The sequence below is a fragment of the Camelina sativa genome, chromosome 18 (assembly GCF_030686135.1).
Source record: "Camelina sativa cultivar CO46 ecotype springtype chromosome 18, ASM3068613v1".
NCBI lineage: Eukaryota > Viridiplantae > Streptophyta > Magnoliopsida > Brassicales > Brassicaceae > Camelina > Camelina sativa.
Window position 1 is genome coordinate 6,114,092 of NC_141897.1, and position 51,669 is coordinate 6,165,760.

Here is a 51,669-nt window from a genome sequence, read left to right on the forward strand (position 1 = left end):
AGAGCTAGATACATCAGGCATTGAAAACTCAAACTCGAGATCATGAACACTCAAAGCACAATGATATTCAATATCAAAACATATTTCATGATAATCCCTAGCAAGTTTTTATGCTCTTAAAATGTCTAGACGTTGAGACTCACATATCAAATCATAGCATTCATCAATGAGCAATGGAGTATCCAAACTATAAGTCACCTCTTCAATGCATGGCATGTGAATATCCTCAAAATCATGAATTTCAAGGGTGGAAACGCATGTACCTTCTATTTGGCTTGGTGGTACCCAATATATTACCTTTTCGCAAGCATGAGCTTCCCTAATCTCTGTGAAAGTGGGATCCCTCCCTTCAAGTACTGCTCGATGTGAAATGAGATTCAACCAGATCATTGCTGCTAAGTTCCTCCTTGTTGTTGTTGGATGCTCCATGGAAAGCTCATCCAACCTAACTTTTTGATCCGGTGTAAGAACACTCTCATCAAATGGTGGCTCCACATAAAGCTCATCTAGAATGTCTTCATCAACTGTGGTCTACTCATCCTGTGGCCATACATCTTAATCCATGGCCCCAAAAACATTTTTCATTTTTTTTTAATCTACAAAAAAAGAAAATAAAAATAATTTGTAAAAACAAAAAGAAATCTTAGACGATACTCAATTCTAAAATCTCAAAGGCAATCGTTTTGGTCCTCGACAACGGCGCCAAATTGATTTAGTGTCAAATAAAACCTAATGTGCAATTAACCACGATCTAGTGGTGTCGTCGTAACACTTCAAGGTCGAATCCACAGAGACCAAATGATACACTATGAAATTATATAGATTGAGTATAGCTAAAGCAAAAGAAAGTTTGTGTTTCAAGTGATCAATTAAAAGCAGGAAATAAATAAAGGTTTTGAAATCAAGGAAAGATATTGGACGTAGGGAATCAGTTAGGGGATTACAACCACAAATTTGGATGATAGATAGGAATGCATTAGTAACCGTTCTTGAACTCAAATCTCAATAATAAAGCTAACCTACTTCCGTAGCATTAGCTAACTTTGCAAGGAAATAACTAGATCCTAAACTTCTGTTTGGATCTAATGAAACTGACTTTCTTTGTGGTGTATGAATGAATGATGTATGGAATGATGATGTATGGAATGAATAGAAGTCAGGGTGTTTCAATTCCCCTTATGCAGTTGCAGTATAAGAGGTGGCAATCCTATCTGAGTGATTGTGAACAATTAAGATGTGCATATGAGTCTAAGTCAAGCCAATTGTAAAGATTGTTTGTCACTAACAATCCTAAAATGAGATATGAAATGCAGAAAGTAAAAACAACTAGAACAGGATACTAAATGCAAACAGAACAAACAACTTGAAGCTATAATGAAACTAGAACAGAGATAGAAACTATGCCAATGAACTAATGCAAGACAAGTAATGAACAGGAAACTACGTGAATGCAATGGAAATGAAACAGGAATGAAACAAGACAATCACAAATCAAAAACACAAGTTCTGGGGATGAACTCAAGCAGCACTCGACCGAGTGTAGGTCGAGTACGTGGTCGAGCTAGACTTAAACGTGAAAACAGAGCAACACAAGAAAAACAGAGCAATGCTAAAACCAATCAAACAACAAACAAGCAATGATATTTAGACTAGGATTTCAATAAACAAAGAAGGCCTTGAGGAGGGATTCATGGGCTGAGCTAATCATTGTGGTTATCTAACTTGGTCAACAAATCTCAAGCAAACATTGAGCTGATCTCTAGACATACTATTCTAATACATGTTTAATCCACTCTCATGGCAAGAAACAATCAAACCTATGCATTTCTAGACTTGTTCTCACAAAGAAAAGAATCTACACAAGCAGGCATTAAGCAATACATCTCAAACCAAACAAGACTTCTAATCTCTTAGCAAGCCTAATGGTAAGCTCTAGATCTAGCCTTATCTATGCTCCTTAGACATTGGTGTGATGCTAAGATGCTTGAAATCAAACCCTACCCTCTCAGATATAGGATCAGCATTAAGATCATCTAGCCTAGAAGAGATCTACAACAATCAAGCTTGACCAAATCAAACAAACCACAAGATCAACCCAGCCTAACCCATCCTCAAGGTCCTAAACAAACTACTCACAAGAACACATGGTGAAATATGTCAAAAACCCAGAAAATAATGAAACTTGCATCATTGGGAAGATGAAACAGAGATCTACAATATTGATGAAGGAATAAAACTCGAAATCTTAATACTTTGAAAGTTATGAAACAAACAAAATATAAGAATCTAGTCTTTCTCTCTCAAACAAGTACAAGATCTAAAAATAAAATAAAAGTGCAAAAGGAATAATATCTAAAAAAGGTAAAAACTAGGTTTTTTGACTCTCTAAAAAGCTGGACTCCTTTGTGGCTGCAAGTACAAGGGCCTTATATAGGAGGTGAGGTGGAAGCCCTAAAAATACAAAAAGTCAAAGTGGTCAACGGCTCGGTCGAGTGGCTGGTCGAGCTGGCTTCTCTCGTGCATTCTCCACTCTGTCGAGTCCTCCTCAGCACACGGTCGAGTGGTGGTCGAGTGGTGCGGTCGAGTTGGACTCCGGACCTTGATTCTACAGCCTTAACTCTCTTGTTTTCTCCTCAGGACAGCTTCACTTCTCCTCAGCATTGCTTCCATGCTCCTTAAGCTCCAAAATCACCTGTTTATGCATGAAAAGATGCAAATGCAATGCAACTACACTCTAATGCATGATTAGTCCTAAAGCTACACAATAATGGCCTAAATGGATAGCAAAAGATGCAAAAGTTGTGAATAAACTAAGGGAAAACAAGGTAAAATATATGAACATCAACACCCCCAAACTTAGTCTTTGCTTGCCCTCAAGCAAATAATCAAAGACAAAAGAAGGTAGGTGAGGTTTGAAAGTGGGATCTCAGCTCCTAAAACTTGCAAATAGACTATCTAGAATCAATGTCCAAGTTACTAGTACTATGATGCAAGTTGAATGAGCTATACTTAAAGACTTTAGACAAGCATATCACAACCTTCACTGATTTGAGCCTTAGACATCCACATGCATTCAAATCAACCATTTCCTTTAACATTCATTAATCAAGAACATGAATCAATTCTATGCAATGCTTAAACTCATTTGGCTTGGCAGTAAAAGGTTTAGAGACAATGATGGTCTCTTTTTAGAGTAGGGCTTATCAATATCAAGGTTCTCTCATAAAAAATGAATTGAGCTTTAGAAGAATGCTAAAGGTAAGAACACTTAGATACATACAAGAACAAAATCTTGTCTACCCAAAGGCACCCAAAGTGTTTATCCTATCAATCTAAACCCAATTGGTCCTAGTGCTACCCTTTAACTTCTTTTCTTCTTTTTCACCCTTTTCTCTTTTGGTTTTAAAGTCTTAGGAGAGGTTTCTTATTTGATCTTTCTAGTGGAACGGGGGATTCTTACTTATTTGCTATGGTTCTGTTTTCTTCTTATTCTTAAGACATATAAGCATTTTGCTAGACTTCTCTTTCCTTTCTTTCTTTTCTTTAACTAGAAACATCTTTAAACAACCTTATTCTTCCCATTCTTTCACTAGACTTTAAATTTTCTTAAACACATTCCCCTCCTAAAGACTCTTTTTCCTCTTTTCTTTTTCTTTTTCCTCTTTTCTTTTCATAATAGCCAAGTCCCAAACCCAACAAGTGAACCACCTAGTCCTATCTAGTTTGAAAAATGCAAACTAGAACTACACAAGGCTTTACTCTTGTCAGTTCAAACCTAACACTTTCTACCAAGCTCAATCCCAAAGATAGGCCTCACACACACAAGAATAAACATGGCTTGAAAGAAGGTTTGGTTTAGGGGTAGGGGAACTGATTCTTAATGAGGAAATCAGCTACTTGGATCAACAAGAGTGGTAAAAAAGAAAAAGATGATCCAAATATGTATGTGGTATCCATGAGTTTAAAGCATTGCACACATTGATAATTGAAAGTCAATATTAGGTTCTTATAAATAGGAAATGGTTTTAAATCTCAACATGCTTCAATTTAGACCAAATGCAATGTAGGAATTCAAGGCCTGGTTCAATCTTATTCTAACCACTCAACTAGCATCAAAGTACTATTAACTTGAGCATTGATCCTAGTCTAGTGAATAAACAAGCTAATAAGGAAATACTCATCATAGATCCCTAATGCAAGTACTATACAATCCTACATGAAACATGCTAAACAAGATCCTAATGTGCAGTGCAAACTACATGAACACTCTCTTTTTTTTGTAAAGATTTTTGCAAAAATTTTCAAATTTTTAGGGTTTTTCTATGCCTTAGATGCTATGCAAGTATTAACATGATTATGCTAAAAATTTGAAATAAGAATCACAAAACACAATGTCAAATGCTATCTCAAACCCTCCCCCAAACTTAAATCACACAGTCCCTGTGTGAAAGAAATTTGATTGAGGATTCAAGATGAAAAACAAAAAACAAAACACAATGTCCAATGCAATGATATCTACAATGGAAGGTGATAGTGGTACCTTAGGGATTGTGGAAGTAGTTGTCCACATCCATCTGCATGCTATCATAGGAGTAGTTGGGGTCTTGTTAGTGACTTGGAGTGGAGATTGGGGCAGCTCGACGATGGGGATCGACCGGGACTCGGTCGAGTACGTGCTCGAGTGGGGGGGTCGAGCTGGACCACGATTGTTCTTTTCCTCTTCTATCTGGTCTCCCTTGCTTCCCTGATCATGAAAATACTAAAACAAAAATCAAAATATCAAAAACCTTAAACAATATGTACATGGATACCTTAGGGACTTCCTCCCTAGTGAGCTTGTTTAAAGTCACTAAGCTTGACTTTGGTGTCCTTTTTAGACTTGGTTTAGTTACCAAGGAGGTGATGAAATCCTCCCTGGAACCTCTTGATCACTGTGAAGTTGATCCTTGATCACCTCACCCTTAACACACAAACCATGTTTCTTCTTGATTTTGAGCCTTGGTCTTGCCTTCCTTAAGGACCTCTTGTTCAGCTTAACTTGAAGATCCTCAACCATACTAGTCAACTCTTGAACTGACCTCTTAAGCTTTTCCACAGAATCATCTTGAAAGGAGAGCTTAGCCTTTGGAGTAGCTTCACCACTTGAACCTTCTTGACCTCCTTTGTCCTTGATAGTAAAAGGTTGATCATCAATGGTAGGAAGGTTGGTTGGGTTATAGATGTTAAACTTCATGGCTATATCTTCAGCAATGTTCAAGGTCACAAGACCCTCTTTGACATCAATAACTGCTCCAACAGTGGCTAGGAATGGCCTTCCAAGAATGATTGGATCTTCAGGTTCCTTGTCCATCTCCAACACCACAAAATCAGTGTGAACCCTTGCCTTCCCTATCTTGACTGGGACATTCTCCAACCTTCCAACTATCTCTTTGTTTGACCCATCAGCTAAACATATATGAAGGTTGGTGGACTTGAAATCAGTTCTCCCAAGCTTTTGTGCTATGGAGTATGGCATCACACTTGTTGAAGCTCCCAAGTCACAAAGGCATTGGTTGTAGTGAAGATAGCTAAGTGTGCAAGGCAGACAGTGGCGGATCCAGAATTTTTTTTGGTATAGGGCACAAATAATTTATTATTATTAATAACAAAATTACATAACAAAAATAGTAAATATAACTTTCCATTTTTAGTAATTAAAATTTTTTTTACATGATTTTTAATGTATATATAAATGCATATTAGATATATTTAATATAAAAAAATTATATTTAAACATATATTATTAATACAAGATTATCCTCTAAATATATTAGATAAACTACAAAAAAATTGATAATATTGTATACTAATTTTGCAAATACTTTTTAATGTAAATATAAATATATTTAGTAGTAGGAAAGGAAGATTTAAATTTTGTTAAAAAAGTATAAGGTAGTAAGAAAATAAATAAGACTGAATCACTAGTTAACCAATCAGAAAGAATAATTAAAAACATATGGTAGATTACTTAATAAGGGAACGTTGGATATGGAAATTAAAAAGAAAAAAAAAATACAAGCATCGGACCCAAAGACAGAGTTGTATACAGTGGCGGATCCAGAATTTTTTTGGTATAGGACACAAATAATTTATTATTATTAATAACAAAATTACATAAAAAAAATAGTAAATATAACTTTCCATTTTTAGTAATTAATTTTTTTTACATGATTTTTTAATGTATATATAATTGCATATTAGATATATTTAAAATAAAAAATTATATTTAAACATATATTATTAATACAAGATGATTATTTAAATATATTAGATAAACTACAAAAAAATTGATAATATTGCATACTAATTTTGCAAATACTTTTTAATGTAAATATAAATATATTTAGTAGTAGGAAAGGAAGATTTAAATTTTGTTAAAAAGTATAAGGTAGTAAGAAAATAAATAAGACTGAAACACTAGTTAACCAATCAGAAAGAATAATTAAAAACATATGGTAGACCACTTTAACAAGGGAACGTTGGATATGGAAATTAAAAAAAAAAAATATAAGCATCGAACTCGTTTACCAATAGTGCATGGGGCACGGCACACTAATACCAAATGAACTAGGAGAACAAGTTATACTATAGTCCATTAGATAATTTTTAAAACTTAGTCTGGGGCACGTGCCCCACCCATTAACCATGTATATCCGCCCATGAAGGCAGATAGAATGGACCTGGATCCTTAAGTTTGATTGGAATGATAACTTCTCCAAAGTCCTCAAGATCCTTCTCATCTTGAGCTTCAGCCTTCTTCTTTGACAAATCAAGCAAAAAGTCTTTGTAGAGAGGATATGGATCATACTGTTCCAAGGCAGGTCCTCTCTCTTCTTCTTGGTAAGCAATGGTGATCTCTTGTATGGCCAACACTTCCTCAACCACAGCTTCTTCAATCACAACCACTTCCTTCAAAGCCTTCTCTTCCTCTTGTTGCTTAGCCATCATCTCCTTTCTCTCAATGATTTCCCTAAGCTTCTTAATCTTTTGTGCTTTGAAACATCCTGGGAATGGAAGAGGTGGCTTGTAAGCAGGAGGAGTGTACTTAGCAGGCTTGACAGCTTCTGAGTCTGCAACTCGATCGACCACTCGAGTATGCACTCGATCGAGTGGCTGTTCGAGTACTTGGTCGAGTGCAATAACGGACTCCAGTTGCTTTGCACAAACGTCACTTGGGGCTTCAGTAACTAATGAATTCCCCCAAACTTGGACTTCACTGTCCTCAGTGACTTCCTCATCAGAGATATGAATGGCTTTTGCAGTGAACTCCCTTGGATTTTGAACAGCTTTTCCAGGGAGTTGGTTGGGTTTAGGAGCTGAAGTAGAGGCAATGTTACTCTCCATATACTTCATTCTGGAGTTGAGACCTTCAAACTTCATGTTCAGATCATTGTACTGTGATGTGAGCCTTTGATTCAACTCAGCAAACTGTTTGGCTTCCTCAATCTTGCCTTGTGTTTGCCCAATCAACAATTGTTGCATCATTGCTCTTAAGTCTTGTTCCTGGCCTTGGTTAGTCTGAAACCCTGGTGGGGGACACAATTGGGGCTGGAACACTTGGTGTTGTTGCTTGGGGATGTAGTTTTGTTGCTGTTGAGGTTGAGGAGGTGGATAGACCTGGTCTTGAGGGTTGGCCACATTGGTGCTCCTATAAGAGAGATTGTTGTTCTTGAAACCTCCTTGGTTGTAGCCTTTGAATCCTCCCTGGTTCTGCATGTAGCACAACTCAGCAAATTCAGGCTCCCCCTCTTGAACTGGAGCTTCCTCTTCACCAATGAAGTGAATGGACTTGGATTGGCTGAGGAGGATCTTGTCAAGCTTCTCATTGACCATCTTCAAATCCTTCTTATACTTGTCCTCTTGATCAGTTGAGGAGCTCCTTATGGTCCTATCATAGTCCTCATTATAATTTCCATCAGATTGAGCAAGATTCTCAACTAATTCCCATCCTTCTTCCACATTCTTGTTGAGGAAATTGCCATTAGAGGCTGTGTCAAGAAGCATTCTTATCTTGGGAAGCACCCCTCTATACAAGGTGCTTAGAAGTGACTCATTGCTGAAGCCATGGTGAGGACACTGAGTTTGGAATCCTTTAAACCTCTCCCAAGCTTCACAAAAGCTCTCATTATTCCTTTGAGCAAACCCAGAAATCTCATTCCTCAGCCTAGCAGTCCTTGCATTGGAGAAGAACTTGGCCAAAAAAGCTTTCTTGCATGCATCCCATGTGGTGATAGCTCCAGTAGGAAGAGTCTTCTCCCAAAGGTGAGCTTTGTCTCCAAGAGAAAATGGGAAGAGTCTTAATTTGAATCCATCTTCACTCACTCCATTGATCTTGGTGAGTCCACATATTCTGTCAAACTCATCAAGGTGATCTAGTGGATCCTCCATTGGCAACCCATGAAACTTGTTTGCTTGTATCATTGAGATCAATCCACTCTTGATCTCAAAATTATTGTTTGCTACTGAAGGTGGCACAATTCCAGCCCTTTGGTTGTGGGTATTGGGTGCATCTCCTGCACCAATGTGCCTTGGTCTTTGCTCATGGATAGCCTGTTGCTCCATGATGTCTTGACCTTGTTGTTGTTGAACTACTCTTCCTTGCTTATGTCTCAAACCCTTTTGTAGCCTGTGGATGTTGTCAATAGGCTGTTGAAGACTATCTTTGCCTTTTGACCTTGTGTGCATCAACAAACTCTACTACAGACTCGAACAGATACACGGTCGAGCACAGGCTCGAGTGGGTGGTCGAGTCGACTGGGAAGTAATGGCTAATTTGATCCGGCTTCTGGCTCGACCAAGTGCTCGATCACAGCTCGGTCGAGTGGTGGTCGAGTAGGTGGTCGAGTGGGTACCTGAAACACAAAACAGCCAAGCAAAGGAAGATTCCAGTTCAGTAACTTCACAAGTGTTTAAAATGAACTTAATCTTAGACTAATAGTGATCCTAAATGTCACAAAACACACTCAAATGGGCAACGGCGCCAAATTGAAACTGACTTTCTTTGTGGTGTATGAATGAATGATGTATGGAATGATGATGTATGGAATGAATAGAAGTCAAGGTGTTTCAATTCCCCTTATGCAGTTGCAGTATAAGAGGTGTCAATCCTATCTGAGTGATTGTGAACAATTAAGATGTGCATATGAGTCTAAGTCAAGCCAATTGTAAAGATTGTTTGTCACTAACAATCCTAAAATGAGATATGAAATGCAGAAAGTAAAAACAACTAGAACAGGATACTAAATGCAAACAGAACAAACAACTTGAAGCTATAATGAAACTAGAACAGAGATAGAAACTATGCCAATGAACTAATGCAAGACAAGTAATGAACAGGAAACTACGTGAATGCAATGGAAATGAAACAGGAATGAAACAAGACAATCACAAATCAAAAACACAAGTTCTGGGGATGAACTCGAGCAGCACTCGACCGAGTGTAGGTCGAGTACGTGGTCGAGCTAGACTTAAACATGAAAACAGAGCAACACAAGAAAAACAGAGCAATGCTAAAACCAATCAAACAACAAACAAGCAATGATATTTAGACTAGGATTTCAATAAACAAAGAAGGTCTTGAGGAGGGATTCATGGGCTGAGCTAATCATTGTGGTTATCTAACTTGGTCAACAAATCTCAAGCAAACATTGAGCTGATCTCTAGACATACTATTCTAATACATGTTTAATCCACTCTCATGGCAAGAAACAATCAAACCTATGCATTTCTAGACTTGTTCTCACAAAGAAAAGAATCTACACAAGCAGGCATTAAGCAATACATCTCAAACCAAACAAGACTTCTAATCTCTTAGCAAGCCTAATGGTAAGCTCTAGATCTAGCCTTATCTATGCTCCTTAGACATTGGTGTGATGCTAAGATGCTTGAAATCAAACCCTACCCTCTCAGATATAGGATCAGCATTAAGATCATCTAGCCTAGAAGAGATCTACAACAATCAAGCTTGACCAAATCAAACAAACCACAAGATCAACCCAGCCTAACCCATCCTCAAGGTCCTAAACAAACTACTCACAAGAACACATGGTGAAATATGTCAAAAACCCAGAAAATAATGAAACTTGCATCATTAGGAAGATGAAACAGAGATCTACAATATTGATGAAGGAATAAAACTCGAAATCTTAATACTTTGAAAGTTATGAAACAAACAAAATATAAGAATCTAGTCTTTCTCTCTCAAACAAGTACAAGATCTATAAATAAAATAAAAGTGCAAAAGGAATAATATCTAAAAAAGGTAAAAACTAGGTTTTTTGACTCTCTAAAAAGCTGGACTCCTTTGTGGCTACAAGTACAAGGGCCTTATATAGGAGGTGAGGTGGAAGCCCTAAAAATACAAAAAGTCAAAGTAGTCAACGGCTCGGTCAACTCGACCAGTGCTCGGTCGAGTGGCTGGTCGAGCTGGCTTCTCTCATGCATTCTCCACTCTGTCGAGTCCTCCTCAGCACACGGTCGAGTGGTGGTCGAGTGGTGCGGTCGAGTTGGACTCCGGACCTTGATTCTACAGCCTTAACTCTCTTGTTTTCTCCTCAGGACAGCTTCAGTTCTCCTCAGCATTGCTTCCATGCTCCTTAAGCTCCAAAATCACCTGTTTATGCATGAAAAGATGCAAATGCAATGCAACTACACTCTAATGCATGATTAGTCCTAAAGCTACACAATAATGGCCTAAATGGATAGCAAAAGATGCAAAAGTTGTGAATAAACTAAGGGAAAACAAGGTAAAATATATGAACATCATCTAACTAAACAAGCAAGCGTTAAAGTTCAAGTCTGATTTGTTCACAAGGTGCCTCAACTTGAAATTCCGTTGGCTAAGGTCCACCTTGCTCACCTATGTTTCTTTCAAGTAACTCAACAACACTTTTGGTGCCACAATGAGTTTAACCTAAGATCTTAATCTAGGTGATCAGTCTAGCTTAAGCAATAAGAACAAATATAGATGAAGAACAATAAGATCAATCCCAAATCTAACAAACCTAAATTTAGAGAATCATAAACCCCCTTTTGAAACCCGAAACCCAATAGTAGAACTACTCAGACATATAAATAGAAGAACAGCAAAACAAGGATGAAGAAATCATAATTGAATTGCAAAGAGAAGTAAAAAGGGTTCAGAAATCTTCTCCAAAGAGATACAAAGGATTAGAGATCTTCTCCCCCAGCTTACAAGTACTCAAAAGCGGCGTAGAATAAAAGTTGTCTTTCTAGAGGTCGAGCCTCGTGCTTAAATACTAAAATAAAACCCTAAAAGTCGGTTTAAAACGAAAAAAGAAAAGTTGCTTCGGGTACGGGATCGGTCGATCCAAAATGTGGATCAGCTGATCCAGGATGTTTTTTCTGTGTTTGCTTCATCTGCTTGCTAGTCCGAACGGTCTTCACCAAAATGGCTCCAGATGCTGGTTTTCATCCCCAAAACATTCAGTTTCCTTCAAAAGCAACCTAGAACATGTACAAACTCATAAAATACTAAAAAGACTCTAAAAGCACACTTTGACTCAATAAAAGACTCAAAACAAACCTAAAAACTATGGAAAAAAACCTATAAAATACAGACACATCAATTATTTAGACCTATCTTTTGAGATTGATCGAAATATTATGTCATTATTTAGAATAAATAGTAGAAAACTTGTTAGGATTATACAGTTGTTGTAAATTTAATATATTTATATATATATATATATAAATACTGAATTCAGTCAAAAAAAAATATATGTCCTATTAATATCTGGATTACGGATTAAAATTCATATGAGATAATTTTGTTTTTTTTTGTTTTGTTAGAAATACAAAGTTGTGTTATGTATCCTCAAAGAGATTTACTATGCTTTATTTTTGGTAAAAGTACTGAAATGGATATTTCGGATAAAGTAAATGTTACAAAAAAAAGTATCAAGTTTTAAATCAAAATAATTTAAGCAATTTTCGAGATTGCAACGCAATGATTCCACATGTCGTCCCTCTTGTTCAAATATAGTGTTTCACGGGAAATTAAGGCTGGTCTGTCAGCAATATATATAATGAGAGTATCATGACACAATTTTCCTTCTTGAACAAGATCGTGGCAGCAAGAATCATTGATGGTTGCATTTCCAAAAACAATGGCGACTATATTCAAGGCACAGTGAGGAGAGATTTAACAAGACAAGTGTCCCATAACGATTTTGCTTCAGATTCGTCGACCGAAAATACAGGAACAAAGGCGCAAAACAAGGCTACAACATTGAATAGCATAGCAACCTGAGCCATATGTGGTTATACGTGAAATTTACCAACTATTATTTCTTATATGAAAAGAATGTAAGGATGTGTGTTTTGTATATGATATTATAGACACAAAGCTACATTAGTTATTTATATGTAATTGAAAACCCAACTTAACTATCATAACATACTACAAAACTAAAAAAAATTAATGAGAAAGTGTTTATTTACTTGACAAATAAATACACTATGAGCGTTTAAATTTCTCTTTTAAATTATTGTTTATAAAATTATAATGACAAATTTAATACAAGTAAAGATATCTTGTTTAAATGGAAAACGTTGTAATTTTGTTTTAAATCCTCAAAATTCTCAGCCAAATTTTTGAATATGAGATTATAACTAACTGAAATATATCAACCTAGTTTTTGGTATTTTGACATACAAATAGATTTTATTTTTAATGTATAAAAACTCTAAGTCAAACTAATAAAGTACTTATCTAAATGACAAAGAAATGCCACTAGTATGTTTCTATTACAGTATTTCAATATATATAAAAAAAAAATCTGAGATTCACTAAAGCTGTATATATAAAATGTGCAACATCTTTTTTTACATAAATAAAAAGGTTGTAACCTTATTGATAAGTTTGTAAAAAATATAAATATTATAGGTCGATAACTAATAATTACAAAAAGGAATTTTTCTTAAATTAGAGAAAATATTTCCTTAAAATAGATGTCTAAAACTGTTTAAAGGGTCCCTCATTAAAGAGAATAGAAAGAAAATTTGATAATCAAATTAAGAAATAAAAAAACATAGATATATAAATTATGTCATGCGAGTGAGGTTAATGGTTATGTGGACTGTATTTTCATTGTCAACCTAATCCACTTGTGGGTAAGGACTCTAATCAAATTTTATCCCTAGTAATCTATGGTTAAAATACTAATATATAAATATCATTTTTACATGATTTAATCTATAGTTTATTCGAATGTTCCAAACCTCTTTATGTTCGAAATTAAAATTGAAATTTTTTACGCTTTGCTAATCAATTTTGTAATTCTTCTAATATTTTTATTTGAGGAATTGGAGCCAAGCATAAAGATAAAAAAATTATATATTTACCTATCTCTTGAGATTGACCAAATAATATATCATTATTTAGACCTATCTTTTGAGATTGATCGAAATAATATGTCATTATTTAGAATAAATTGTAGAATACTTGTTAGGATTATACAGTTGTTGCAAATTTAATATTTATATATATATAAAAATTGAATTCAGCAAAAAAAAAAAATATGTCCTATTAGTATCTGGATTACAGATTAAAATTCATATGAGATAATTTTATCTTTTTTGTTTTGTTAGAAATACAAAGTTGTGTTATTTATCATCAAAGAGATTTACTTTGCTTTATTTTTTGTTAAAATACTGAAATGGATATTTCAGATAAAGCAAATGTTACAACAAAAGTATCAAATTTTAAATCAAAATAATTTAAGCAGTTTTCGAGATTGCAATGCAATGATTCCACATGTCGTCCCTCTTCTTCAAATATAGTGTTTCACGGGCAAATAAGGTTGGTCTATCAGCAATATATCTAATGAGAGTATCTTGACACACTTTTCCTTCTTGAACAAAATCGTGGCAGCAAGAATCATTGATGGTTGCATTTCCAAAAACAACGGCGACTATATTCAAGGCACAGTGAGGAGAGATTTTGACAAGACAAGTATCCCATAATGATTTTGCTTCAGATTCGTTGACCGAAAATACAGGAACAAAGGCGCAAACCACAGCTACAAAAATGAATGGCATAGCAACCTGAGAGGTAAATTTAGCCATATGAGCATATACGTGAAATTTACCGACTATTATTTCTTATATGAAAAGAATGTAAGGATGTGTGTTTTGTATTTGATATTATATACACAAAGCTACATAAGCTATTTATATGTAATTGAAAACCCGACGTAACTATCATAACATACTACAAAACTGAAAAAAATTAATGAGAAAGAGTTTATTTTCTTGATAAATAAATACACTATGAGCGTTTAAATTTCTCTTTTGAATTATTTTTTTTGAAATTATAATGACAAATTTAATACAAGTAAAGATATCTTGTTTAAATGGAGAATGTTATAATTTTGTTTTAAATCATCAAAATTCTAAGCCAAATTTTTGAATATGAGATTCTAACTAACTGAAATATATCAACCTAGTTTTTGGTATTTTGACATACAAATAGATTTTATTTTTAATGTATAAAAACTCTAAGTCAAACTAATAAAGTACTTATCTAAATGACAAAGAAATGCTACTAGTATGTTTCTATTACACTATTTCAATATATATATAAAAAATCTGAGATTCACTAAAGCTGTATATATAAAATGTGCAACATCTTTTTTTACATAAATAAAAAGGTTGTAACGTTATTGATAAGTTTGTAAAAACTGAAAATATTATAGGTCGATAACTAATAATTACAAAAAGGAATTTTTCGTAAATTAGAGAAAATATTTCCTGAATATAGATGTATAAAAATGTTTAAAGGATCCCTCATTAAAGAGAATAGAAAGAAAATTTGATAATCAAATTAAGAAACAAAAAAACATAGATATATAAATTATGCCATGCAAGTGAGGTTAATGGTTATGTGGACTATATTTTCATTGTCAACCTAATCCACTTGTGGGTAAGGACTCTAATCAAATTTTAGCCCTAGTAATCTATGGTTATAATACTAATATATAATATCGTTTTTACATGATTTAATCTACAGTTTATTCGAATGTTCCAAACCTCTTTATGTTCCTGTTTCAGTTTCGAAATTAAAATTGAAATTTTTTACGCTTTGCTAATCAATTTTTGTAATTCTTCTAATATTATTATTTGAGGAATTGGAGCCAAGCATAAAGATAAAAAAAATATATATATTTACCTATCTCTTGATATTGACCAAATAATATATCATTATTTAGACCTATCTTTTGAGATTGATCGAAATAATATGTCATTATTTAGAATAAATAGTAGAAAACTTGTTAGGATTATACAGTTGTTGTAAATTTAATATATTTATATATATATATATATATATAAATACTGAATTCAGTCAAAAAAAATATATATGTCCTATTAATATCTGGATTACGGATTAAAATTCATATGAGATAATTTTGTTTTTTTTTGTTTTGTTAGAAATACAAAGTTGTGTTATTTATCCTCAAAGAGATTTACTTTGCTTTATTTTTTGTAAAAGTACTGAAATGGATATTTCGGATAAAGCAAATGTTACAACAAAAGTATGAAGTTTTACATCAAAATAATTTAAACAGTTTTCGAGATTGCAACGCAATGATTCCACATGTCGTCCCTCTTCTTCAAATATAGTGTTTCACGGGCAATTAGGGCTGGTCTGTCAGCAATATATTTAATGAGAGTATCGTGACACAGTTTTCCTTCTTGAACAAGATCGTGGCAGCAAGAATCATTGAAGGGTGCATTTCCAAAAACAACGACAACTATATTCAAGGCACAGTGAGGAGAGATTTTAACAAGACAAGTATCCCATAACGATTTTGCTTCAGATTCGTCGACCGAAAATACAGGAACAAAGGCGCAAACCAAGGCTACAACAATGAATAGCATAGCAACCTGAGAGGTAAATTTAGCCATATGTACTTATACGTGAAATTTACCGACTATTATTTTTATATGAAAAGAATGTAAGGATGTGTGTTTTGTATATGATATTATAGACACAAAGCTACATTAGTTATTTATATGTAATTGAAAACCCAACGTAACTATCATAACATACTACAAAACTAAAAAAAAAATAATGAGAAAGAGTTTATTTACTTGACAAATAAATACGTTATGAGCGTTTAAATTTCCCTTTTAAATTATTGTTTATAAAATTATAATGACAAATTTAATACAAGTAAAGATATCTTGTTTAAATGGAGAACATTGTAATTTTGTTTTAAATCATCAAAATACTAAGCCAAATTTTTGAATATGAGATTATAACTAACTGAAATATATAAAGTATTAAATATATCAAACTATTTTTTGGTATTTTGACATACAAATAGATTTTATTTTTAATGTATAAAAACTCTAAGTCAAACTAATAAAGTTCTTATCTAAATGACAAAGAAATGCCACTAGTATGTTTCTATTACAACATTTCAATATAAAAAAATTCAAAAAAAAATCTGAGATTCACTAAAGTTGTATTTATAAAATGTGCAACATCATTTTTTACATAAATAAAAAGGTTGTAACCTTATTGATAAGTTTGTAAAAATGAAAATATTATAGGTCGATAATTAATAATTACAAAAAGAAATTTTTCATAAATTCATAACCTATGTTAACGTTTTCCATTCCAATTCGCTCGTTTTAAGCTGATATTGAGTATCATTGAAAAAAAAGATTAAGGATCGACTTGACAATCCTTTGCATCTAACAGAATAAGTATGTCTCTACAATTTTCCCCAATGATGTCAACACACAATATCAAGTCATCACCTCTGAACTGGCGATTTACAAAAACAAAGAAGGGAACTTTGGAAACCCATGGGCCATCCTAGGCTGCCAGAAAGAAGGTTATGATCCAGGTACTCTTCTTTCACTTATTTTTCAAACTGAGCAAAAGCATGTTTTTTAAAAACAGAGCACGAGCATGAAAAATAGAGCAGACCATGAACATATTTTTAAAAAACAGAGCACAAGCAGGTTTTTTTCAAACAGAGTAGAGCAGGTTTTTTTCAAATAAATGAAGAGCATGTAGTTCTACTCCATCACGACCATATCACTTATTTACTTAGCTCATTTACATTGGTTTATATTTTACAATTTTAGTTTATTGGTGGGAAACATATGGAAATACTGTTCCTAATTTAGCAAAAATGGCTAAGAGAATTTTGGCTTTGACTACAAGTTCATGCGGATGTGAATGAAACTGGAGTACATTTGAAGGGGTTAGACATTATTTTGCTCTAATTTTCAATTACCTTGATTTTTATGCATATAGTTCAATGGTTCACTTTATTTATATTGCTGCCTACTATTATATGTAGGTACATACAAAGAAACAAAACAAACTTGTAAGTCGAATGAATAATCTTGTGTATGTCCAATTCAATTTAAGATTGATGAACCAAAAAAAGAGACAAAAAGAGAATAATGTTGATATATTGGTTGTGAATCATGCTGCTAATGCTCAATCATGGTTAGTTGATGGGATTTCCAATGATGGAGAGGACTCACAATTCGATTTACAAGGTGATATAGGTGAAGAAGAACCATTTCGATCAACAATTGATGATGTAGATCAAATTAGAGAGTTCGATGGTGAAGATGATTTCATATATGACAATGAAGAAGAACTTGATGATATTGATAGTGAGCCTGACGATGACCAGATTCTACAAGTCGACGGAGAAGAAGAATTTGAAGATTAAAATTGGTTTATTTTTCTGTTTTCGTTTTTGCTATTTCAATTTTTGAGTTTTAGACTACTTGGTTTGACAATTCATGAATATTTTTAACAATTGAAGGTTGAGATTATTGATTTAACAATTTCATGAGTATTTTTGCAGAGATTTTGATTTTTTTTATTATATATATTTAATTATTTATATATAATATATTTATAATTTATTAGATATATATATATATTTAGTAAAATATATTTACCGTATATATCTTGCATATATAGTCGTGTATACAGCTATATGCTAAAAGGTGGTGCAGCGTCCAGCTAGCGTCTAGGGATTTTAGAACATAATAATGACCACAACTGTTTTTGTTTATACAAAGTAAAGTACCTCCCAAAGACGTACGTGTCTCGTTGCCGACATGTGTGTTTCAAATACGTTTTATTATTTAATCGGAATATGGAACGAAGTCACGAACGATATTTAAAGAAAGTACGATGACGTGGCATTTTTATTAACATCCCAACAAAAAAAAAAAAAGAAAAACAAATCGAAAGCTTACTTTTAAAAACTCGTAACGCCCTTTTCATATCTATTCATTGACCGACACAACAACACCCTTCTTCTCTCTCTCTACTCCTCCTTCTCCGATCAAAATCTAGGGTTTTATACTCTCACCGGCGACGAACGAACGATGATTCACCTCCTTTACTCAGTGATCTTCTCCGAAATGGCGTTAATCCTCCTCCTCCTCTTCAAAACGCCTCTCCGTAAGCTAATCATCCTCACTTTCGATCGAATCAAACGTGGCCGAGGCCCCGTCGTTGTTAAAACCATCGGAACCACCTTGTTCGTCGTTCTCTTGTCGAGCGTTTACGGTTTGGTTAATATACGTCGCCGATCTGAAGATGGTGCTGTTCTTAATCCTACTGATCAGGTCCTCGCTTCCAAGCATCTCCTCGAAGCTTCTCTTATGGGTATAAATCCCTAAACTTTTCGATCTCTTGATTCTGTCAGTAATTAAATTTTTAAGGAATAGTGTTAGGATTAAAGAGTGTTATTAGGACGAATCATGATCCTTTAGATCTAATCATATTCCAAATTCTAATATGAATCTTATTTGCTTTGTGTTTACTCTTCCTTTAGTATTGATTGGTCTTAAAACAGTAATTAAGGATGTAGATAGGCCAAAGCTTGATTCCCTTATTCAGTTTCAAGAGGAGTAGATTTCATCATATTACCATTTGAATCTGGTGTGCTTAGAGTTACTCTCTTGAATCAGTAAAAAATTGTTTGTAGGTATAGTTATTGGATTGAGGAGTAGTGTGATGAGGTAAATTTGTGATCCTATTATCTGATCATAATACCACTCTAAGAAGAATCTGATATGATTAGGGCTACTCCTGATGTTAATGTACTTTTTACATTTCAAAATTCGTGTTGTTTCCCTCGCTCATGAATTATCTACTAACATCATTAGATTAGATCTGATCATATTGATGTTATTGCCATTCTAGTACAAATCTTAATCTCATATGTTTGGTTTAGAATCAATTTAGGTATGGATTAAGAAATAAGAAATAACAGGATTTCACAACTTATCTCTCGATTATGTTAGTTCTATTAACGTTATGATATTACAGGATTTGTGCTGTTTCTGTCGCTCATGATTGATCGCCTTCACCATTACATTAGAGAGCTTCGGTTGTTGAGGAAGACAATGGAGAGTGCAAAGAAACAGAACAGAGGTTTTGAGGATGGGAAAACTAAAAGTGGAGAAGAAGTGAAAGCTCTCGGGGAAGAAATCGCAGCATTAAAGGCAAAGATAAAGACAGTAGAATCGGAGAGTGAAGGCAAAGGCAAAGAACTAAAAGAGGCGAAAGGTGAAACAGAGGCATTGAGGAAGCAAGCCGATGGGTTTCTTCTAGAGTATGATAGGCTTCTTGAAGATAATCAGAATTTGAGGAACCAGTTGGAGTCTATTGGCCATAGTCCAGAAGGAAAGAAGGGTATGTAAAATACAAAATGTAAGGAATTCTGTTTTGTAGAGAACAAGGTAACTTTAGTAAATGTGGCTTTGCTGATTCTTGCTTTATGTATTATGCTATAACGTCTCATCGTTGACCTTGTTTCGCTTATATTACAATCTAGTAAGTTTGGTACGACATTATTCACCTGAGATTCCAATATGAGAATAGGCATCGATGTCAAAAGGTGTTTTCAGGTGGATTTGAATTTGAAAGACGATGATTTGCGGAAAGATCTTTTACCATATACTGTATGTGAATCCCATAAAGGGTAACACATCAACCTACCTATGTGGACATGACAATTTGTGCGAATCTACGTCGTAAAATGCAATTGAGTATTTGACTGAGACTGCCTTTATTCACATTCCAGGGTTAATAATATAAACAAACTCTCCATCAATTCTTTGATTTTTTAAACATTATGCAACAAGGATCCCAATACAATGTCTCTCACCAGTTTTCTTCTTGAGTTGTCCAATATGTGTATTTCTTTTTCTATCTTTTGAGGTTAATGTAGACATAACAGAAAAGAGCAAAATCGAAGACTCCTATAGCTGATTTTTCCTTTTTTGACTATAATATAATCTCGCATCTCATCACTCTAGCTTCTCCAGTTCTGAAATTTTTCTCGATGATCGCCTGCAAGCAAAGAGTTGATGAAAATTTTCAGTTTAGTGGAAACAATAAGATAAACAAAGCTCGAAAAAGACGGTTTCTATGCACACCCGCTTGCTTGTTTCTTGAAGTTCCCCGGCAAGAATGAATTCATCGAGTATCAAGTATACCTTATATGAAATAACCATTGTCAAACCGTGAATCTTTAAAATGAACCAACAAACAATTATAGAAATTTCACAGCAACGCATTCACCCATCGGTACTTTACATTAAAAGAGACACAAGCTTGATATGATAAAGCCAAAAAAAAGAACCACACTGCGCATTTCTAAAAAGCCCTTAATATATAAGGAAGAATTTAATTATCATATTCATAGTAGGTAAAGAAAATAAAATTACTCAATTAATCTGCTATGAACAGGAACGATTCATCCTCTATTAATCCTGAATTCTTTGGTTACAATCAAGAACACGAGAAAAAGAAAAAAAAAAAAAACCCTAAAACTTTATTGTAGAATTTCCCCATATCTCCCAAAGCTTAAAGGCTCCCTCTAAACCAAGTGGTCCAAGACTTCTTAATCAGCTTTCCCCCTTTCTTGTTCATATTATTCTAGTGCCTATTACTAGTTACATCAAGAAGTTCCTAACAGGCCGATATAAACATCTCAAACTGAATGTCGCGGTCCACAGAAAATAAAAAGACAGAAACATGTTTTTTGGTACCTTGTGGAAATTAAACACCAAATCAAGCTCACAGACATTGCTGAAGAAATGGTCCAAAATCTCGACGAACAAGTGGATGCATTCAAGGTAAGCCAACTCATTGTCCGTTATGTCGACGCACAACGAGAAAAACAAACCAGCGTAACGCCTATATATCACCTTATGTGTTCTAAACTGCAAAACAAACCAAGTAAACAAAAAAGTCACCTATACATGAAAAAATGTTAACAAAATTAGATAATGATTCTAAACCCTTAGTAGAAAGTGTGACTCAAAATAGCATAATTAACATGATTTAAAACCTTAGTGTGATTATTTATTTTGTCAACAATTTTAACACCATTTCAAGAACAAATTAATCACAGACCTCGACAAAATTGGTAAATTTAGAGTCGCGATTCGATGAACCTCTTATTCGACTTTGTGTTTCTCGGACTCTTCGAGAGGAACATAGTACTTACCAAGATCGGATCTGGAAACAACATAAGAAGAATTCAGATCAAAACTAGAGATAAGCATGCTTGAGCTGGAGTAGTTTCAGAATGGGTGATCTTTCGGGAAGTGATTCTCGAAACAGTGCGAGTGAAAAAAAAACACAGGAAAATATCATGTAGTGATTTGTAGGAACAGTAAATAAGTCTTTAAATCTTCCTGGACGTAGCAAACCGACCGTCGAATATGAAAAGGTTCATGGGCCTAGTGAGAGGACGTAAGACCCATAAAAAAGGTGGGCACATGGACATGGAGCGCACTAAGAGAGATGGTGGTCAGGGCGTTACAATCATGAAGCCAAGAAGGGGCGTTACAATCATGAAGCCAAGAAGGTCCTCTAAGTGCTAAATAAGACTGAAATCTTCCTTCCCTCATGACACTTTTCGCAATAACCATAGCCACCTTATTCGTCGAGCCCGCAACTTGAGGGCACTCCGAGTCAGAAAACTCTTATAATACAGTATGAATGTCTCAAAATATGAAACCGTACCTTAGCCACTCCCTAGGATTATTGATTACTTCAGCAGCTGTATCATTGTCAATAGCAACATCCACCTGAGTAACATGTAATTTATTTAACGCCTCCAGTGACTACATGGTACAACGTAAAGCCGTTAGCACCTGAGAATCTGTAGGCTGAAAAGGCATCTCTAGCATGATATAGAACATTTCCCTGATCATCTCTCGCAATCCATGCACCACCAGACAGGGAAGACTTGTTACACCATGATGAACCAACATTACACTTAACAATACCCACTACCAGCTTCCTAAATTTCACCTCCAAAGTAGATTTCTTCATTTGCCATTGTTTATCCAAATTTAAAGAAAGATCTTGCGCTGATATCCATTGAGATGAATCCTGATAAGCTTTACCCACCAACTCCCTTATATCCCCATGCTTCACCTGGAAGACAAAGTTGTTCCGCCACTTCTATATACCCCATTGCAGCCATGGGATGACAGAACGTATCTCTTCAGAAACATTAGTATCCTACATTAAATTCAATAAATGTTCCCAGTTCTTCTCCAAAACACGACCAGCGAACCCAACAATTGGCAGTGAAATGCTAGCTAGAGCATAAGCCTGTCTGGCCACAGAACATTATTTTTTTGTATTTTGAAGAATGTATTTTTTGGTATTTTAATGTAAAGATATAAGTTCTACTATTTTTATTAATTAAATTAGACATATGGTTTTCTATGTTAATTTTGAAATGCTTTTAAAAGTATGTTAGGAAAATAGGTCGACGTTATTAAATTTGGGAAATAAAGACTTGTTTGCTACGGTCCTATTCATCTTAATTTGACAAAGTGTACCAAATTTTTTTCAATCCATTAGCTCAATTTGACTCAACTAATCGCTTTTAATATCAACTATAAAAGTAAAATAACTTATGTTTATGATTCTACAGTCACAGATTCCAACATTTTCTAGTAAATATGATGCATACAAATTTTGTGTAGTTTATGATTAATATGCATCTACTTTTGTTTTGGTTATTCAAATTTGAACATATATACAACTTCATGGGCGGATCTACATGGTTAATGGGTGGGGCACGTGCCCCAGACTAAGTTTTAAAAATTATCTAATGGACTATAGTATAACTTGTTCTCCTAGTTCATTTGGTATTAGTGTGCCGTGCCCCATGCACTATTGGTAAACGAGTTCGATGCTTATATTTTTTTTTTTTAATTTCCATATCCAACGTTCCCTTATTAAAGTGGTCTACCATATGTTTTTAATTATTCTTTCTGATTGGTTAACTAGTGTTTCAGTCTTATTTATTTTCTTACTACCTTATACTTTTTAACAAAATTTAAATCTTCCTTTCCTACTACTAAATATATTTATATTTACATTAAAAAGTATTTGCAAAATTAGTATGCAATATTATCAATTTTTTTGTAGTTTATCTAATATATTTAGATAATCATCTTGTATTAATAATATATGTTTAAATATAATTTTTTATTTTAAATATATCTAATATGCAATTATATATACATTAAAAAATCATGTAAAAAAAATTAATTACTAAAAATGGAAAGTTATATTTACTATTTTTTTTATGTAATTTTGTTATTAATAATAATAAATTATTTGTGTCCTATACCAAAAAAATTCTGGATCCGCCACTGTATACAACTCTGTCTTTGGGTCCGATGCTTGTATTTTTTTTTTCTTTTTAATTTCCATATCCAACGTTCCCTTATTAAGTAGTCTACCATATGTTTTTAATTATTCTTTCTGATTGGTTAACTAGTGATTCAGTCTTATTTATTTTCTTACTACCTTATACTTTTTTAACAAAATTTAAATCTTCCTTTCCTACTACTAAATATATTTATATTTACATTAAAAAGTATTTGCAAAATTAGTATACAATATTATCAATTTTTTTGTAGTTTATCTAATATATTTAGAGGATAATCTTGTATTAATAATATATGTTTAAATATAATTTTTTTATTTTAAATATATCTAATATGCAATTATATATACATTAAAAATCATGTAAAAAAAAATTTAATTACTAAAAATGGAAAGTTATATTTACTATTTTTGTTATGTAATTTTGTTATTAATAATAATAAATTATTTGTGCCCTATACCAAAAAAAATTCTGGATCCGCCACTGATACAACTCTGTCTTTGGGTCATTTTTATATATATTTTCTTAACGTTTACTTCTACATTGCTTATGTTTGCTTATATTATTTTTGATTTTTCCTCTAATTTGATCATCATAATTTTCCTAGTATTTTGATAGAATATTTCTTTTGAAATCTCTACCTAAGTGTAAAACACAACAACCTACGAAATTTTTTAATTTATTACAGACTTTATACATATATAAGAGTATATAATTTTAGATTTTATCTACTTTCCCAAAATGTTACATGTATAGTATATTCTTAATGCATAACAAGTGGTGAAGGATCCTTGACCGCAACTGTCTTACTGGTTCAATTCCAAAGGAATAGGCTCATTCCCACAAGTTCTAACGGGCATCACATCGCTCCAATTCTTGTAAGATTTTGCATATATATCATGAAATTCTCTGCTTTGAATATTTTGTTGATGTAAAAGCTTGTTATGAATGACAGTTGTGATACTTAAGACTGTAATAGGGTTGTCGTCATTTAAAATTATGCAGGAAGCTATCAATTTTTATGACCGATTCCTCCCAATATTGGGAATTTGATGTATTTGGAGGAATAGTAAGTTGAATAAAATGGTTGCACAAAATTGAATAATTTGAAAATATTAAATTAAATAAAATTAAGTTGAATGATATTCATTCAAGCTATTCATCTCCATAAATGTGGATGAACAAGTTGAACACTTTATCTTTTTAACTTGTTTATTTTTTCAAATTTTTAAGTTTAATGGATTGAAAAAAATTGCAACCTCTTCATTGTGAAAATTGGTTGAATAAATTTTTTTCAACTTCTTTAATTGTGCAACTATTTACACCTTTAATATAATCAATTTATTCAGTGTTGTGCAACCAGCCTTGATTAACTTTAATTTGTAAATCAAAATCATGTGGGCTTCGACTTAAGTTTTGCCACGTCTAGAATATAGTATGAATCGAAGCATCAATTATTAATCATCATGATGATTCATGAAGTCAACTTCTTTCGTTTTTGCTATCATTCTCTTGCACTGCTAATTGTTATGGGAAAAGAATGTTTGAATGTTTACTATATATACTATAATATATCCCGTGCTATAAAGCATGGATCAATATTTTCTCCAAAAATTATAATACAATAATAAAAGTTATTATTATACTTGTTTTAAAAAGTTATTTTGTTTGAGACAGTATTCATTTTTAATATTACAATTGTTTTGTTAATCTACATATATATTTTTAAATTCTAATTATTTTAGAATATTATAGTATTTTAATTGTTTTGATGTATATATTATCATTTTATATTGTTTGTCGGTTGTATTTGCATCATTATTTTGTGAATTATTTTAAAGTATTAATTATCATATTCTAATTGTGAGAAAATAAAAGTTATTATTTTATTGATCACATAATTTTAGTTTTACCAACATATGCAGAAAAATTCAAATCACAAGATATGCAGAAAAGATTCTACATATTTATTTATCATATGTATTTTATGATACTTCAAAACAATTTGCAAATGAAATTAAAGAAAGATGATATGAGAATCATAATTTAAAATCTTAACAAAATTTTCCAAATATAGTTATTTAAATAATAATTTGATACTTAGATATAAAATCTTACATTTTAAAATTCTGATGGGTTTACAATTTTTTTAAATTAATTAATAATTTTTGTCCATAATTAATTAACGAGAGAAAATATTATTTTTTTGGAAACTAATAATTATTTAAAAGATTTTTTTTTGTCAACGAATTATTTAAAATATTTTCTTAGTCTTTATATTTAAATTACATTTTTATCCTTAGTAAAAAAATAAACATTTGCCTTTAAAACCAATGGTACGACAATGTAATTTTTACACTTTATAAGGTTAGTTTTATATTTGTGCTTCCCAATTAATATAGTAGGATACTAGATAATGGTATATGCAAATACGCGGGTAATTTAATATCGTAATGTTTGGTTTAAATTGGACGAAAAATTTCCAGTATAGTTATTTCATTATAATAAATTGGATTTTAATTATATGCACTTTCATCTTAATAGAGAGGTCCTAAAAATATTATATCAGAATAATATAGGAGGCATTATGTCAAATTTAATTTTTGTTTATTATTTAAAATTTAATTTCTTCTTTTTCAACTCCATGGGATAAAACTATCTGAAAATAAATAACAATCTGAACCAAAGGCGGACCCAAGTGAGAGAGTATGGGGTCAGTTGACCCCTCATTAATTAAAAAAAGTTATATAGTGTAAATTTACTAATTTTTAATACAATCTATGATAATGAACCCATAAAAATAGTTTATTTAGTCTAAGACCCATAAATCTATTTGTTCTTGTTTAATTTTCTTTCAATATTTTATCAGCCCATTTCTAAAAGATATATTTTTGTATGTTTTAATTAAGAGAAATATAGAAAGAAAATAAAATCTTTCTTTTTCTGATTTTACATATTGTCACTTTCCTCTGTCACTAACTCACTATCCGTTGCGAACCCAAACGGCTCTCTCACTCGATCGACATTTTTTCTCCTTCTCTCTGAAGCTCTTCTCTCTCTCTCTTTACGAATCCCGATATGAGCCACGGGTGGTTATGGTTACGAATAATCCTGCAAACAACAACAACAACTCAGTTGCAGCGTCTGTGTCCTTATTTTCTTAAAGATGAAATTATTTCTTGATTTCCAAAAGCACCATAATAACCATAGGGGGAATAATTTATGTTCCTATGCAATGTAAATAACTAAATATTGGAATAGATGAATTTTCTCAGATAAAATAGATAAATAGAAATAAGAATCCGTTATATACAACAAGTGTCGAAAATTTTGCTTTGCCTCTCGCTTCACGATATAAGATTAGCCTACTCAAATTCATATCTAGACATCAGTAGGGGTAACGTCTTTCCAACTGTACGGTTTCTCTTAACACTTTTCTGCATTTGTTAGTTTTCTAACTAAATCTCCAATCCTTTTTAGTTACCTAATTCACTCAACATAGATACTACATACGAGTCAAATGGTTTAAAATGTTCACCTCTGGGGCTTTTCCAAAATCTGAGTCCGACTTCAAATATTCACGCGTTAGTAACAAGTTGTTAAGTAACAACAGATGTTATAAATATTATTATCAACCACCTCCACAAAAAGAATAATATTTCTTTCTTAAGTCTTGTTTCATCTCTCTTCTTTTTTTTTTTTGGAGCTTTAAACAACCTACTTCCACTTCTTTTTAACCACTCTAATTTCGTTTTATAGTGGTCTTTGATTACATGATTAGGCATTTAGGTGCAATCCAACCTTCAACTGCTTCCTATCCTTAATTTATGACTGACCTTGCTTCATTTCTACTCTCAAGTAGTTGTACCTATTTTAACGAATTAATTATCAAGAGAATCAAACAAAACAAGAGTGTTATCTCTTACACTTCAACGCAGCTAACTGAATGAAAGAACGAATAAAACAAATTTACTTTTCATACAAGCATTCCCACTAATTGTTAGTTCATGTCAACCAAATTCTAGAAGCACGAAAGAGAGAAAAAGGGAAGAGCGACAAATGTTATGCAAGTAATTAACAATTTTTTTGAAAACAGAGCTTCTTCCTCTTCTTCTTCTTTCAACGGCTTTCCTCAGAACGCGTCTTCCTCAACCTCCCACGAGTCATCCTGATTGTCTCCTCCATCACCGTTTCTTTTGGACCTTCGGTATTCGGATTTTCATTCCCTGATTCTGCTTCTCCCTCCACTGATTCTATCTGCATTGGTTCCGTTTCCACATGGGTGGTTGATTGGGTTGGGATCACAGTCGGGGAAGAGACTGATTTTTGTGCTATCTGAGTGATACCAGCAGTCTTGGTATCTGTGACTGGTACAGATGTCACTTTTGGTCTAGGTTTTGAAGGGCCTGCTGCTTTACCGGTTGGCTCACTACCTTCATTTTCACTTGAAGAGGAGCTAGACGACGAGGGTAATGATGCTTCGTCAGATTCTGGTTGGGGGATAGGGGCTTTCTTAGGCTTAGCAGGAGCTTGATTAGCTCTACCTCCACGTTTCTGAATCACAAACGAATACGAATATGACAGATCATTAAATGCGAGTTCACTTAGGTATTGTATCATCAATGCATTGACTGATTCTCTATGAAAAAATGCAGCAAGTATTGATATACTCATTGCAGATTCTTAATGTACGTACCTGAGGTGGCTGCGGCCTTGGAGTTGATTGTGCAGCAACATACTGCAAAATCTCGACGATTCTGGTCTGGCCATAGCTTGCAACTCGTTGCCAGTATATAACAGCCATATCTCCAGCTCTTGTCCTTAGCTCCAACAAACTATGGTCTATGTCATTCTCATGCTGTGAGAGATACGGCCTAAAGAAGGACTCGTAGACATATGTAGTACCCTAAACAATCATCAACAAAGAATCATGTACACCATAAAAAAAACTCTTTATGTTTTTTTCTTTTCAGAATCATATATATACACACTTACCCTGGTTTTAGGATACCACAGGTATATGAAGAATGCCAACTTAGCTTCACTGTACATTGGAACCCTTGACGAGAGAAATAAAGACAAAACAATCATCAAACAGATGAAAAACATTGTTACAGTTGGAGATAATTAAGCAGGTTTAGTTTAGAATGCCAACCATGAAACAAACGCATCACCAACTCTCTCAAAAACTGTCAAGCAAGCAACCAATATCCTGTGATTGATAATGAGTTACTTAAAAGTAAGTAATTTCTGACACACAAACCTTCAACCTTGCGAACGGGAGAAGACGAAGTAAAAGGCAAATTAACAACAATACAATACCAGTACTGGCACCAAAAGCGAAGCTGCTCAATTTCAGGCCTATTCTTTTCAACAGTCTTGTAGCATTCATAAGCAGGGTAAGCATAACCCAACACCATCCTGCAACAAAAATGTATGAAATTAAGAAAGAGCTAAATCAACAGCATCCTTGTAAAAATTCAGCAAACAGATATGATTTTCTTACACCAATCCTCTTGTAAGAAACGATCCAATCATCTTGAACAAGCTGAAAGCAAAGAACAAAAACACATCAATTAACATAATCATAAGCTAATTCAGCAAGCTGTATTCTCCAATACTCAAATTTTTGAATGAAACGTTTTAATCAGATACTGCAAAATGCTAACTACTGAGTAAAACGTGAAATTGAACACGTTTGGTGACGAAATCAGCTATTTCGTAATCCCTCTCAGATCGAAGAACTAAGGAAAACAAAATTGAAGAACTAAAATCTCAATCACACAGCAGATGAATGATTTCTCAATAAGCAAAAACTAGATGATGATTGAATCAACAAAAAGTTAAATTAAAGAGAGCTATAGATACGACGACTTGTCGAGTTTTCAGTATAAGAAAACGAACACCGATTCGAGAGATCGGGGAAGGTAAAAGTTACCGGCGGAGGAAACTGTAGTCTGCAGAAGAAGAACCAACTGTCTACGGCGGCGGCGAGAGAGACTACGCCGGCGAGAGTAAAAAAGATTAGCGTTATCTGAAATTTCAAAATCACCTCTCTCTCTCTCTCTCTTCTCTCTTCGGATTTGCTTTTAAAATCACGCCTCTTTGAAAAATATATGGATTTTTGAGTACCGTAAATATAAAAAGCAATTGTGGGCTAATAAAATATTAGGTTTTATTTATATTTTTTTTTACAATATTCTAGCACACCGTTAGAAGCTAGGTATTTATTTTTTATTTTTAATTTTAATGTTACATCATCTTGACTTTTTACTTCAAAGTGAAGTTTGGTGAATAAAACACACATTTAGGTTTTTGGGAAAATATCAAAAAAAAAAAAACATGAATTTACCAAAAAAGATTTTCTTTTTTTTTAAAAAAAAAAGACATGAAACTTACTTTATGGTGCATGATCTGTTTTACTTTTATTGTTTTTTCCAGATAAATCATGGATTTTTGTTTTGTTAACTTTATCAAATAAAATATGAAATTTGTTAACGAAGATTAAATCATTAAATTGAATTTCTAAATAATCACGAATTTTTATTACTATTTTTTAAACAAATAACTAAATAGTTAAATTTTTGCATCAAATAATTAAAGTCGTGTTTTATCGGACAAAATCAACTAATTTCATGATTTTTTTAGAAAGTCAACCAAAAATTCATAATTTATTTAGAAAATTAATAGATTTTATATATATAATCGACCACAAAAATCATGTTTTTACCACTTTTTATAAGTTAATGTTTTTAATTTTTCTTTAGATTTTTGTTTGTATAATTTTTTAGTATTATTGTTTTATATTTGTTGGATGTAATTTTGGTTTATTAGATGAGGAGATTAGTATTTCTGAATGACAAAGTGGCCCTCGTATACATTTGTAATGGACTAGTCATACATTACTACACTAGCCTTCCAAACAAATATAGAGCACACTTACTTACTTTAGTAACATGGCTTAGAAAGTTAGTAGCGCAAAACATAACTCACATGTGATTCAAGTAGTAGATTGACAAATCGACAGTTAGGTGGTAAAAATAATATATATAATAATAGCAATATAAATAAATGTCAATAACAATTATGATTTTTCGTCATACTTTTTTGTATAAAATATATAATTTATATAATTGTGATTATTGTAGAGTTGTCTTATATTTTATTTATATTATTTCATCATTATTTTTCTTTTTAATAGGTATGTATCTAATCAATACTCATGTTTTTTAACTCTATATATTTGTCTTTTTTCCAATGACTAACAAATCATTTTTTTGTTAAAATATACTTGTGAATCAAAATAATTTAAATATTAATATATTAATATCTAATATCCAATGTTATCCCTATATTAGTAAAAGAGAAGTACAACTTTCACATAGCCCGAAAATGCCCCTGTCGAAATTTGACTGCAAACATTTCAGTAAGGTTAAAGGTGACTTTTAAACTTTATGGGTCGGGTTTTAAATTACAAATTACCCGGAAATTCTAAATTGGATATCGTAAAGGAACTATTGACGAACTTCAACTAACTGCTTCCCTCACGGAATAATTAATGGGCTATTATGGGCTGCAAAAAAAAGGCTGCAAAATGGAGAAACTACATTAGATTAGTCTATATTATTATCAAATCAAACAATTAAAGACATTGATTACGTATTCAATTGATTGATATCAATCCTCTATGACATTGATTACGGTATTCAAATAAAATTAATTTAACAGATATAATCTTCAAAGACTATTCCAAAATCTTACAAAGCCGCATTTTGAGTAATGTACTATATTCCTAATTCAAGATCTGATTCATTTTTTATCCTTAACTGCACCAAGAAAATATATCATCATTGTTAAGAATATATTATCTCATTAACTACTTAAGATTTTTATCCCACATTCCACGAATATACCATAAATTATACTATCAAATCATACCTAATGGAGAATACGTGATGACTCCCTATAAATACGATGATACTAATCGAAGCTTCAATCACCATACCTTCTTTACTTTCTCCTTTCAAACCTTCTTCAATGGCTGCCCCTCTCGTGCCTATCACAGATCTGCAGTCCATTAAACCATTCAGAACAGGCTGGAGAATTCAAGTGAAAATCATTCATTATTAGAAGCAATATAACGTCTATTTCGGAGAGACTATAGAAATGGTTTTATCAGATACAAATAAGCTTATATTAGTAGTTTTTGTATGTATCATATTTGTTTTCATTAGCTTATATGTTTATATGTAAGTATATTTGTAGTTTTTTTTTGCAAGAGTCCATTTATTATGTTCCTAAACCAATGTGTTTTTGTAAATGTCATTGTGAGGTAGTTAATTTCGGCAAAATGAAAACTCATGACAAGGAGGATAGGATTAAAAACAAAATCGAGTTTGTACTCAGGGATAAAAGGTACTAAAGATTTTAAAATGATTATAGCAATATAGAAATATTTGATACATTTTAAAATATATAATTTAGAGTTGCGTTTATTTATCTTAAACTTTCGTAAAATATGTATTTTATTTTTAGAAAATGTGTATTTTTATTATAAATTTACTTGATATATTTCCACAAAAAATTAAATTTATTTTTATATATAATTATTTTATTAAAAAGTTACATTTACTCATTAAAATCATTCGTTCGATATACTCACTTAAGATCACTTTGTCATAATAGTTTTTTACGAATAATAGAAATATTATTAACTGTTATGACGGTTGCAACTGTTTTATCATAATTCTTTATAAAATATCTTATATTTATAATATATTAAATAATATATTTGGCTAGATTGCTTCCATCAATCAGTATGACTTTTCATTCTATAATTTTTTTTAGAGTTTTGTCTCTTTGTCTCTTTGACATAATATTTTCTTTATCATAAACAATACTTTTGGTTTTTATTTTGATGGTTGTGTTTTTACAAACACCTTATTATTATTATTTTTTAAAAATAAATTTTATTTTATTAAGATCACTTAACTATTCTATTAGTTCAAATAAATTTATAGTGTATAATTTTTAATTTAATGTTATTTAACTTTTTTTTGAAATTCTTTCCCGGCGACATTGTCAGGGTTTGAGTCCTATTTCCTATAATATTAACGACTATTTATTAAGAATTGAGTCTCATCTCAAAGTCCCCAAAAGCTAGCAATCCAAGAAGAAAATATACCCTTTCTCATACAATATCACTAATATTAAATGAAACTCATTAGGATAAATTTTGTTACCTCATTAGGGTTCATGGGTTGGATTGAGTTGAATTGATCCATGAAACTTTACCCATTTTGACACCTCTACTTACAACATTCAGGACTCGACTCTTCACTGGTTTTTTTTGCCTTCGTGGTTGAAAATTCTGATGAGCTTTGTGTTCTTGTAACAAGTGATGTGTTAAATAGATTCTCAATCTCATGCATGCACTTGGGAGTTGATCTTCTTTACTGCATCGATATGTCTATGTAAGCTTTTGTTTATTTTTTTATGAACCTTTTGGTTGGGTTTGTAACGAGCTTTTGTGCATGTTGCTTCCAAAACACATGAGCGTGTCTGTTAAAATTAAACTTTACCGAATTGCTCCTTCCTTTGTTTTCAAGATCATATTTTATCATATTGTTGAAGATGATCGAGGAAGCGTTTTGGATCGAAGCTCAAGCGTGTTGGGAACCATTTGCGCCTTTTTGGCTATCTTTATTTTTTTCTGCTCTTTTCTCTTTCTTGCCTCTTCCATAATGCGTAGGTGTATTGCCTGCCTCTGCTTTTTAGTGGGTTTAGTTTGAGGGATTTGGTTTTCCTTCTTCTTCCCCCGAGGGTTTTTACTTTTCTTCATCTTCAGAGGGATTACACTCAGAGGGTTTTTCTTCTTCAAATCTTCTAGCCTCTTACAGCTTCTCTTTTTCTTCCAAGTGTTTGACTCTCAGGGCTTTTCATCTTCTTTGGAGTGATTTGACTCTGAGGGCTTACCCATTGGATCTTCTTTTCTTGAAAGGCTGGGATTTTTTCCGACGTTCTTTGGTTCTGGAAAACAGTATTTGGACACAATGCTGGTTCTGTATTAATGTGCGCATTATCAGGCTGGGCATTTATTGTTTTCAAGACAAGTCTGTGTGCTGCCTTCCCAAGCCTATCCCCGGAAATAGATCCTTCTGGATTATACCTACAGGATAAATAGAGAGAAAAAAAAGAATTGAGACATTTAAAAGCAATCCGTATATAAAGGCCTTCCAAAACTTTGCATATGACAACCAATTCATAATCTTCACCGCTTGGTTTTTATAATCCTTGCAGCAGCTCGTCTTTTGTCACCATCTTCATGCCATAGAAGACCTTCACTTTTCAAATCCACTAGATTTATAGTCTGTGAAGCCAATAAATGAAGAACACTATCTAATTAGTTCACCAAAAACAAGTGGGCTATAACTTTGGTCGTAGTAAAACCCAACAAAGCAGTTTCTTTATTCTTGAACACAACTTGAAACCAAAATCGGAAGCCTAGTAGAGCAAATGGTAAACTCAACAATACCTTTTTAGGGATTACCAAACTTGGAATTTGATGAGTGATCTCACTGCCTCTGATATCTTCTGGAAGTTTATATATGGCACAACTGAAAAAAAAAAAACAAGATTGTTAATCTGATGAAGATCAGGTTACAACAGGCATCTTCATAAAGCTCAAGCCGCAAGGGGGTGGCAAATGGGTGATTAAACCCAATCTTGCATTGAAGGCTTACATGACTTGATTGGCTAAAACATCTTCCATGCCCTCAACAGGGGAGCTGAAACATAGAGGCTGACTATCTCCACCACATGAAGATATGTAACCATTCATCCCATCACTGCATACATCAAGAAACATGTAACCATTCATGACATACTGCATACAAAAATTTTGATAGAGTCTTCCTCACAAAATTTTACCCAAAAGAAATAGAGATGTCATCCTTACTAAATTTGTCCCTTTTCTTATATACTCAAGATGGAAGATACCATTTTTAAAAGTAGACAAAAAATTACATCACCGTGAAACTACAACCATAACTACCTATTGAATATCAGACACAAACCTTAGTCCAGGGTCAATTTTCTCCATGATAGTTGCTCGTTCTTCACTGCTCAAGTTTTTGGTATGACTATTAAGAGAACGGATGAGTTCAGCAAGAGGATGAGATGCAACCACAAAGAGCATGTCAAATAGCACACTGTTTCTTCGAATTTCTTTGGTCTAGAAAAAACATATAGAAGAAAAACAAAGTTACATGTGATTGTACAATTTTGTCTTATAAATAAAACCATTACAAAAAAGTCAATATCTAAAACATAGATAGGAATAGGATGTACCGTCAGTGATTTCTCCACTAGTGCAACTGTCTCCAGAAGACGCCTTTCATCAAAAAAAGGCAGTTTTGCTATACCCTATACAAGGAAAGATAAGAAATATGAGACCGTAAAATATTACATCTAACTGATGATATTATGCAGATCATCAACACAGTCAAGTCTGCCTTAATCAGTTTGAAATGATAATCACACCTGCCACGAATAGCGTTTTCCATTCATATCAATCTCAAAATCTGCACACCCAAAAAGCTAAAATAAGAGGCATGGATTGCACAATACCACAATGAAAGGAACCAATCTGTAACAACTTCATACCGGCAGGATAAAAATCAGCTATAGCAGAGTCTGGATCTGTCATTAATGTCCTATAGCACTCTGGGAGAGCATGTGCACTGAGAACAGGAATACAGTGAGCAAGTCAGTGACAGCAGAGAGACATTATGAATGCTCAAATATACAGATAGAATACCTTGCAGATGGAAGAACAGACAAAAGCTGATTGAAAGGTTTAAACGGGGAACCTAGTTCCAACTTGATATCTAGCCTATCAAGGCCCTTGAGATCTGATGCGAAAGGTGCATAATAATATGGATAAAACCTGCAAAATAAATCTGGAATTAACCACAGAAAAACTAATGGGAGAAACGAAAGTGTGAATGAATTTGTCCGTTTCCACTAAGATTGCTGTAACTAAGGCCATCCTGTCCTCTAAAACTAAGCTTTTTTGAAAGTTAAATTACAACAGGCATAAAAGCATATAAACAGACGTACAAAAAATTTCAAACATCTTAGCTTGATTACTATAGGGTCTGTTTTAAGTAGAACACTGATTCGAATAAACAAAGATGCATAGCACAATTATAATTGAAGTCTTGCACTGAAATTTGATATTTTAATTAGCTCTAAAAGTAGCATGGTGTGTAAATTGAAATGAGCATTACAATCCTACAGGACAATATGGTAAATTCAGAGAGATACTGCTTCACAATATTAGTTGAAATGAACCACAAGAAAATAATCAATGTGAATAGTATAACATATATGTATTAGGATGACCAGAAACTGACCATTTCCAGGAACAAACACCATGATAATAATTATGCATTATCCAACAAAGACCTTCTGTATACTTCAAAACCTAGCAAAAGAATTAGAAGAAAGAAACAGTAAATTGATGCATTCAGAGTGACTTTAACATAATTTATATTCATCAAATTAAACACAATGGGAAACTCACAACATCTCTACGTATTTGTTCCATTTCCTCAACAGACTTAGCTGTGAATTTCTCTTCGTAGTATCTCTCCCTCCATCCTGATACACCTAGCCTAACCTGATAATACAACAGCCATGTGAACTTGCTAGCGTAATTAAATGATTGATTAGACGGAAATCAAAAAACAAACTCAATGACGATTAAGCACTCATGATACCATTGACGGAAACACAGCTGAAAAAAATTATATATATATATATATATATATATATGACCTTATCTTGTTCTCCATTTCCTGAGCTGAACACATCAGCTTTGTTCCGCAACAGTTTCTTAAGCTTAAACTTTAAGTCTTCTCCGTTATCTAGTTCCTGAAAACCACTGTGTACTTTAGTTCACTTTAAATGAGAAAGAAAAGCTCTAGTACCAAAAGAACATCACGCAAAAAAATTCAGACCTAACAGTTTTACCAAAATTTGAAATGGAGTACAACTATAGTTTACACTAAACCATATAATTAAACAAAAGAACTGCAGTTGTAATAATTTGTTAACATTTCTCCTCAGATACAAGATGACTTACTTCTGTTTTGATGTTATTTTCTGTTTCAACATTCGTCACACCAATGTTATCATCCGAAGACAGACGCAAATATTTTTTTGGTGGTGAGGAATGCAATGAATCAGACACTTCATCTACAGAATCTAATTGCACCAACTTGCCAGAGATTTGTCTGCTTGCTTGAGCACTGTTACGAGCTTTGTCACGACAAAACCTTTCTGATTGCCTCTGTAACAGAAATTATAACACTTGCACCAATGACAAACTAACTCATAAAAATGAAACATAATTTGTAGATTTGTATGTTTTCGTGGACAGCTGTATCAGAGGGGCTTAAATTCGTTAGCTAGTGCAGGGAAAATTTTAACCCATGGAAAAGAGAGGAATAAGGTATATTATATTCTTATAAAAAAAAATACAGGGTTGTTACTCTAAAACATTCACTTCACTTAAATATCCCTTAAATTTACAATTTATCTTAAATATCTCCCACTCAACTTGAAGTTATAACATTCCCTGGCCTAAAAATCCACTATGAGTTACTCATCACCTAGAGGATATACAGTTGTAAAATCAAACAACATTTTCTACATGTCAGAGTCTCAGAGAGAAGTGATTAAAGTCTGGTCAAACATGCAACAGATGAGCACATCCATAGCCTGATGTTATTTATAATCATGTCACCTTCAATAATTTTGGAGGCTAATGTTATTTATAATCTTGTCGCTTCTATCATAAATTCATAATATCTTAAAATGTACGTGAAATGCAGATAACTAAAGAAAACAAAATTACTGAAGGGACATTAACCTGATGTACTAGCTCTCTTTTCAGAAATATTTTATTTTCATACATCCCAACGGCCTGGATGAAACGCTCCACATTACTTAAGTTCAGCTGAAATTTAGTGAAAAAAAAGTTCACAAACTATATAATCCAACAGTTTTACAAACTAAACTAAGATAAAGAAATTCAATTTATGTACCTTGCTTGCATCGGTTAAGTATTTTTTTGTTGAACTGAAGCGACTCCTATACACAGACATCAGCAATTCTATAGCACCCTGCAAGACAACAAGAATAATAAGATTTTCCAAGTACGTTCATAGACTTTCAATGACAAAAAGATGAATTTTTTTTTATTTATAAGAACACAAACTATGAGTACATATGTACTAAGTTATTAAATACCAAAATAATACCAACTAGAAATGAAGATTTCTATGAAGTGATTTACTGGGTAGAAAGGTATGATATAGGAACATCTTCTATTTCTAAGAAATGCCATTTTTCAACAAATTTAAAAGAATTTAAGAGAATGCTACATGAACATACAAATGTAAGGACACACTATACATAAAACTACAAACCTCTCGTATTTCTAGTGTAGGCATATGTGGCAGGAAATCATTCCCAACGAAAAAACAGATGAAGATGAAGTCATCAATCAAGCGGTCCAAATTTTTTTTCGATCGCTTGTTAGGTTTCTGCATGTCGTGTTCCAAATACTCTCGAAGTATCCAAATATTGACAAACTGCCAAAAGATAAGAATACTTCATGATTCTGGTAAAGATATTAATGAGAACTTGACATACCATGCAATTTAGAATATATAGTATTGAAGTGTGTAACACTGAAAAGTACCTCATATGGCTTTTTCGCCGCAACATCTGGCTCCGTGTTATCAAGCATTTCTCCTGCCTTCCTCTTTATCTTGCCCTCACAATCTGCTGCTCGGTGCCCCATCTGACCACACAAGAAGCATTTGTCTTGCTCTCCAGGAAAGAAAACAACCTAGATAAAGTCACCAAGAAGAAAATACAGTTGAATTGGCATAAAAAGAACCGGAAAAAAAATCATCTTGATACTTGAAAGACTTGCATACAAATTTGTGACTTAAATCAAGTGTCCAAACATATTGAAGAAGGACATGTTGAATTATAAACAAGGTAGATTGGTCAGTGCTTGGCTAGGAATAAAACCCAAAGGAACAATTGTACAAACCTCACGAAGGATTGAAAAATGAATTTCGTGGGTGGCCAAAGACAGCATGATTAAATCAGCGTCCTGTTATTAAGAATAAAAAGTAGAATGGCCAAGCTTGCCCGATTAAGATCAGAACAATCTTGTTGCAAAATCAAACTAAAAGACATGGAAATCATAAGAATTAAAAGGAGCTTATATACCAAACCATATAGACAATGATGAGTGTTTGGGTTATAACTAGGATGGTTCTTATTACAACGTATGTATGACATGATCTTGTGTTCCCCCTCACCAGGAACATTAGCATCCGAGAGTATAACCTTCAGAATAAGTAAATAAGAGCAAAACTTGAAGTATGTTGTAAACAGCCAGAAGGAATATATCAGACACCCTAATTGATACCTTAATATTTTTCCATCCAGGATCAGAATTTAGTCTAATGTGAATGTAGTATCGCAACGCAAATGACAGAGTAGACATGAACTATGTTCCAAGAGTTATAACATTAGAGTCAAAAACTTGAGAATCCACTTTAGGAGGCAACTTCTTCCCTTCACTCTCAAACTCTTGCCGCAGCTGCTCTTCTTCAGCTGCCTAACACAGCAGGTAATAGATTCAAATATCTCAATGGTAAAAATACGCTTCGCAACAGAGTGACACAACAATTGATCGGTTAAAGCTCACTATTGATACAAACTAAGTGAAACAGAGTATAAAAAAAAGAGATGGCACATACTGCTTCAGCTGCATCTTTTGCTGCTCTAAACCGTCTAGCTCTCTGCTGATTCATTTTAGCCCTTGGAGCAACACCATCTGCAAATTACACAACACCAAACACAATGGAACAAATTTCACAAACACAAGTAAAACTAAAATCCAACTCATACAATGTAATGCCATAGATAAGAAAAAACTCACCGATAGCCATGAATAAGAGCTTCCGAGGTCGGACCATGACAAAAAGCCTATCAATGTAATCGAACATACATTGAAACACTTGCGTAAACGTAGTAGGAGAAGGCTTGTCTTCAGGATGGAAACATGGATGAATGATTCCGTTCATATCGAGATAGAGATTGTCATACTCGTAACCATTAGGATTAGGTTTGCTGGTATCGATTGGGATCGTGACGCCGCCATTAACCTCGAGTGGTTCTTCTTCAATGACTTCTTGTAGAATCAATGGATGCCTTTCGATTAACCATTTGTAGAACGACGGTACTCCCATCGGAAACAAATTTCCTGAAGAACTAGGTAGAGACTGTAAACCCCAACCCCAAACGTTGTAGCCACAAGACTTGGTGGTGCTGCGGCTGGAGTGAACGGGAACAACGCTCCTTTAGGTCAGTCAGGGGAGGAATTAAACAACTTGCTATTTTGCAAACCGAACCGGATTCATTCTTGGGTCCTGGTTCAAATTGGTTTTCAATAATTTCTCAATTTTCAAAAATATTAAATATAGAAATTTATAGGGTTTTGTAAAGAACCTCTAAATTATTATTTTTTGCCAATTTAACATTTAAACAATTTTTTATTGCACTTTTTATTTACAAGATAATCTACCATCTGAATTAACCTCACTCAGATGAGGCCCGTGTTATTACGCAGGTAAAAATTTGAACAAATTATTAACAATAATTAAGTAGTAATGTATATGTTTTTAGATTTTATCTTGAAACATTTTAATATTGAATATGAATCTCTCATATTTCATTTTAATACTCTCTCAGTTCTATTATATAAGAGTTTTAAGGTTTTTTTGCTCTAATTTATAACATTTTCTCAAATTTCTATGTATAATTTATATTAATATAACAATTTATGACTATTTAGACTATGCAGTATATTTTTCTGTTGGTTGAAGTTTTATAAATGATATAATATTTATTGTTTATTAATCTTTGTGCTTTTACCAAAAAACTCTTATAGGACAAGGAGTCCCATTTAAATATGAGGAATTTTCAAAAATACCATTATAATAAACCATATTTTAAGTTTAATTACATATTTCATCTTAATGCATAGAACTAAATATTTTATATCAAACATAATTAATACATCATATCAATTATGCTAGTTTGTTGGTGTGATTCCTCATTGTTAGATTGAGATCCTTCCATGGATTCTAACATGAGAAGTTGATTCTGCGTTTTATGAATGTTGATTCAAATTTATCATTTCATCAGTTCTTAATTAAGAGATTTGTGGTTCTACTGTATTAAAGGTATAAGAGCTCTACGATTCTCAGAATCTATGGAGGAAACAAGAGCTGCGACGAAGGTGACCGAAGCTGTGGATCGTGAAACGACGTTGAATTGGCGCTTAGACAAGCTGGAAGATACACTCGTGAAACAATATTTCGATATGGAGATGTATTTTGCTGCGATGGTCAAGATGATTCGATTAAACAGGTTTGAGAGAGTTGTTGATGATCCAATTGCTGATTTAAAGGAGTTGAAAGAGACGAACGATATTGTTGAGTATCATAAAGAGTTTTAGTTGCTTAGAAAAAGAGTGGATTTGACTGAAGATTGCTTGGTTAGAGTATATTTGGATGGTCTACAAACGGATACTCAACAGAACGTTTGAATGTTTCAGCCTCAAACGATTCAACAATGTTTCTCAATTGGAAGGTTATATGAGTATGCACACCCTAGAAGCAACATTGTTAAGAGTCCCCTTAAGATTGATAGTGAGCTAAAAGCTAAGGAGGATAAAGAAGAAGAAGTGTGTGAGGTTGCAATAGGATCGATTGGCTTAGAAGACAGTTTGGTACAAGGAGCAATCCTGGAGGAAGAATCAACTCCACAATTTCAGGTATCAATTCCAAACTCGGAACCTAGCCTTGGTTTTGGGACCGATAGTGAACTTAATGAATTGGTCGAGAATGATGATAAGGAAGATTTGGTAGACACTGATTTTGTGAGTTCGAGTGATAATGATCGATTTTCTGATGTTGAGAAAGTTTCTGGATTCAACGTAGCAGAGTGTGAAATGGATTTATTGACTCAACAGAATCAATTGGTTCAAGAAAAAGCAGATAATCATTTCACTTATTCAATCTTGGAACCTACTTGGTATCAGTAATTCAGTATATGTGTTCATCGCTCACACATCAGTCACAATTTGATCATCTAATTGTTGTGAGTTGTGCACGCCAAATGTTTGATTCAATGTCAGGGAGAGCAAAATTGTTGACAATGAGAGAAGGGAAACATGTTCCAACACTTGGTGGTTTAAATTCAAAGACATGGCACAATTAAGAGAACTGTTACAAGAAAAACTGGGGGTTAGCGAAGCCAATGCAACAAGAAATCAATTGATGTCACACATTGGACTTGTTGTTTATGAATTGTATTTTGATTGTGGAAGTGATATTTTGTGTGATCAGTACCTTGTCAGTTCAGTAGGTGTTGGAGATTTTCAGGAGACACAATGGTTCTTTAATGATGATGCATACATTCAGAAATCTCAGATTTTAATGGAGGAGGGTAGCAATTCTTATGCCTACCAAGATTTCAGTGGAGTAAGATACATATTACATCAACTGAATAAGCCGAGGTATGCTATAGAAGAACATGATGAGATGTTCAAAGTGGTCAGAAATGTTGGCATGAGAAGTATGCTATGTTTAACGTTTGGGATAAGAGAGAGTGAAGCTGTTCATGGACAAGAAGTTGTGTATGAGCAGATTTTAAGGGTGAGTGAGCAGCTGTTGCAACCCAATTTGTTCATTCAAGAAGCCATGAGAAACAAAAAGTTTAAATTTCCCAAGCGGTGGATGTTTAAGTACAAAACATATGTAAAGAGAGTTCAGTTCCTGCATTCTTTTGCTATGGTGGGTCCTCTGGCTGCAACCTGGGCTGTACATAGGATTAGGAAAAATGACGCTCATGATATTGATATCACTGTTGCAAACAAGCAGCTCAAGTACACAGCAAAAGAGAGAAGATGGCTAGCAAACATACATGATTGGTGGTATGGCTTTGTGCAAGTCGAGAAATCTTCAACTCCTACAGCTTTATTCATTCTTTATGTTCAAAGACTAAGAGTTTCAGGTCTACTAAACATGACGTTTTCACATGAAGAAAAACTGGGAGCAAAGAAGATAACAAAAGAGATAAAATCTAGGATGTTCAGATTCAGAAAAAAGAATAGTGGTGCAGGCCGTGAACAACAAACTGTGACTGCGCATATTAGAATGTATGAGTTTGAGCAGGCTATGAACCCCACTTCATTTTCGGTGGCCAAGTTGGAAATGCCTAAGGATCATGTTTCATTGCTAGTACAAGAGTTTCTGTATGGTGATGAGAAGTTCCAAATAAAGCATAAATGGAGAACTAAGTGTGCTCATCATCGGTTGTGGCACCGGTGGAAAAAGGGAAAGGGCTCCAAATCTTGGAAGTTTATATTCAAGCTTGACAAAAAGAACATACAACACCATCATAACCAGATCCGAGCTACATCACAAGTATTTTTTAAAAAGAACTTGAGAGGTTATCAAGTGGACAAAGTGCAGTGGCTGTTTCAACAACCTCTTATGATGCAAGAAGAACCTGCTTTGGAGACACTTCGGAGACATAAGCTACTGGTGTTTCTAATTAAGAGGTGGGATGTTCACAACAGAGTTTGGGATCCTGGTGGTTCAGCATCCAGTATCTCAACCATGTGGGATATCCATTCTCTCAACCATGTGGGCATGGTTGTTTGGGAGGGAAGGATTTGATATAGGAAAAGTAGACTAAAGCTAACGTGGAGGTTTAAGAGGATTTGATTGGAGGAAAAAGAGTAAATGACGTGGTGTTCGTTGGCAATTGAGAAAATCTGAAGAATAAAGAGTAGGAAGAGTTCGTTTGTGAGGATTATGTGAAAAATCTGGGAATTGTAATTCTTTTTCTTTTTGCTAGTTTTTTGGTGTGATTCCTCATTGTTAGATTGAGATCCTTCCATGGATTCTAACATGAGAAGTTGATTCTGCGTTTTATGAACATCGATTCAAATTTATCATTTCATCAGTTCTTAATTGAGAGATTTGTGGTTCTACTGTATTATTTTGCAAACCGAATCGGATTCATTCTTGGGTCGTGGTTCAAATTGGTTTTCAATAATTTCTCCATTTTCAAAAATATTAAATATAGAAATTTATAGGGTTTTGTGCAGAAAGAACCTCCAAATTATTATTATTATTATTTTTTTCAGCAAATTTGATTTTATTAATTATAGAATCTGTCAATATACAAAGGTTCCAACATCCAACTGGGTGGATTGATACAATCACTATAAAAATCAGTATTAAGGCATCCTAATTTTGCCAATCAATGTGCAACTTCATTAGTTGAACGATGTGTATAGGCAAAGGAAACCGATCTGAATTGGCTCGAACAGGAATGAATATCTTGAAGTAAGCTATATATGGAGATGTCCATCAAGGAACCATTGATAGCGTCAATCAGAAATTTGCAGTCACCCTCGAAGCATACATTATCAAAACTATGATGTAACGTTTGTTGCATTGCGAATAATAATGCTTCCGCTTCCGCTTCCATAGGTGATTGTGCAGCTCTAAGAACACCCGAACCCCACACAGACTCAAAGACCCGAAGAATCGCGTATAATCCAACCTCCAATAGTTTTATATGAGACTGTTGAAAAACTAGCATCAAAGTTGCATTTTACAGCAGGATAGTGAGAGTGCTTCCAATTATTTCGAAGTGTTTGTGGTGATGTAGGGAGGGTTCCTTCGTTGTTACTTGTGGCATTGATCCATTCACAAACATCACCCTTTGCTTGACTGCAATTTTGTTGAGGATCTTCAAGTGTATTGTTAAAAACATAGTTGTTACGCGATTTCCAAATACTCCATATAATCCAGAAGGATAAGAGGTTCATTTCCTGTGAACACGTGTTATCATTGTACATATCTATCAAAAGAGAGATGTTAGCTTCCGTTTCAGTTAAGTGAAAGGGAGAGGGAAAAGGAATATTTGCAGAATTCCAAACTAATTGCGACGAAGGGCAGATGAAGAGAGCGTGATTGATTGTCTCTTCCAAGCTTTTACAACGTCGACATTTTTTATCAATAGATACGCCACCGAGTAACAACCTTGTTGCTGTTCCCACTGATCGAGATAGAACATTCCATAGAAAGTATTTTATTTTAGGTATAATCTTCAAACGCCAAATCTTTTTCTTCAATTCAATGGAGCCATGTGGTACGATTGGTACAAGAGCATTCTCAAATGGGTCATGAGTGGCCAACCAGTATCCAGAGTGAAGTGTATATTGTCCTGATCTGTTATAGTGCCAGATTAACTTAGCTTCCAGGAACGAGTTGTGGACGTAGAGCTTGGTTATGCCCTCGAAGTCATCCGGTATGATAGTATCTTCAATAGCTTGTAAATTCCATTCAGAAGTTTGTCCATTAATTTGGATAAAATTCGATATCAGACCATGTCTATTGGCTTTGACAGAGGAAACAAGACGAGGAGGGTGAGCAGCAATAACATTATCCACATTAACACGAATATTGGAGGCATTTCTAACTATAAATCTGGTTCCTTTTTTAAGTAAATTGAGACCTGTAAGTATTGATGACCACCCAAAAGATTGCAATTTTTTTGGTCTGGCATCAAGTATAGAATCATCTGGGAAATATCTAGCTTTCATAACCTTGGCAAACAAGGTATTTGGATATTTGATAATCCGCTAAGCTTGTTTAGCTAATAAGGAATCATTGAACTTTGCTAAGTCTCAGAAGCCTAGACCACCCTCTTTCTTTGAATATTGAAGTCGTTTCCAAGCTATCATGGTATACCTCTCGTAGTTGTGCTCTTTTTCCACCAAAACCTCATTAAAATTGTCTCCAATTCAGCAATAAGACCAAGTGGTAATTTAAAACAAGACATAGCATAAACCGGCATGGCTGCAGCCACTGACTTCAATAGCACTTCTTTACCAGCTGGCGAAAGGAATTTAGCACTCCAATTAGAAGTTCGTTGTCGAACACGTTCTACAAGGTAAGCAAACATTTCTTTCTTCTTCCTACCAAACTGTTCAGGTAGACCAAGATATTTACCCCCTCCTCCTTGATTTGATATGTGCAATATTATTTTCATTGCGTTTTGACGTTGTCCATAGACACGAGAGTCAAAGGTGATTAGAGATTTTTAAGTATTGATCTTTTGACCCGAGTTATACTCTTATACATCAAAAGCATCTTTTAAAGCTTGACAGTTTCGATTATTTGCTCGACAAAAGAATAAGCTGTCATCAGCAAACTGTAAGTGTGTTATGTTTGGAACACCATTTCCAATTTTGATTCCTTATAGGTGACCAGATGAGACTTCAGATTTGATTAGGTGATTCAGAATATCAGCACACAAAATAAAAAGATAAGGTGATGAAGGGTCACCTTGTCTAATTCCACGTTCTGGAAGGACCTTTCCTGTTGGAGTGCCATTAACTAAAACAGCATACTCAACTGATTTGACAGTAGCCATAATCCATTTGATCCATTTTGGTGATAAAACAAAGAGATTCATGGTAGTCTCCAAGAAATCTCATTTGACTCTATCGTATGCTTTGCTAACATCAGTCTTGAACGCCATATATGTTTGTGAAAACCTCTTTCTGGCCTTTAGAGAATGAATTAACTCGTGAGCTATTAAGATATTATCCGTGACCATACGACCATGGATGAATGCGGCTTGAGAATCAGAGACAATAACGTCTAGATGACATTTCAGATGGCTCACCAAACATTTAGAGATAATCTTGTAGATAACATTACATACACTAGTAAAAAAACATGTATAGCCACCAATATATTCGTGGCTGAGCCTAAATATTTGTGGCTATAAGGCTAAAAAGTCACGAATTGTCACTAAAAAATCGTAGATATAGCTTTGTAACTAAATTGTTGTGTTGCTTGCTTTTTCGTGGCTTTCGAGTCACGAATTTGTCACTCACTATTAGTGGCTAAATTTAGCTACGTAAACATCACAATCGCTTCGTGGCTAATTTAGCTACGTAAAAATCACCACCGTTTCGTGTCTAGATTAGCTACGTATTGATCACGTTTATTCGTGGCTAGTTCTAGCTATGAAACAATTACTTTTAATTTGTGGCATACTATAGCTACGAAATTGTCACAGTGCTTAGTGACTATATTAGCCACGTTTTGATCACCATATAATTTAGTGTAAATATAGCCATGAGTTAAAGAGTAACATGTCAGTAGCTTAGCTATTAAGCCATGATTTATGTTGGTGGCTTATTGTAACAAAGGTACAAATATAATTTGTTTTGTGGCTGATTATTTGCCAAAAATATACAATAATAGTAATTACTAAAACCAAAAACCTGTAATGAAAAGCCAAAATCACAAAACATGAAATCCAAATAACCATATTTTACATTACCATAATTAGTTTGCTGTTTACATATTACCAAAAAGAATGGCTAAATAGCACATTAAGTAGTCTTATCTTACATTTTACCAAAAGACTTGCTAAACAAAAGTCTATCCTGTTAGAAAGTTCAACAAAAAAACTTAACCATCATTGACCGAAACTTAAACACCAAATAATGCACACCAAGCATCTAAGTTGCCTTGGTGTGAAGATGTAGCTGAAGCAGGAGTTGTAGAAGCTGGAGCAGGAGCAGTTGTTGTAGAAGCTAGAGCAGGAGAAGCTGTTGTAGTAGCTGGAGCATGAGCAGCCACAGAAGTTGTAGTATGACAACCCGTCCCGCAGACCCTACTAGCCCACCGCTAGCCGCCCGAACGGACCCCAAGCTGATCCTGCAGGGCATCGATCCTAACCCCTCACCGTGGTAAATGGAACTACTCATCCAAATCCACAGTAGGTTATTGGTGCCCAAGCGTTCCTCGAACCCTGGTCCTCACCCTTTAACAACCTTCCCACAGGACAAGCTGTCACCAAATTGTAATACCCGAACTCGATACCCGGAACTGGTCAACGGGTTGACTCCCTGGCCGGCCCAAAACGCTCTTTAAATGCAAAACCACCAGCTAACAATGCAAACGAACTCTTAACTTAGCCAACCTGCAAAAGAGAGAGGAATGAGCAATTGATAATTACTCAATGAGGGAAAGCCTCAGGGCTCCCGAAGTCTCCACACCCAAACACGCTTAGACAATCACCAAGTCTAAACCTAAGCCAAGCAGTAATCACTGTGTCCTAAAACCTGTGACACACAAACATACACACACATCACACAAATGAGACTACGTCCCATGATACCACGTGTCAAGACATGCCAACCCGTGCATTACCGGATTCCTCATGCTTTCGCACTTCTTCCTACACATTGTGCATTACTGGATTCCTCATGCTTTCGCACTTCTTCCTACACATTTTCACTTGCGTATCCAGATTCCTCGTGCTTCTTGCACTTCTTCCACGCACAACAACGCGTTGGCTCGTCAGCCAATCCTGATCTACCCGCATTCTGCGCCCGTAGACCACTACACAACTACAAGGATCTCTCCTTGCAGGACTCTCTGCGGCTCACCCGCATCTATGTGCCCTTGGCACCTATCTCCCCACACACAAGCACTTATTTTGCCACAACAAAACATGCATTAACACAATCATCAAACAACACGCATAAAATATCCATTTTAGTTCAATATCCAACTCTAAGATACTAATTCTCTTTCTTATACTTTATAAAAATATATATTTATATACTTATAAATATTAATACACTCAACAAGCAAATACGGTTACTTATAATATATGCAACTCGTAGGTATACTCAGCTTAACCTTAGACTAAGCAACTATCCAAACACATCTGAATATGTAGAAGAGACCAACTAGTCCTCACCCTTTATCAACCTTCCCACAGGACAAGTTGCCACCAATTGAACTGAAACGACCTGATCCGTTTTTTTTTTAATAAATAATAAATAATAAATAATAATAATAAATACACTACAACTAGTGGTCTCATACTCACTAGCCACATAACCACAAACACACAACAGCCGATAACATAACCAAAAAACCAATATCAAATAATATCCAATAATAAGATAACCAATATCCAAAACATAACAATTCCAATATCAAACAAAGAGAAACAAAGAACCAGGAACCTAACAAGTTCTAAATACCCAACTCTAGCAACATAACAATGCCAGACAACATCCAATCGGGTCCCTAGAACATCCTCCTCTTCATTGCCCTGATTCCACGATCACACTTTGCCTTTACCTGCACCACAAACACAAATTGAGATGCATGAGTATTTGATAAACACTCATTGAGGCAATCCTCCCATCTACTGGGCTATACACACAAGCAATAAGATCTCTCATGCCACAAACAACAACAATAAAACAAACCAGGAACAAGCACAAAGCGACCCGACACAAATCGGTTCCTTTCAGAAGGGTGTCGATCGATACCCGAAGGTGTCGACCGACACTAGACATCTGGTGTCGACCGACACCACTTGGGTGTCTACCGACACCTGCTAGACACTCCCAAAACCCTAACGGTGTCGACCGACACTCGCTAAGTCCCCGAGTCGTCCTCGCGTTGGTGTCGACCGACACCACTGCCGAGAAGTGATTTCCTTCGAACATAACCTCCGAAACTCGCCTCCAAACTTCTCCTTTTCGTCCCACACGATCCCAGGAACGAATCGTAGCCTCAGGAGCTACGAAAAACTCACAAACAACCAAAAGAAACAACTAAACAACACACAATATCACAGAAACAAAGATCTTAGCTTAGATAAGCCATGGTCATGCATTCACCTTAGCCAAACAATGAGATCTAAGCCCAAAAGACGAAGCTACTACCACAACAACCTTCCCACCACGTTCCTAGCCCTGGATCTTCACTCCCACAGCAAGATCTCACCCAAAAGGCCTTGAAATCTCACAAAAACTCTCAAGAACTTTTAGAAACTGTTTTCTCCTCTTTCTCTCTCTCTACAGCAGCGACAACCCACAAAAACACGACCTAGGTCGTTTTCTCACTTTAATATCTCGGTTCTATGGTTTTCCCTAAACCAAAGCGACCAAAATCGACAATTAAATCAATCTGGCCGAACAAGAAATAAGTGGTGTCGACCGACACCACCATGGTGTCGATCGACACCCTCCCCCAAAATGCACAGTTTTGGTTTGCGGGTGTTACATGTAGCAGGAGCAGGAGCAGCAGCAGAGGGTTGTCTAATTCCTAGAGACTGTATGATCAGGTTAAGTGCTTGTCGTGATGCAACCATCTCTTCCATAATCGTTCCCAAGTTAGTATTCATTTCTCCAACATTGGTGTTTAGTGTCTTGAATTTTGTCTCCAAACTTGAGATGCGCTCTTCCATGTCCAGGTTGCGAGAAATAGAAGCAGCTACTTTCTCAGATGGATTGATTTCCCGGTATTGAACACTGCCGATTCCATATACATACCCATTTTTAGACTGCCCACGCTTTGAGAGAAACAAAACAAATATCAAACATATATTCAAAAACAAACATATAAAGATATAATGCAAACAAACAAACTTAATCAAACAAACCGTATACAAAAAGAGAGCAAGACATTTCACTAATATATACATACCATATATAGAGCATGAGGCATTAAGAATGATAAAAGATTTTTTAAGAGAGTATCTTCAGATATTCTTTGTTCAATAGAATGCGAGAAGGAAAAGCACCAGATGTGGCAGTTTGGCTGTGCGGAGAACCATCTTCAGTTGTGATCTATGAAACAACTTCCTCTACTTCGTTGACAAGACACTCAGCACAATGGTCGATGAAAGTTCCATCTTTGCGTGTGTGTGTCTTCCGCACAAGATCAGTGTAGGCTGGTGGTTCATCTGATCCAGACTCAATCATATACACAAAGAAAGTTGAAATATTAGTGTATATATGAAAGTAAATAATAACAGATGAGAAGTATAACACTTACCATCTCATGCTCAATCTGCAAAAAACACTTAGGACCTGCACAATGCTTGTGAATCCCTTTGCCATTAGGATTAGATAAGCGGCTTGCAGCAGCATTCTTGCTCTTCTTCTTTGCTGGTTATGTTCCCAAATACTCCATTAGAGTGTCCCAATCAGCCTCACCAATGTACTTGGGTTTCTTATTTGCCCTCTTCTTTGTGCTGATGCAATCACAAACTGAAGTCATTGTGTGCTGCTTCCAATGGTAGAAGACAGTGTCATGAAAACGAGGTTCCCAGTAATAGTGTTGCTAAAAAAAAAGGGAGAAGAGAGATCAGTAGTTTGTAAGTTAGTTGGAAAATATTGTTGACTTCAGGTATAGAAACATTAATTACCACAAAAGTTTGCCACAAAATATTTTTCCTCTCATCAGGAACCTCTGACCAGTTCCTCCATGGTCCCAAAAAATTTGCTTTCCATGTTGTTCGAACAAACTTGTAGACAGAAGGGTAAACACCAAACCTGAGAGAAGAGAGAGTAAAATTAGAACAAAGCCCATGAACAAACAAACACTATTGGAGCAAATCCCAGATAAATGACAACACTTAAAGCAAATTATAAGTGTCGGAACAGGTAATGGATCATCAATATCTCTTCTATCAGCCCATAATAATTTGTGTCAGTGGTTCCACGAACATAAACATCGTAATTTTGGGTTTATTTATCTTGGGCATGGTTATGTGTGTGGAAACAATATCCACGTGAGTTTGTAACTGAGAATTAATATGTATATAGTAATAATTAACTTTTTAATAATTAACATTCATTAAAAATTAAACTTACATAGTCTTTACACCATTCTCCAAAATGCTT

General features: G+C 34.2%; 4 protein-coding genes, 1 non-coding gene and 4 pseudogenes across 6 annotated transcripts; 3 read left to right on the top strand and 6 right to left on the bottom strand.

Moving 5' to 3' along the window:
• Positions 1-8,098: 8,098 nt before the first annotated feature.
• LOC147921597 (small nucleolar RNA R71) lies at positions 8,099-8,205 on the top strand. The gene has a single exon (XR_015589848.1). It is a non-coding gene; the product is annotated as a small nucleolar RNA R71 (small nucleolar RNA).
• Positions 8,206-13,619: 5,414 nt separating this feature from the next.
• On the bottom strand, positions 13,620-14,183 carry LOC109130586 (uncharacterized). The gene has a single exon (XM_019240285.2). It carries the CDS (start codon positions 14,125-14,127, stop codon positions 13,780-13,782), a length of 348 nt encoding a protein of 115 aa, XP_019095830.2. The 5' UTR covers positions 14,128-14,183; the 3' UTR covers positions 13,620-13,779.
• Positions 14,184-15,533: 1,350 nt separating this feature from the next.
• LOC104763189 (uncharacterized) lies at positions 15,534-15,994 on the bottom strand. The gene has a single exon (XM_010486597.2). It carries the CDS (start codon positions 15,964-15,966, stop codon positions 15,619-15,621), a length of 348 nt encoding a protein of 115 aa, XP_010484899.1. The 5' UTR covers positions 15,967-15,994; the 3' UTR covers positions 15,534-15,618.
• Positions 15,995-17,207: 1,213 nt separating this feature from the next.
• Positions 17,208-17,762, top strand: LOC147921598 (uncharacterized; annotated as a pseudogene).
• Positions 17,763-18,198: 436 nt separating this feature from the next.
• On the top strand, positions 18,199-19,912 carry LOC104760715 (uncharacterized). The gene is made up of 2 exons (XM_010483677.2): positions 18,199-18,715; positions 19,382-19,912. The coding sequence occupies exons 1-2, from the start codon at positions 18,433-18,435 to the stop codon at positions 19,753-19,755; spliced, it is 657 nt and encodes a 218-aa protein (XP_010481979.1). The 5' UTR covers positions 18,199-18,432; the 3' UTR covers positions 19,756-19,912.
• A 429-nt stretch (positions 19,913-20,341) lies between these two features.
• Positions 20,342-21,560, bottom strand: LOC147921599 (AP-2 complex subunit sigma-like; annotated as a pseudogene).
• Positions 21,561-27,702: 6,142 nt separating this feature from the next.
• On the bottom strand, positions 27,703-29,911 carry LOC104760716 (HVA22-like protein i). Its single transcript, XM_010483678.3, has 7 exons — positions 29,698-29,911; positions 29,266-29,307; positions 29,082-29,180; positions 28,915-28,971; positions 28,755-28,818; positions 28,456-28,665; positions 27,703-28,313 (listed from the first exon to the last, which is right to left on the bottom strand). Exons 2-7 carry the CDS (start codon positions 29,295-29,297, stop codon positions 27,879-27,881), a joined length of 897 nt encoding a protein of 298 aa, XP_010481980.1. The 5' UTR covers positions 29,298-29,307; positions 29,698-29,911; the 3' UTR covers positions 27,703-27,878.
• Positions 29,912-33,225: 3,314 nt separating this feature from the next.
• On the bottom strand, positions 33,226-40,237 carry LOC104760717 (5'-3' exoribonuclease 2-like; annotated as a pseudogene). The gene is made up of 22 exons (XR_015588933.1): positions 39,790-40,237; positions 39,608-39,684; positions 39,274-39,465; positions 39,072-39,191; positions 38,890-38,952; positions 38,530-38,679; positions 38,255-38,419; positions 37,871-37,948; positions 37,696-37,782; positions 36,907-37,113; positions 36,600-36,695; positions 36,346-36,441; positions 36,176-36,246; positions 35,578-35,706; positions 35,424-35,500; positions 35,301-35,341; positions 35,109-35,183; positions 34,835-34,992; positions 34,502-34,606; positions 34,294-34,375; positions 34,034-34,128; positions 33,226-33,927 (listed from the first exon to the last, which is right to left on the bottom strand). The product of XR_015588933.1 is annotated as a 5'-3' exoribonuclease 2-like (transcript).
• A 7,155-nt stretch (positions 40,238-47,392) lies between these two features.
• LOC147921600 (uncharacterized) overlaps positions 47,393-51,669 on the bottom strand; it is an 8,559-nt pseudogene continuing 4,282 nt past the window's right edge.

Coding starts and splice junctions, on each gene's coding strand:
- LOC109130586 (XM_019240285.2), bottom strand. CDS start 14,127: ATGGCTAAATTTACCTCTCAGGTTGCTATGCCATTCATTTTTGTAGCT.
- LOC104763189 (XM_010486597.2), bottom strand. CDS start 15,966: ATGGCTAAATTTACCTCTCAGGTTGCTATGCTATTCATTGTTGTAGCC.
- LOC104760715 (XM_010483677.2), top strand. CDS start 18,433: ATGATTCACCTCCTTTACTCAGTGATCTTCTCCGAAATGGCGTTAATC. Junction 18,716..19,381: donor CCTCGAAGCTTCTCTTATGG/GTATAAATCCCT, acceptor ATGATATTACAG/GATTTGTGCTGTTTCTGTCG.
- LOC104760716 (XM_010483678.3), bottom strand. CDS start 29,297: ATGATTGGATCGTTTCTTACAAGAGGATTGGT. Junction 28,666..28,754: donor TGTGGTATCCTAAAACCAGG/GTAAGTGTGTAT, acceptor ATGATTGTTTAG/GGTACTACATATGTCTACGA. Junction 28,314..28,455: donor CAAGGCCGCAGCCACCTCAG/GTACGTACATTA, acceptor TTTGTGATTCAG/AAACGTGGAGGTAGAGCTAA.